This window comes from Brienomyrus brachyistius, unplaced genomic scaffold, assembly GCF_023856365.1.
Source record: "Brienomyrus brachyistius isolate T26 unplaced genomic scaffold, BBRACH_0.4 scaffold308, whole genome shotgun sequence".
Lineage (NCBI taxonomy): Eukaryota > Metazoa > Chordata > Actinopteri > Osteoglossiformes > Mormyridae > Brienomyrus > Brienomyrus brachyistius.
Window position 1 is genome coordinate 90791 of NW_026042583.1, and position 69649 is coordinate 160439.

The window sequence follows — 69649 nt, forward strand, 5'->3', positions numbered from 1 at the left end:
TCCGTCTCGGAGCTAATTCAGCCTTACACCGCTTCTTATTAGATGCATCTCTGTACTGACCCTGCACACACAGGAACACATTTTATTTATCTATTTAATCTGACTATTCTGCTTTGCACATCATGTATTTAACATTTATAGTGATTTTATATTTATTACTAGATTATTGTATAACTTTTGCACTGTTTTTTGAACTTGGTTGTTGCTTAGTCTTGTTTTTCCATGGAGCACCATTATACCAAAAAGAATTCCTTGTAGGGTCAACCTACTTGGCAATAAACCACAGTCTGATTCTGATTATTTTTTGTGTAACATTGTGTAACATTGGCCAATGTCTCTACTTTTACTATATATTTATATTATTTTGACCTACAGCACTTTGGCACAACATAGATTGTTTTTAAATGTGCTATAGAAATAAAAATAATTCAACTTGATATAGAAACATATTTCAAGTCATCCATCTTGCCGAGATGGGGGTTGCGCTGTGACCCCTGGTGGACAAATTATGCAGCAACAGCACTCATATCATGGTTGAAAGTTGTGTCTTCAGTCTCTCTGTTTCTTTTTAGTTATCATTAATTGGCCATTATAAACCAAATGCTGATAGCGATTTATCACAGACTCCTGCATTAATGAATTAAAATATTCATGATGAATAAAGAAGATGAATTGGCGCCCCGCGTACAATTGTAAATAGAAGGACCACGACAGGCACCCAACAAGCACCGAACCCAAATACACAGATGGGAAACACAATGTTGTCAGAAGCTGAACTGCGAAATGCAGATGCAGTGATAGATTTACACAAACTAAATACACGTTAGGAGCGGACAGGGTATACACACAAGACATGGGCAAAGTGTAAAGTGAGGTAGACCTTCAACAGCACGTCAGTCCATTGCAGGGCAATGGAAGCTGGAGAAATGCCATGTGAACAGCAGAAATGTGGTCATACAGGATGTGAGGGTGAGACTGTGTGCTGTATACAGAGGGTCTGACCTCACGGCTTTGTTTCAGTCTTTAGTATTGTGATGACATTGTGATAGCCCAGTGATAACTATACTGGATGGGTGGTACCCCTTCAAAGAGCAAGGGGAGATGGGATACCATTGTGGTATGCAAGCAGGTCCTCAGGGTTGTCACACATGTTTTTCTGAGGTGTACACTGCTGGTTGCTTGAGCCCCTGGATGAGACACTGGTCAGTGCCCTGCAGAATCGCTGTGGGCAGTGTGAGGACTTCTGCCCTCTCAGTTAAACAATAGGTGCAGGGACTGAGTCAAATGAGTCTCTCTGCATCCTGCTTAATGATATCAAGGGGTTGTGTAGGCGTGTCTGTGCTCACATGGCTCTATCAGTACAGAGTGAACTGGCCAGGGATCAGTTTATCTAGACACTTAACCCCAGATAGCTCACATTCATACACAGCCAACCCCTCTGCGTCCCTAGACGAGGCCCTGGAACTGGCTTTGGAGAGAGAAATTGTGGGCAGCAAGGTGGCGGGGAACGAGGCGGGAGAAATCAACCAAGCTGTAAACGCCAAAGGGCTTGGAGGACCCAGGCCCTCAGGTTTACTTCCTGGAGGCAGACTGCCTGTAGGCTGACAGGCAGCAGCACCCCCCCCCCACCCCTCAATCCTCAGACAGTGTCCCAAGTTCACCGCCACCCAGGGTTCCGCCAAGGGCATGCATAGCCGGGGAGATGTGGGCCAACAAGGTTAATTTCCGGAACTTCCTTGTTGACACCGGGGAGGTGGCCCTGCTGCCACCTGCTGCAGAGGTTGTGACTACGGATTGGACTCACAGAGGCAACTTCTGTCACATACCCACCATAGTGATGTGAGTCGCATGTACTGCCCTAGTCCATACAGGTTCCACTGCAACCCTGGTGAGACCAGACACTGTCAAGAACTGACATTGGTGCAGGTGAGAACAATGACTGGTGACCTGGCCCCTTTAAGAGGGACGGGGTTGTTCCCTTTTGACATGGGGGGTTTAGTTGTGAATAGTAACTATGTGGATGGCTGACATGCTCGATCCCTCCATCCTGGGCCTGAATTTCCCCCGGAGCACGGCATGTGTGCTGGACTTTGGGCACAACATGCTGAGATTCCCTGCGGTCCATGTGTACAGTGGGGCCGCTGGCCCCGCAGCCTCTGCAGCTGACTGCCCACCCCTTACTGCCACTGGGCCTGTACCTCCACATCAGCTAGAGATCCCTTCCTCTGCTACAGTCACGTGGGCCCCTGAGCCCACATGTGTCCCCTCCAGTGTAGCGCTGCAGCCTCACTCACTTCACTGGAGTCTAACGGGGTTTATCAGAGCGACTTACCTGAAGCTGCCATTGGAGGAGCCCATGATGACCACACGGTTGCCCTTGTGCCACTGCAATCCCACTGCCCTGGTCCTCTACCTCACACCATTGATCCCCTGCCCCACCCATACGGTTGTGTGCCTCTTCAGGTTTGCAGCCTCCTCCTGCACTGAGCGGCCATTTCAGAAGTTTAATTATTTAATTTACAGTAATACACATGTTTCCAACCATTAAAAAAATTATCCAGACTTAAAGTCACTTGAATAAAAATATTTAAAAACTTGTTAGCATTTCAATATAGTACCTGGTTGGACTGTGTACTTCCTCTTTGTTTACATGGTTAACATAACACTCACAGCACAAAGTATGCTGTCCTCAGCATTCGTATCTCCGCAACATTCCAAAGATCCATCATAGGCCTTTAGTCTAAAAACAAGCTAAAATGGTCACTGAGAACCTTTGCGTCCATTGATTTCCATCAGCTGTGTTTGGAAAGTTCGAAAGAATTTCTGAGGCTACTGAACAGAGCCAGGGTTGCCAGCTCTCACCCATCTGGTGTGACACTCACACCTTCAGACTCTCACGCTCACGCAAGAAATCTTATTAAATCTTAGGGCAAATCTATATTATTTCATTATAAACCTAAAATTCGCTATATCAAATGCACTGGGGTACTTTGAAAACCCTGCAAACTATTTACAAGGTAATAAAACTGTTACGTACATGTAAATCTGTGTGCATACTTGTTTCAAACTGAAAATCTTATGCCAGCCAGCTAAACAAATTAGACAACCCTGCTACAGGGCTCTCTGTTCAGTTTTCGCTGAATGCTAAGGCTTCCCAGGCAAGCTACTGACCCTCCAAATTTCACAGACCTCTCGGCCACCCAGTAATCTGTAACTTTAGTGCTGAAAGCCTGACAGTGAGTGTATCATGTGAGGCAGCTGTGGAAATACAGACTCTCGTCTGTGCCACAAAAAACCTTCTACAGCGGCAATGTGGGATCTGTGCTCTCCGGGAGCATAACTGCTCGGTACGGCAGCTCCAGCTCTGAGGGCCGCCGAGTCCCGCTGAGGGTGATACGATGCGCCCAGAGAATCACCAGGACAGAACTGCCGCCCTGCATAAGTCCCCGGGGCCTTATGGCCGGGACTGAGAGGCCGAGGAGAAGCTTCTACCCCCGGCCAGTAGGATCATTAACATCACAGATTAAAAGCTAAAATATGCTATAACTACAATCTGTACTTTAAACATTTCTACATATTTTTTATACATTTTCATCTTTACTTTTTATATACCTTTTATTGTTATATTTTCTTATTATCTTTCTGTAGTTTCAGTTAATTCATGTTGTTTAATTTTGATGTCCTTTTACTAGTGTGTTTATTACACCGACTGGAGTAACGACAATTTCATTTCGCTGCCAGTGTACCACTACATTTGTACGACAAATAAAAATCTTGAATTTATTGTGTTACCCCCATCACATTATTTAATGTGTTCCTCATGAATTTCATTGTATTCCTCAAAATAAACACGTATTCCAATTTTGGTTCTTGCAACACATTTCCAAAAAAGTTGGGACAGGAGCGATTTAGGGCCAGTAGTGAGGTAAATTGGTTAAATAATGATGTGATTTGAAACAAGTGATGTCAACAGGTGATTGTAATTATGATTTGGTACAAAAGCAGCACAAATACGTGAGAAAATTATTGAAATGTTTAAAAACAATGTTCCTCAAAGAACGACAGGAAGAGATTTGGATATTTCACCTTCATCAGTGCATACCATAATTAAAAGATTGAAGGAATCTGAAGCAATTTCAGTGCGTAAAGGACAAGGAAGCAAGCCTAAGTTGAACTACCGTGATCTCCGATCCCTCAGCATCCCACTGCATCAAGAATCGTCATTCATCTATAAGCGATATGACCACATATGACTACTTTGGCAAACCTTTGTCAAGTACCACAATACGTAGTTACATCCACAAATGCCAGTTAAAACTGTACTGTGCCAAAAGCAAGCCCCATCTTAACAGTGTCCAGAAGCGCCGTCGGCTTCTCTGGGCTCAGAACGCATCTGAGTTGGACCATCACACAGTGAAAACGTGTACTGTGGTCAGATGAATCAGTATTTCAGGTATTTTTTGTGAGAAATGGATGCCGTGTGCTCCAGACCAAAGAAGAAAAGGATCACCCAGACTGTTACCAGCAATAAGTCCAAAAGCCAGGGTCTGTCATGGTATGGGGTTGTGTCAGTGCCCTTGGCAAAGGTAACTTGCAGTTCTGTGATGGCACCATTAATGCTGAAAAGTACATAGAGATTTTGGAGCACAATATGTTACCTTCAAGAAGACATTTTTTCCAGGGAAGCCCATGCATTTTTCAACAAACAATGCGAAACCACATTCTGCACACATTACAAAGTCCTGGCTGTGGAGGAAGAGGGTATGGGTACTTGACTGCCTGCAGTCCCGACCTGTCTCCAATAGAGAATGTGTGGTTCATTTTGAAGCGCAATATGTGACAACGAAGACCCCGTACTGTTGTCCGCTTTAAGACTTGTTTGCAGGAAGAATGGGACAAAATTACACCTGAAACACTACATCACTTGGTGTCTTCAGTCCCTAAATGCCTTTTAAGTGTTGTGAAAAGGAATGGCGACATTACAAAGTACTAAATGCTTTACTGTCCCAACTTTTTTTGAAATGTGTTCTAAGAACCAAAATTGGAATACGTGTTTGAAAAAGAACAATGAAATTCAGTGCTGTTGTATTGTTTTCAATGTAATACAGGTCAAAGATAATTTAACAAAGTGCTGTTTTCAGTTTGATTTTCATTTTACATACCATCCCAACTTTTTCTGATTTGGGGTTGTAAAATGTGAACACAAAAGCTTTTTTTGTGTGAACATTATAAAACAGATTAATTCGTATTAAACAATTTCAAAGACATAGACATCTAATATGTGTGTGTCTGTGAGAGAGAGCATTTCAATTAATGCCTATAGTTCAATATTTGTTATATGTGCTGAATTTCATGGTCATCATTTTGGAAAAAAAGCTACCTAAACCATACGGGACTTAGAAATGGGTTAAAACTGACAGGACGATACCAGATATCAAATTGTATGGTTAGGATGAATGTACTGTTAAACAGCAGCACCATTGGAGGAGTCATGCATGGTGAGGCAGGGGGATATCTGTACATTAATGGGCGATGCATTACTGGGGATCTTTGGCGCCACCTTTTGACCAGTTACAGTCGTCATCAACATTAAAAAAACATTTCCTTTTCCACTGCGTGAAAAAACAAATTGCACCCTATTTATAGAGTGGGAGACTACATTTTGCAAGGATTTATATCTCCTGAAATTGCTTCTTCACAGATAAGCACCAGAATGTTTTTTTCCCAGATGGTAGTAGGGACAAAATCTCCTACCACTGATAATTCTGACCATACACAAATTTTTATTTTTCTGAGTCTTGCGATTTTACCGTATCAAAAATAACCAGTAAATCCTATTATTATCCTGCTACCCCCACTCTACCAAAACTCATGAAATGATACATTTGGAGGAGGAAGATTTCTAATTGATCCTTTATACCCACCAACCAGACCAGTATAAGAAGCTGTACGATGTAAAGCCTCTTTAAATGGGTACAGACTACTTCCGTTTATTGTAATAAGTATCTCATGAATTTGACTTTACACTTTTGCATGGTATTGATAGATTTTGAAAGTTAATTACTTAACACAATTCTTATTAAAATTGTTCATTATACAACCTGAATGTCCCAAGGTAGCACATTAGTACAAAAGACGCTGTATGATGTATTATTGTAGCAGTCAGATGTTATTTTAACCAATGTACAGGTTTACCTTTAATTTAATTCTACAAACATAATCAAAATCACTTGTGAAAAAGACATTTAGTCATTTACTAAGGCAGATACAACCTGTGGAAGCACAGCTAAAAGCATACCATCACCCATTATAGAGTGACCCATTGTCTTTGTAACTGAGTAATCACAACTAAGTGCAATTTACTATAATGAAACTGTACACAGAAACTGTAAAGGCAAAGGTAATTTATTATGATGAAATGCTTCCAAAATGCCCAGTGTGCTTCAGCGTTTCTCCTTTTCTCCAGTCGTCGACAGGTCCTGTGTTTATTAGGTGATCTGTGATGTAGGAGATCCTGAGAATGGCTGCTGCTCCAAGGATGATTGGCAGGTGGCTTTTCCCAGGAACAGCGGGCTGGAGATGTAAAGGTGGGATGGAGAAAATAAAGTGTAGGGGAATACAGAGTACAAACAACCATAAGAAACACACGGCCCATGGCCATATGTCCACAAGACAACCACCCGCCCAACCCGAGAGGGAGCCCACGAGGGACTAAGGGGGGCCCAACCCCTGTAAAAGGAGGTCCGCAGAGGGGGGACAGACAGCGAGCCCCCCAGTCCCTCCCGCAAGCCCTCCACCGAGGGAAGCGGGTCCAGGGCCAAAGGGCCCCATCAACCGGGAACACTCCCCTGGCGGACGGTCCCCCCAGCCCGCTCCCCGGCAGGACGGATCACCGCCCACTGTAGCGACCCGGCACGTCCCCCCCCTCCCCGACACTGCAGGATGATCTAAGGGAGACCCATACAAACAAAGTGCACCCCCCCCCCCCCACCACCCAGGAGCGGACCTGCGTCAACTGGGGAGCGGCAGACCCCCCGCCCAGCCCAGACCGAACCCTACAATTCGCCTAGAAGGGCTCAGAGCATCCCTAGATACCCCGGACCGCCTGCCAGGGCCCCACCACGGCGCAGCAGAGCCAAGGACCACCCAGCCCGCAGCCCACAAGAGGAGACGGCCCACACCGGCCAGAGCCGTCTTCTACCTGCCGGGCCACCCCACACGCGCAGGGCCAGAGACAGAGAGTTAGGGGGGACCCCTCAGCCCCCACTGATTCCCCGTCCCATGTTAATGTGAAGTGTGCATGTACAAGTGTGAGAGAGTTGTGTGTTTATGTCTACAATGCATTAAAATTAGTGGGTGCAGTTCGAGTATGAGGGTCCCACCACTGGCAGATGGCAGAGTCCCCCATCCCCCTCCCTGCACCCCAAGGCCCTAATGTAGCATGGACTGTGTATATAACTAAAGTGCAAAAAGCAGGTGAACAGTCGAGGCACGGGCACCCCACCGCTGGCAGACGGCAGAACCCCACCTGCCTATACCCACCTCCTCAGCCCTAGTGTCATGTGGTGTCTAATGTGCAAGTAAAACCTCCCCACTGCCCCTCAAAGCTCTAGTGTTGTATGAAATGTGGTGTCCGGCCCAGGGGAGCAATAAGGGCGTGCAGGAGTGGGCCCCCCCGGCACCGGGGCCAGATCCCCGACTGGCCCCGATTAGTCCTCATCCCCGACCCCACACAACCGGCAGGGGCGGCCAACCGAGGGGGTTCAGGGGCGCCACATTAACAATTGTTAATAAACATTCCACTATACATCTCAAAATTTAGCACACTTAATTCATTATCTTTGATACTGTTTCAAACATTTAATGTTCCCCAAACAGCAGCAGAAGAACCACAGCTTCATCTTCCTTGTATTTTGGCTCTTCTCTGTGTCAAGAGCTCTACAAGCTCAACTTTAATATTAATTTTCCACCACTTCTACATCTTCTATCTATACCAGACCCACATCTATCTCTACACCGCCAGTTTCCTCTCTGAAGAGTCTCAGAAACAATGCCAGCATTGCCTATCACTCTCACACCCTCCCCTCCCTTACACCAGTCCGTCACACCTCCCAGTCCCCCCATAACCTCCCCAGCCTGGACAGTGGGGGGTGTCGCTGGTGAGCACTCCTCCAAACCTTTCCTCTCTCCCCAGTCGATCACCTCGTCCCACAGGTCCCAGGCTCCCCAGTGCTGGTCGTTGGTCCAGGAAACAGCTTTCGGAATTTTCATTCTGGTTAACATAATTAACTAGCCGTCTGTGATACTCTCAAAGCCAAACTAGACACTGTATTTTCAACGTACTCCAGACATTTGCTAAATGCTATTCACCAAGAATGCCTATGGAAAGGGATGGAGCCTTCATTAGCTGCTCGTGGCATCGAGGCTACTCCGATAGAAGCGGCCAAATTGCTAAAACTGTTTCACAACCTATACAGTAACGCTGGCGAAATCAGGACGCTGCTTCGGTACGTTATAACATCGCCATGGTAATGAACCCAGCAAACGGTTAATCTTACTTCAACAACATGGGACATTTAAAAAGTAAACGTATAGGGGCTCTTTTCAGAATAACATCTTCAGATGAAACGCATTACGACAGACCGGATGAGTAAAACCAATCATATCAACCATAAGGCTTGTTGTTTTTAAGTTTAACACAATTATTTTCTCTTACAATTTAAATATAAACAATCACATTACGAAAAATGGCCACAGCATCTACAGTTTAAGCTACTAATTTTAAATATATTTCAATTATATTTTGCGGCAATATTTGCATGAACTATATCACGACATACAATGAAATATATAATTAACTATGCTAACAAAACATAATCTGAAGAAATAGCAAGAAACATAGGAAGAGATGCTTCTCACCGCTGCGCCATCGCTCTGTCAGAAAGTTTATGTTCAAACTGCACTGATTTTGTTTCTATGGAAACCAGCGAAATTTTTCATTGGTCGAAAGGATGAAGATATGTACTGACGCCATTTTCAACGAATGAATACGAGAATTAATTGTCAGGGCGGGACGAATTTGAAGGTGAACCAATCAATAGTAGTATGTTTAGCTCGTGCTTGTTTTGGCTGAGCGTGATTGGATTTGTTGATCTAACCGCCTTCAAGCCCGTAAACCATGTATCTACTTGTCAATGGGAAAACACGCAGTTCTGTCTATAAATACTGACTGTAATTTTTTATGACATTATGTCTTTGCTATGCAGTATTACGGTAATGCGTAATACCGCGATGTTTGGGGTGCCCCGCTGTTTTTTTTCCATAGCTGACGAACGCAATTAGCATTTTAGCCACGTTGGTAGGTACGCTTTTGAGAAAGAACACTATAGTTCTTGTTATTCACATTCTGTGTCCTGGTGTTTTTAATTTCTCATAATGTGAACAATGATATGTCATATACAAGTTTTTTGAGAGACTAAATTTTGGTTTGATTTATAATTTATTTAATGGTAAATAAAGTTCTTATATAGCCATTTTAGAATTAGTGCAGTCTTTCGTTTAGAATTAGCGCAATATTCTTAAAAACTGCATGTTCAAAGCAAACGCCATGCCATAATAACTGCTTTACAGATATTTCATTCAGGAATCTATGGAGGGTATACTGTAGGTAGGCCTGTTTGTGTGTGTGTGTGCGCGCGTTTGGGTGGTTGGTTATGTACATAGTGCTATAAAAACATGTTATTTTGACTTTGTAGGGACATGTTTTCGGTCCCGAAAGTAAGATACTGAATTTTATTAAATTCTGTGAATGCAGTCAAATGAATAATTCAAAAAGTCTTGCATTTTGTTTGGTTGCTTACTGTTACTGCTTGGTAACTACTGCAATGTTTAAGGTTGCCATAGTTAGGATTGGGGTTACGCCCATACAAATGAATGGAGAATCTCCACAAAGATTCAAATACCTAATCTGTGTGTGTGTGTGTGTGTGTGGAGTAGGTGTATATTACATTGTGGGGACCAAATGTCCCCCACAATGTGACAAAAACCCCGTTATTTTGATGTTTTGGGGGGCATTTTCAGGTACTCACAAAGATCTGTAAATACAGTCAAAAAACTAAAAATGCCAAAAGTCTTGTATTTGGTTTGGTTACATATGGTTAAGGTTAGGGGTTGGTAGGGGTTAAAGTTGTCATGTTGGGATTACAGTTTTCCCCATAGAAATGAATGGAGAGTCCCCACGAAGATATGATTACACAGCTGTATGTGTGTGTGTGTTGTGTGTGGTATCAGATCAGTCCCTGAGAGTTCAGTAGTCAGGCGCCATGTTTCTGAGTCTGGTTGTGGAGGCCTGAATGCTTTTCCAGATGCCAGAGTGAAAAGATTATGTGAGGGGTGGGTGCGGTCATCCACAATGTTGGTGGCTTTGCGGATGGAGCGTGTGATGTGAATGTCCATGATGGAGGGGAGAGAGACTCTAATAATCTTCTCAGCTATCCTCACTATCCGCTGGTCTTATGATCTGAGGCGAGGCAGTTCCCAATTCAGACCGTGATGCAGCTGCTCAGGATGCTCTTGTCTAAGGAATCAAAAATGTGGTTCCATGGGGTTCCAGACAGTGACCTTTTTTGGAGACAGTGAGACTAAATTTTATACCTAGGTGCACCAGTTATGACATTGGTCAGGTAGGCTGTGGTCTGTTAGTTGGTGACAAGTGGCTGGTGATCCATGCAACCCAAGCAGAAGTGAGCAGAACTTGTATCAGCCAAATAGACAGGAGAAAGCGGATTTTTCATTGGACTTCAGGACTCCTGAGTAACAGATAAAGACAGAGAAACAGCAAAGTTATGGAGAATCAGGAAGTAAGTGCCAGTCTGCGCAGATCTGAGGTCAGTGAGACACACATAAGGCTCCTCTGATGCTCCTCTTCATCCGCTGATGGGCCTCCAGGTGAGAATCACAAATCAAACATAATAACAACTGACACAAAGGCCTGAGGTCAGACCCTCTGTATGCAGCACACAGTGTGTCTGCAGTCTCACCCTCACATCGTGTATGATGACATTTCTGCTTTTTAGATTAAGTGCCTGTCTGAGAATAACTTCTGCATCATGCTAATTATTTAGCTGTTTCGTGCTCATGGGCAAAAGAAAAATGAGGATTAAGTTAAATATATCAGAAATAAATTTCTAATGTGGCTCAAGGCCACAGTAAAGTGGACCATCACATCAAGTAAGTACAAAACTGCCTTTACTAATACGCTAAGGGTTAAAACAACATATAAGATGTGCATAATCTGACAGTATATCAGCGTGAGAGCAAGGCTGGCCCTGGAAGTGGTGTGCATGCAATGGCAGAGCAAAGTTAGAGACACCCGCTAAAAACTTTCATTTCATCTCACTTGCTCCTTTCTTCTTTTTCCTTCATTTTCCTTCTTTTTTTCCCTCCTAATCTGTCCATCCTCTTCGGCCAGCTCACCCACTGCAATACTTTACGGGTTAAAAATGAAATAAATAAATTTTTTTAATTTAAAAAATGAAATCGATCAACATGAGAGGCCTATACAGAGTTTATAGAACCCCTCATGGTAAAGCAAACATGTTTGTCACAGCAGTGCATTCAGACCATGATTCTGCTAAAGCTGCCGGACAGGACAAAGGGAAAAAAAAAGAAGAAGGTGGGGGTCAGTGCAGCAGTGGGTAGTTCAGGTCCAGAATGTAAAAATCCAGACCAAGATTTAGTTTCAACCAAACAGCTGAGTACTCTGTATCAGTGTCATTCTTAAAGTCGTGTTTCAACTTCTGGCAAAGTTCTCCCAGGAGCCTATCTCTGTTGTATGTACAGTCGGCATGTAATTCATTCCTGCCCAGGTCCCTGACAAACAGTTGGAGGCAGAATTACTTGTTATCAGAGTATGAATTTTTACACACACCAGCAGCTGTGACAGAATAAGATATTTCCTTTATACTGCTGCCACATAGTGGACACAAAGAAGACTGCAGTCAATTCTAAAATCAGTCGGTCAACATGCTACCACCACAGACTATAATCGGGAAGTGATCAAACTTCATGGAACAATATGAATATAAACAAACAGATGTAGTAAGTATATTGTGCAAAATGTATCTTCATCTTAACTACGCTGAATGGTGGAGTCCCAGAGTAAGTGATCCTCACCTGGAGGCCCATCAGTGAAGAAGAGGATGAAGAGGAGCATCAGAGGAGCCTTATGTGTGTATCGCTGACCTCAGATCTGTGGAGACTGACACTGACTTCCTGACTCTCCTTAACCTCACTGCCTCCCTTTTTGTGGGTTTTAAATGTTTTAAAAATCATCCATCTATCTTTGATTTTCATAAACTGTTTGTGCACTGATGCATTTCCTGTCTATTTCTTGTCTGTTAAAAGGAAAACAGTTTGATGCTGCTGTTGTCCTGCTCTTACCAGGAATAAATATTTTGATTTCATCTAGAACCTTATCATTTTAGAAACATGATTTCATAGCAAAATTATTGATAGCTGGTCTTCACAGTGAATCATTCATGCTCACAGAGTTTAAACTACAAACAAATTAATCAAATAAGTCTAGTTCTTTTCTAAACTGTTACTTCCTCATATTGCAAATGAGCAAAGAGCAGTGAAATCAGACTTATTCTGAAAAGCAGAAAAGTCGTCATACAGGATGTGAGTGTGAGACTCTGCAGAAACACTGTGTGCTACATACAGAGGGTCTGACCTCAGGCCTTTGTTTCAGTCTTTATTATGTTTTATACAGTTTTAAAATGTCACTGCAGTAGGTCCTTTTCATATGTGTGGATCAGCACAAATCATGAGGTCCGTTAGGAAGGTGTCTGTATGACAGGGGTGGGGGTATCCTGGGGGGGGGGGGATGGGTGGGGGCAAAGTCAGGTAATTCACTTCATCTGGGTCTTATCAGCAGTCCTGTGTTTCTCTCAGCACCACAATGATGTTTCACACATAATGGGGTCCGTGGGCCTCCTCAGTTATATTCAGGCTTTCAAAGTTCTTCAATCATAAAAAGTCACATGGATCTGACACTCTGACACTGTTATATTAATTTGTTTAAATTCATTGAAAATACTATATATTACAGCTAGTATTTGGATCCGTCTGCTCTTTATCCGTTCCTCACTGGCATACCTGGGTGTCTGTGCAGTGCTTTCCGGAAGCATCAGAACCATTCATAAGGGAATCTATGTGTGGCTGCCCTCTAGTGGATACACAAAATTCGGCTACTTAAGTAGCTTGACTATATTTACCTCCTAGTTTAGTTTAGTTCCTAATTTAATTTAACAGATGAAACTGAAGGCAGAGCTGGAAATTAGTTTAGTCATGACTTCAGAAGTTACGCTGACATGGGATTCTGTACAATCAGAGATGAAGCTGCTGGATGGGATGGTCATCGCCTGCTTTTTCTGACTGATGTAGGTCTGGATGTAAAGTTACAAACTGCTTAATGTGTATCAATCTGTTTTATAATGTTCACACAAAAAAAGTGCTTTTAATGTGTCTGCACCTTGTATCTCCCACAATGTGCTTCTGCATTTGATATCTTCTTGACTTGGGGATAAAGAGATTTAACTGGATGGATTTTACTTTTGTGAAGCACTACAGTCCAAAGCTGAACTGATTGTTCAAAGCTTTTTGGTTTTTAAGCAAAACTACTTCATTTAATTTATCTGAAACCCACTTTGCGCCTTTCTAGACTCAACAAAGCATCATTGCCAACAAAATAAGTGAGTTACAGTTAAATCAGGTAAAGAAGTTTCATTTGGAATTTACTGATCCAGGTTTTCAGCACCACGGACAGCAACTAGACTTACTGTCATTTAATGGGAGTGAAAGCAGAAACCAATAGATCACACAGGGATATTTTCATTTGATGGTGTCTTTCTTTTTACTTTTGATATGCCGTCTTCCTCCTTAGCTGATATGTGAGGCTGCTGTCAGCTGAGACAAGCTGGTGTGATTTTACGCAGAGTGATAAGTGGGCGGTCCTGTTTTCGTGTGTTACATTTTCATTTGATGTTGGCCAATATGTATGTGGTACTGTTTCCTCCTTAACTGATATGCACAGGCTGTTGTTAGCAGAGACAAGCTGGTGTATTTGTACCGCAGATTGAAAAGTGGGCGTTCCCGATTACATCACTCTTTTAAAGAGTCCCTGATTGGTGGGCTCTGACGAGGAGGGGTGACCTAAAAACTCCAAACCATTTATCCATCCATCCATCCATCCATTTTCCAAACCGCTTATCCTACTGGGTCGTGGGGGGTCCGGAGCCTATCCCGGAAGCAATGGGCACGGGAACAAACCTGGATGGGGGGCCAGCCCATCGCAGCCAAACCATTTAAGTTTGTGAAATTCATTTTTAATAATTACCAATTTCAGAAAAATATGAAATGTTTTGTAAAGTATCAATTTATTAATCATGTATTTAAACAAATTATGACCAGTATAAAAGACACATACAAAACTGTACAAAAGTCTTGGGCTGTCGAAGAAAATGATGTTCAAATGATCTTCATCTTGGTCTAGAATTATAATATTTTGTCCGTCAAAGTGTGGCAGCTCAGTCATTTCAAAATCTCTTCTAAAGTTAGTAAAACATTTGCACCAACCATCCAATAGACCTATATCTTTTTATAACACAACTCCTATGGCTAATCAATGCATCATTAACATTTTGTCACGGGAGACGGCAGCGATCGCGGGCAGAGCGGCGATCATGCGGGCAGGCGGGTAAGAAGCAGGCAGACAGCCGAGAATCAGGGCAAACGAGGGGTTTAATCTCAGGGACGAGGGCACGAACATCAACTGACATCAATGACGGACAAAGGACTCGGGTAAGACACGGACTGAAATACACAGGACTGAGCAAATTAACTAGATACAGCTGGGTACAATCGGGAGAAAACACGTGGGTAATCAGGGGGCGTGGCACACAGGAGGAGCGGACGAGCCGGGCATGACACATTTGTTTAATTTAATTAATTAATTAAGTGAGCTGGTGGCAGAATTTAACAAATACATGGAATGGCTGGGGTGCCCCTGAGGAGAGGTTTAGGATCCAAAGCGTGGTTCACCTAGCGATCCAACAAGGCATCAGTAACTTTATGGAGAAAAGAAGAAATTCTTGTTAGTTTTTATTGTGTCACTTTTAATTTGCATATATTTTTATGATAATTGTGTTTTTGTTCTGAGCAAATATACACAACCCAATTAAATAGCATTAAACGTTTTCTTTGATGGCCCAAGACTTTTGCATAGTACCATATTTTTTCAGAATCAAGAGACAATTTAATAAAAACCAGTCTTACCTTCACAAGATAACGATTATTAAACATTAACCAGCAGGTGGCAGCAAAGCACTTGTGAATAAGTGGCCAATACGTGGTTGTACAGGTTGCCAGCAGATAATCATCCCCTCTGTTTAACTGACTCTCATGCTATGACTGTACAGACTGAGCAGGGCTGAGTGAGAGAGGCCTCACTGCAGTTAGCATAACCGTTTATTTTACAGCTCGTCTGACTCATTCTGCTCCACGAAGGTCATCTCCTCTGCCAGATTCCTCTGATCCAGGGAGACCCTCTGCTTCTCTCTGATTGGTTCCCGCTTTCTACAGGAGGTCCAGTGCAGCTGAATGGTGATGATGGTGCAAATCAGGTAAAACACACCAGTCCCAGCTTTCAGTACAGCATCCAGAACCTGCTCCCACCTGTGAGACATATAATACACCAGTGTGTCTGTCAGTCACACATATCACATTTAAACCTGAAGAACAAAACAGTGAATCTATTCTGACTGAAGTAAGTAAGACTAAGAAAAGGTCACTCTTGAAACTGAAATATAAATTATGAAAGATATTCTACAGAGAAAATGATTAGATGGAGAACAATGAATTAGTGTTCACATCCCAGGGCACTGATAGTGAACAGGTGAGATAAATGATTTTATTAACATATTTTAATGTATCTATTGTATCAGGGTGGCATGGTGGTGCAGTGGTTTGCACTGTCGCCTCACTCCTCTGGCACGTGTACTCAAGTCTTCGCTGGAATTCCGTGTGTATGGAGTTTGCATGCTCCCCCTGTGTCATTGTGGGGTTTCCTCCAGGGACTCTGATTTCCCCCCACAGTCCAAAAACATGCTGAGGCTAATTGGAGTTGTCAAATTGCCGGTAGGTGTGCTTGTGCGAGGGAATGGAGTGTGAGCGTGTTCTGCAATGGGTTGGCACCCTGTCATGGGACGTTCCCTGCCTTGCGCCCATAGGGACCCTGAGTTAGACAAGCAGTTTCAGACAATGGATGGATGCAGCACTGGAACAGATATTACAGAGTACAACTGTAACACTGGTCTACGCTGCAATGAAAAACCACCTACAGACATGTTAGTCAGTCTGCACACCATTAGTAACAATTCATCCTCACAAAGATGAAAAAATGCCTGAATTATGTTGCAAGCTACATGGATTTGTCTGGATTTGTATACAAAATAAGTGACTGGCTGTATGTCTGTGGAAAATGCTGTGATTTTTGTCATATTACAGACTGATCATAAACTAGAAGACACACATTCAATATTAAAGACACCAATTAGCCTGACTGTGCGTTTTTGGATTGTTGGAGGAAACCCACACAGCATGTGGAGAACATGCAGACTCCACACAGACAGAGCAGAAGCCAGATTCAAACCCCTAAACATGGAGGCGTGAAGCAACAGCGCCGCCTACTGGACCACCGTGCCACTATCATTGAAACAATAATCCCAATAAATAACTCTGTTTCACAACAGCTGATAAATAGGGGATTATCCCCACAAAGAAGCACAAACCCCTTCGTGAGTGAAACTGCTGGGTTGATTAGTATGTATCTATTTATATTCAAGCATAAATAATTCACAGGCAGATTTAAATCAATTACTTATGTTTAACAGTAATATGAACTGGAATCTGCAGGATTCCACAACCAGCCACCAATACCAGCCAGTGTCCTTCCTCTCCAGCCCACTCATTGTCACAATGAAGGTTTTATTTTCTGTGTCATCCCTGATCAGAACAGGCCTCCCATGCAAACTCACTGATCTCTCTGATGCACAGGAGCCCCCAATCTTACACCACATCCTTTGTCTTTTGTTGTTTCCATAGTAACACTGACACTGTCTCCATCCACACCCGTCACCTCCTGTTTGTCCACTGACAGCCCTGGAGGACTTCAACACACAGGTAAAACACTCAACGATTTGCACAGCAATGAAATGTTTATGAATATCAGCCCATTACAACATACATACTGTATGTAAATGTTTGGCCAACCCCTGACATTTTTTAACATATTGCTTATCATATTTAACCTCATGAAGTCGCCCGATTTAACTGACACTGTTACTTCTTCCAAGTCTCGTTTATCATATTGAATTAAATTAAAATGCAGATTTTTAAAATATTAAAACATTTTTCCATCAGTGTTTGTGTTAAGGTCCTTCCTTTTTGACTCAGTGACATGTTACATACTGTGCATCTCATTGGCTACAGTCTGCAGTACAGACATCTTACCATCAGTGACTGACAGATTAACCTGATCAGAGAGGCTCCACTGATCTTCACACCACACCAGTACCGATCGGAATCCTCAGCTGTCAGATTGTTGATGGTCACAGTGAAGACTCGCTGGTCAGGATCATCTCTGACTCACACTTTACCCTCCTGTGGAGAGTCAGTGTGTACTATGGGAGTACATGACCTCACATTATACCCTCTGCACCAGTACGGGACTCCACTCCAACAACCGCTGCAAACACCGCGCCTCCCTGAGAGCCATCACCCATCAGCTCATCAGCCACTGCAACCAACTGCAAAGACCTCCCTCTTTCCTGCATCCAAGTAAACCAATTCCTTTCCTTTCTAACAACCTAAACTGTCCTATTCACCTGCTATATTCCTTTAGGTTTATATTCCTACAAACTGCTTGCTTTGCAGAACAGTTTTTCCCTTTTTAGGTTAATCATTTTAAATCTGGTCACTGCATTTTCATGATTACATCGTTTGTGTCTTTTCCGTTATTTCATGTTTATTGTTTGTTAGGTATAATGTCTGTCTTATGTTAGTTGTAGGAATAAATGTATGTCTTTTTACACAACTTCAGCCTCCGTCATTGAGTGCTCACAATAGTCCCTGCCTCTGCGATCTGGCTACTACGCTCTGAAACCTCAAACTCGCCTGAAATATCGCGAGACTCTCTCTCATTGGCCGTGAGGGGAGCTTCGCTACCGATCGTTTACATTACCTGGTGACCCAGCTCGCTGGACGAGCCTACTAACCCAGGTTATTAAGCGATACAGGTTATTAATGAATCCCATTTAAGTCTCACATTAACAGACTCACTGGGATTCGCATTTGTGTTTGGAGGAGCCGACCATTCGGCATAACAATTGGTTACTAATCAGCATCAAATAATAATTAATTAAAAGTTAATTAATTTCAAAACATTTTGGTGGAGATATTAAAATATACCTGAGCTAATAATTCCTACAGCTGTCAGATTGTTGATGGTCACAGTGAAGACTCGCTGGTCAGGATCATCTCTGACTCACACTTTACCCTCCAGTGGAGAGTCAGTGTGTACTATGGGAGTACATGACCTCACATTATACCCTCTGCACCAGTATTTCACATGAGTTTTATATCTGTCACCATAGGAACATGGGATTGTTACAGATCATCCTCTCTGTACACAGGCCCATTTCACTGTAGACACACTGTCAGCACCTGTAGGGAAAATAATTAACTGAATAAGGATTTTCCATCTCATGACATCTCTAAGTAATTATGCTTGGTTTGTGTAATACTTAGATTAGGTCATGTGTAATTAACAGAACAGTGATGATGTATAAAAGTCAAAGACCATCATTTTACTATAAGAACAAGGAAAACAAAACTAGTGTCTGATCTTGGGAAGGGCTTCAGCAGGATGTGGGATCGGGAATCTGAGCCTGGCAGTGTGTTCTAGGGTCTGAGAGGAAAACCAGGACCTTAAATCCCTAGTAAAAGGCCTAGATGAGGGTTTCCGGTAATGGCGGCTTGCTGAGAAGACGTGCCCACTTCTGCTCCGCTATGTTTCTGTAAAATCCTGAATAATACTCGTTTATTGGACGTTGAACAAGACCAGTAGTGATGCCTCTCTCGCAAAAGAAACTTGGTAAAAACATTAGTAGACCGACTCAGTCGAAATTGTCTAACTTCACTTCTAAGTCGAGCTCCGAGGCTAGCTGTGAAGCTAATGTTAGTGGTGAAGATAGCGAGAATAATACCAACACCTGTCAGGTGATGGAGGAGAAAATTGACAAGCCAAATGAGAGGGGAAAGACGGTCGAAAGCTTAGACGCAGTACTGGCGGCTATTGCAAACTTGAAATCGGATTTTTCCTCCAAACTGGACGGTATTTTGTCAGCAATAGAGACTGTGAGGAAGGATGTTAATGAGTGTGCTAAGCGGGTCGGTGAGGCGGAGGCCCGGATATCTGCAGCAGAAGATAGTATCACCACCTTGGAAGCAAAGGCACGGACTCTTGAAAATAACAACAAAGATCTCGAAGACAAAGTGCTGGATCTGGAGGCCAGATCGCGACGTTCTAACTTGAGACTTGTTAACCTGCCCGAGGGCGCGGAAGGAGAGGACGCGTGCGTCTTCTTGGAAAACTGGCTGCCGGAGGCTCTGAACTTGGCACCGCTACATACCGCTCTGACGCTGGAGAGAGCTCATCGGATCGGCCAGAAGAATACGTCAAACACCGCTGCACCGAGGACAATGATCATGAAGTTCCTAAATTACAAGGATAAAATGACCGTGATAAGAGCTGCCAGGGCAAAGGGACAGATTCTTTTCAAGAACCGTCCGGTGAGATTTTATGAGGACCTGGCGACCGGTGTACACAGAAAACAGAAAGAGTTTAACGCCGTGAGACAACAGCTTCGCTCCATGGGGATCCGGTACGGCATGATTCCTCCCGCGCCACTGATAGTGACATACAACGGAAAGTCTCGCATCTTTAACCAGCCAGGTGAAGCGGAGAATTTTGTGAAGGCTCTGAGGTCAGAAAGTGGACTGGGTTGAGAATGTAATCATTGACATGCTGTGTGTTGGCATGAAGGAATAATTACTGAGCTTTAAGTTTTAAAAGAAGAGTGAAAGAGAAAGGCCAATTTGTTATATTTGTTTATCGGTCCAGAGGCTTACAGCTACTATTAGTAGCCTAATTTTCTTAATGTATCCAATAACGAGTTTTTCTGTTTATGTAGCGGGGTGGGGTAGGGGGGAAAGGTGTTTAGGCATAGTCGGTTGATCCTCACTTTTGGGTGGAACAACCTTTAGCTGTTAGACAAGTACCAGTATATATAGGGGGAGGGAAATGGGTACCAAAGTTCAAGTTAAAGGGGTATGTTCAATACTTATTGTTGTGGGTGTAGTTTTTGACATTCAGATGTTATTTGTTTCTCTATCCTTTAATATTTCAAATGTGTTGGGAAGCTCATTTAGTGCTGTGTGTTATGTCTGGTGGAATAAGAATTAAAATTTCTTCTTGGAACTGCAGAGGACTACAAAAACTGGAGAAGGTAAAACAAGTAATGACTAGGGTGAAATCTATGCACTCTGATATCATGCTACTTCAGGAAACACACCTGTTGTCTAGTCAAGAGGCGAAGATTAGGAGGAGGTGGCAGGGCAGTATATATTCTGCACCCTTCACCTCTCAGGCAAGAGGTGTTATGATTTTGATCCACAAATCTATACCATTCCATGTGACAAGGGTTATTAAAGACAAGGCGGGGAGATATATTATTTTACAGGGCACACTTATTACGGAAAAAATAATCCTGATAAATATCTATGCTCCAAACATTGACGACCCAAAGTTTTTTCATAATCTTTTTTTGACAGCATCATCTCTGTCTGGTAGCTTTATTATAGGAGGGGATTTTAATTGTACATTGAATCCAGAATTGGATAGGAGCTCAGGTATTGATTTCTCGCATCCTAAAAGTAGACAAACTATTCAACATTTTATGAAAGAACTTGATCTGAGGGATATTTGGAGGGATATGAACCCCAAGGTCTTAAAATTCTCCTGCTACTCAAATACACTTTTTTTTTTTTTTTTTTTTTAGTTTCTGGCAATATGAGGTACAAAATAAAGGATTGTCACTACGATAGCATTTTAATATCTGACCATTCGCCAAACTCATTAATATATGAAGATTTAAGACTAAAAAGAGATCCCCCTAGATGGAGATTTAAACAAAAATAGACTATGCAAATAAATATTTATTTTGAAACTAATACGGATTAAACGTCACCCTGCACAAGGTGGGAAGCATTTAAGGCCTACTTAAGAGGTCAGATTATTAGTTTTACAAGTTATAGAGCAAACCAAACTTATAAGAAAACAAAAAAGTTGGAGGCGGAGATTGAGCTGCTTGAGGGAGAATACTTTCAAACCTTTTGTCCAAGAGTCCATCAAAAGCTTTTATTACTAAGAACACAGTATAACGAACTTTCTGCTTCTAAAGCAGCCTCACATCTTTTGCGTCTTAAACAATCATTCTATGACCAAGGGGAAAAGCCCGGGAAATTATTAGCCTGGCGCCTCCGACAATTACAAAATGAGAAAAACATTACTTCAGTTGTAAACAGTGATGGACAGATCATTGTTGACCCTCTAGGAATTAATGAAACTTTTAAGTTTTTTTTTTATGAAAAACTATACAGCTCAGACATAACACATATGGGACAAGAGCAAAATCTCTTCTTAGATACCCTTCAGATACCTAGCATTTCAGAACTAATAAGTGCAGACCTTAATACACCTATAACAAAGGAGGAAATATCTATAGCAATAGATCATTTGAAAACAGGTAAAACCCCAGGCCCAGATGGGCTGCCGACAGAAATTTATAGGAAATTTAAAACTAAATTGCTGTCCCCTCTTTTTGACATGTTCGCGGATTCATTTGAGAAGGGAATCCTTCCGGCTTCATTAAGAGGAGCTCTGATAACTTTACTACCCAAACCAGGTAAACCGTGCAATAAATGTGGAAACCTAAGACCAATAAGTCTTCTTAATGTGGATTTAAAGATACTTTGTAAAATTTTGGCTCGAAGACTGGAGAGATTCTTACCTGATCTAATTCCCTGTGACCAGAATGGGTTTATTGCAGGTAGACAGGGATTTCATAATGTGAGACGAGTGTTGGATATTCTTCATAATCAGGAAGGAAAAACAGACAATGCTTTACTATCACTGGATGCCAAAAAGGCCTTTGATAGAGTTGAGTGGCCCTACTTATTTGAAATATTAAAAAGATTTGGCTGTGGGGATAATTTCTGTCGGTGGATTAGACTTCTATATAATGAACCATATGCTGAAATACTGACAAATGGAATTATATCTAAACCATTTGAAATTAAACGGGGATGTAGGCAAGGGTGCCCTTTGTCCCCCTTATTGTTTATTTTAGCAATTGAACCGTTTGCCATTGCGGTGCGGTCTCATAAAAACATAACTGGTTTATCAGTAAATCAACAGGAACATAGAATTGCTTTATTTGCAGATGATGTCATCCTTTTTTTGGAAAAACTGAAAGATTCTATCCCAGCCTTGTTGGATTTATTACACACATTTGGACGGATATCAGGATATAAAGTGAACAAAGAAAAATCTTCATTAATGATACTTAACTCAGAAGAGAGAAGAAGTGCCGGAAATTCTTTCCAATTCAAAATGGTAGACTGTTTTACCTATCTCGGGATTAGGATAGTGCCATGTTTGAGAGACATTGTTGGAGCTAACTACACCCCTATGATAAATTCCATCATCTCATCTGTAGATAGATGGAAACCCTTGCCCTTGTCACTTATAGCAAGAATTAATGTTCTTAAACTAAACATAATGCCCAAACTTCTGTACTTGTTCCAGAACATTCCATTGTCACCTCCTGCTAATTTATTCTCACACCTGAAAACAATTTTTGTACGTTTTTTGTGGAATAATAGACGACCGAGGCTGCGTTTATCACTCTTGTACTTACCGTATGAAAGAGGAGGCCTCAAATGTCCCAATCCACTTTGGTACTATTGGGCAGCTCAATTGAGGACTATGATGTATTATTTTACAGATAAATCCCTCCCGCCTTGGATGAATATTGAAAACTGCTCGGTACCTCTTCCCCTTCCCCAATACCTATATTCAGCAAAAGTCAAAATGTTGAAAAAAAAGACAAAAAATCCTATAGTCAGAAATATGATTATAATCTGGTATCAGGTTAAGAAATATCTGGGTGAATCCACCTCTCTCGCACGCTTCAGCCCAATATGGGGTAATCATTTTTTCCCTCCAGGCAGAGCAGACCCTGGTTTTAGGAAGTGGGCTGACAAAGGTTTAAAGACAATAGGGGACCTCATGGGATCAGAGGATGAGACTTTGATGTCATTTGAGGAGTTGATTGCCAAGTATGATATTCCATGCAAACATCGATTTAAATATCTACAAATGAGAAACTTTATTAGATTATCTCAAAATCAATGCTTGTCAATCCCTCCGTTATCCACATTGGAAACAGAAATGAAAAAAGATTGCTTTGGAAAGGGAATAATCTCCAAACTATATAATATATTAGTAGAGGGTTCCCCTGAATCTTCTTTAGGGAAACTTAATGCCTGGAGGGAAGACTTACAGGAGGACTTATCCTCCGAAGACTGGGAGGAGGCATGTGCTGAAGCACAAACACAAACTACCAGTACCCGTCTTAAAGTACTGCAATATAATTGGCTAATGAGGACATATGTGACTCCAGAAAAGCTTAATAAGTATAATGGTGATAGCCCAGACTTGTGTTTCAGGTGTGGAGAGGAGAAAGGGACATTCTTCCACTGTATCTGGGAATGCAATAAAGTACAATTGTTTTGGAAAGAGATCAAACAAGCTCTGGATACTATATTGGGTATACAATTAGATCTTGACCCTAAACTATTTATTTTAGGTTTATATCCTGATGGACATCTTATGTCTAGAAAGATAATTACCGCCATGGACTTATGTCTACTGTTAGCAAAAAGAGTCATAGCACTCTCATGGAGGAAGACCAGTAAACCAAAACTCATTAACTGGATAAAGGAACTGTCCACAACTTTACCTATGGAGAAAATTACTTACATTGTCAAGGGAAAACTGTCACTTTTTCAAAACATTTGGGGTCCCTTTATGCAATATATGGAAAATGTGGATCTTAGTAGTATTGTGAATGAGGCAGATGAGATGTAATTGATGTCGGCCCTCTGCAGCTTCCTAAACTAAATAAATTTGAGTTTGTAATTTTGAACAATACAGAACAGTACAATTGAGGTGGAGTTGAGCGACCCTTGGAAAATAGAGAAACTTATTTGTTGTTGGGGTTTTTTATTTATTTATTTATTTATTTATTTATTTATTTTTTATGTTTTTTGGGGGTTTTTTTTGGGCTTTGTGTTTTTCTTTTATTTGATTAAGTTATTATTTACAGGTCATATTTTGTACTTCCACCTAAATATTTTTCTATCATCTTTTAAATGTCTGATTTGCAAGGAAGGTTGATTGATTGTTATACAATAATTTAGTTGCCTTGGATGCTCCTTTCGATGTGGAAGCACTCAAACTTCTGTAATTTCTGTATTTTTTAAAATTTTAATAAAGATATTGTTGGAAAAAAAAGGCCTAGATGAGGTGAATGAATGGGCTTGTCACTGTGTGGGATGGCCACACCCCTTCAGTACTATGGCCTTATTTGTAAACATATCCAGTCCTGTGATACAGGCCCTCTCATATTCCCTCTATACATGCTTCCTTTGGGCTCTATTTGTGAACGTTATTATGTAAAATATCATTGCTATGCTGGTGATACGCAGCTCTATCTGCCATTAAAACCTGGTGACTGCTGCTCTCTGGTGGCCCTTTCTAACTGTCTGGAGGATATTAAGAACAGGACAGCAATGACTTTCGTCCAGATTAATGAAAACAAGACAGAGGTAATGAGTTTTGGTCACTGTTCATGATCTCAGAGAACAATTAGGGCCTCATTCAGAAAACTTCCAGTCACATACTAAAAATCTTGGTGTCATCTTTGATTCATCACTGAGTTTGATAAACAAATAAATGCTGTTGTGAAGGGGTGTTTCTGTCAGCTGAGTTCAATAGCCTGGCTTAAACCACACCTTTCAGCCAAAGACCTGGAGAGTTACTCCTGCTTTTATCCTGATTGGGTTACTGCCGTTCTCTGTACCCAGGTTTACCAGAAGCATCTTTATTCTGACTACACCTTGTTCAAAACGGTGCTACCAGGCTCTCAACAAAAAATAGACACCAAATTTCCCCTGTGTTGGCTGCATTGCATTGGCTACCTGTTAAGTTTTGAGAATTTCTGAGAATACAGTTTAAAGATTTCTTATTTCTTTCTAAGGCGATACATGGCATAGGTCCCCAGTCCGTCTCGGAGCTAATTCAGCCTTACACCGCTTCTTATTAGATGCATCTCTGTACTGACCCTGCACACACAGGAACACATTTTATTTATCTATTTAATCAGACTATTCTGCTTTGCACATCATGTATTTAACATTTATAGTGATTTTATATTTATTACTAGATTATTGTATAACTTTTGCACTGTTTTTTGAACTTGGTTGTTGCTTAGTCTTGTTTTTCCATGGAGCACCATTATACCAAAAAGAATTCCTTGTAGGGTCAACCTACTTGGCAATAAACCACAGTCTGATTCTGATTATTTTTTGTGTAACATTGTGTAACATTGGCCAATGTCTCTACTTTTACTATATATTTATATTATTTTGACCTACAGCACTTTGGCACAACATAGATTGTTTTTAAATGTGCTATAGAAATAAAAATAATTCAACTTGATATAGAAACATATTTCAAGTCATCCATCTTGCCGAGATGGGGGTTGCGCTGTGACCCCTGGTGGACAAATTATGCAGCAACAGCACTCATATCATGGTTGAAAGTTCTGTCTTCAGTCTCTCTGTTTCTTTTTAGTTATCATTAATTGGCCATTATAAACCAAATGCTGATAGCGATTTATCACAGACTCCTGCATTAATGAATTAAAATATTCATGATGAATAAAGAAGATGAATTGGCGCTAATGTGTATTTTTACTGTGTTATTGATGAGATAAATATTACAGTACACGGATCGCTCTGGTATCTCAGAAATTGTCTCCATTTTTTCATACAAATTTATCATTAGTACAGTAGTGCTTGCAGTTCACAAATGCTTTGGCCTACAAACAATTTGGTTCGCAAAAACTAAATTTGGTCAATGAACAAACTCGACCAGATTCCTTTTTTTATACTAGTGTAACACCGGCGGGGCGCATATCCCAGCATGCTCCGCGTACAATTGTAAATTGAAGGACCACGACAGGCACCCAACAAGCACCGAACCCAAATACACAGATGGGAAACACAATGTTGTCAGAAGCTGAACTGCGAAATGCAGATGCAGTGATAGATTTACACAAACTAAATACACGTTAGGAGCGGACAGGGTATACACACAAGACATGGGCAAAGTGTAAAGTGAGGTAGACCTTCAACAGCACGTCAGTCCATTGCAGGGCAATGGAAGCTGGAGAAATGCCATGTGAACAGCAGAAATGTGGTCATACAGGATGTGAGGGTGAGACTGTGTGCTGTATACAGAGGGTCTGACCTCACGGCTTTGTTTCAGTCTTTAGTATTGTGATGACATTGTGATAGCCCAGTGATAACTATACTGGATGGGTGGTACCCCTTCAAAGAGCAAGGGGAGATGGGATACCATTGTGGTATGCAAGCAGGTCCTCAGGGTTGTCACACATGTTTTTCTGAGGTGTACACTGCTGGTTGCTTGAGCCCCTGGATGAGACACTGGTCAGTGCCCTGCAGAATCGCTGTGGGCAGTGTGAGGACTTCTGCCCTCTCAGTTAAACAATAGGTGCAGGGACTGAGTCAAATGAGTCTCTCTGCATCCTGCTTAATGATATCAAGGGGTTGTGTAGGCGTGTCTGTGCTCACATGGCTCTATCAGTACAGAGTGAACTGGCCAGGGATCAGTTTATCTAGACACTTAACCCCAGATAGCTCACATTCAGACACAGCCAACCCCTCTGCGTCCCTAGACGAGGCCCTGGAACTGGCTTTGGAGAGAGAAATTGTGGGCAGCAAGGTGGCGGGGAACGAGGCGGGAGAAATCAACCAAGCTGTAAACGCCAAAGGGCTTGGAGGACCCAGGCCCTCAGGTTTACTTCCTGGAGGCAGACTGCCTGTAGGCTGACAGGCAGCAGCACCCCCCCCCCCACCCCTCAATCCTCAGACAGTGTCCCAAGTTCACCGCCACCCAGGGTTCCGCCAAGGGCACGCATAGCCGGGAAGATGTGGGCCAACAAGGTTAATTTCCGGAACTTCCTTGTTGACACCGGGGAGGTGGCCCTGCTGCCACCTGCTGCAGAGGTGGTGACTACGGATTGGACTCACAGAGGCAACTTCTGTCACATACCCACCATAGTGATGTGAGTCGCATGTACTGCCCTAGTCCATACAGGTTCCACTGCAACCCTGGTGAGACCAGACACTGTCTAGAACTGACATTGGTGCAGGTGAGAACAATGACTGGTGACCTGGCCCCTTTAAGAGGGACGGGGTTGTTCCCTTTTGACATGGGGGGTTTAGTTGTGAATAGTAACTATGTGGATGGCTGACATGCTCGATCCCTCCATCCTGGGCCTGAATTTCCCCCGGAGCACGGCATGTGTGCTGGACTTTGGGCACAACATGCTGAGATTCCCTGCGGTCCATGTGTACAGTGGGGCCGCTGGCCCCGCAGCCTCTGCAGCTGACTGCCCACCCCTTACTGCCACTGGGCCTGTACCTCCACATCAGCTAGAGACCCCTTCCTCTGCTACAGTCACATGGGCCCCTGAGCCCACATGTGTCCCCTCCAGTGTAGCGCTGCAGCCTCACTCACTTCACTGGAGTCTAACGGGGTTTATCAGAGCGACTTACCTGAAGCTGCCATTGGAGGAGCCCATGATGACCACACGGTTGCCCTTGTGCCACTGCAATCCCACTGCCCTGGTCCTCTACCTCACACCATTGATCCCCTGCCCCACCCATACGGTTGTGTGCCTCTTCAGGTTTGCAGCCTCCTCCTGCACTGAGCGGCCATTTCAGAAGTTTAATTATTTAATTATACAGTAATACACACGTTTCCAACCATTAAAAACATTATCCAGACTTAAAGTCACTTGAATAAAAATATTTAAAAACTTGTTAGCATTTCAATATAGTATCTGGTTGGACTGTGTACTTCCTCTTTGTTTACATGGTTAACATAACACTCACAGCACAAAGTATGCTGTCCTCAGCATTCGTATCTCCGCAACATTCCAAAGATCCATCATAGGCCTTTAGTCTAAAAACAAGCTAAAATGGTCACTGAGAACCTTTGCGTCCATTGATTTCCATCAGCTGTGTTTGGAAAGTTCGAAAGAATTTCTGAGGCTACTGAACAGAGCCAGGGTTGCCAGCTCTCACCCATCTGGTGTGACACTCACACCTTCAGACTCTCACGCTCACGCAAGAAATCTTATTAAATCTTAGGGCAAATCTATATTATTTCATTATAAACCTAAAATTCGCTATATCAAATGCACTGGGGTACTTTGAAAACCCTGCAAACTATTTACAAGGTAATAAAACTGTTACGTACATGTAAATCTGTGTGCATACTTGTTTCAAACTGAAAATCTTATGCCAGCCAGCTAAACAAATTAGACAACCCTGCTACAGGGCTCTCTGTTCAGTTTTCGCTGAATGCTAAGGCTTCCCAGGCAAGCTACTGACCCTCCAAATTTCACAGACCTCTCGGCCACCCAGTAATCTGTAACTTTAGTGCTGAAAGCCTGACAGTGAGTGTATCATGTGAGGCAGCTGTGGAAATACAGACTCTCGTCTGTGCCACAAAAAACCTTCTACAGCGGCAATGTGGGATCTGTGCTCTCCGGGAGCATAACTGCTCGGTACGGCAGCTCCAGCTCTGAGGGCCGCCGAGTCCCGCTGAGGGTGATACGATGCGCCCAGAGAATCACCAGGACAGAACTGCCGCCCTGCATAAGTCCCCGGGGCCTTATGGCCGGGACTGAGAGGCCGAGGAGAAGCTTCTACCCCCGGCCAGTAGGATCATTAACATCACAGATTAAAAGCTAAAATATGCTATAACTACAATCTGTACTTTAAACATTTCTACATATTTTTTATACATTTTCATCTTTACTTTTTATATACCTTTTATTGTTATATTTTCTTATTATCTTTCTGTAGTTTCAGTTAATTCACGTTGTTTAATTTTGATGTCCTTTTACTAGTGTGTTTATTACACCGACTGGAGTAACGACAATTTCATTTCGCTGCCAGTGTACCACTACATTTGTACGACAAATAAAAATCTTGAATTTATTGTGTTACCCCCATCACATTATTTAATGTGTTCCTCATGAATTTCATTGTTTTCCTCAAAATAAACACGTATTCCAATTTTGGTTCTTGCAACACATTTCCAAAAAAGTTGGGACAGGAGCGATTTAGGGCCAGTAGTGAGGTAAATTGGTTAAATAATGATGTGATTTGAAACAAGTGATGTCAACAGGTGATTGTAATTATGATTTGGTACAAAAGCAGCACAAATACGTGAGAAAATTATTGAAATGTTTAAAAACAATGTTCCTCAAAGAACGACAGGAAGAGATTTGGATATTTCACCTTCATCAGTGCATACCATAATTAAAAGATTGAAGGAATCTGAAGCAATTTCAGTGCGTAAAGGACAAGGAAGCAAGCCTAAGTTGAACTACCGTGATCTCCGATCCCTCAGCATCCCACTGCATCAAGAATCGTCATTCATCTATAAGCGATATGACCACATATGACTACTTTGGCAAACCTTTGTCAAGTACCACAATACGTAGTTACATCCACAAATGCCAGTTAAAACTGTACTGTGCCAAAAGCAAGCCCCATCTTAACAGTGTCCAGAAGCGCCGTCGGCTTCTCTGGGCTCAGAACGCATCTGAGTTGGACCATCACACAGTGAAAACGTGTACTGTGGTCAGATGAATCAGTATTTCAGGTATTTTTTGTGAGAAATGGATGCCGTGTGCTCCAGACCAAAGAAGAAAAGGATCACCCAGACTGTTACCAGCAATAAGTCCAAAAGCCAGGGTCTGTCATGGTATGGGGTTGTGTCAGTGCCCTTGGCAAAGGTAACTTGCAGTTCTGTGATGGCACCATTAATGCTGAAAAGTACATAGAGATTTTGGAGCACAATATGTTACCTTCAAGAAGACATTTTTTCCAGGGACGCCCATGCATTTTTCAACAAACAATGCGAAACCACATTCTGCACACATTACAAAGTCCTGGCTGTGGAGGAAGAGGGTATGGGTACTTGACTGCCTGCAGTCCCGACCTGTCTCCAATAGAGAATGTGTGGTTCATTTTGAAGCGCAATATGTGACAACGAAGACCCCGTACTGTTGTCCGCTTTAAGACTTGTTTGCAGGAAGAATGGGACAAAATTACACCTGAAACACTACATCACTTGGTGTCTTCAGTCCCTAAATGTCTTTTAAGTGTTGTGAAAAGGAATGGCGACATTACAAAGTACTAAATGCTTTACTGTCCCAACTTTTTTTGAAATGTGTTCTAAGAACCAAAATTGGAATACGTGTTTGAAAAAGAACAATGAAATTCACGAGGAACACATTAAATAATGTGCTGTTGTATTGTTTTCAATGTAATACAGGTCAAAGATAATTTAACAAAGTGCTGTTTTCAGTTTGATTTTCATTTTACATACCATCCCAACTTTTTCTGATTTGGGGTTGTAAAATGTGAACACAAAAGCTTTTTTTGTGTGAACATTATAAAACAGATTAATTCGTATTAAACAATTTCAAAGACATAGACATCTAATATGTGTGTGTCTGTGAGAGAGAGCATTTCAATTAATGCCTATAGTTCAATATTTGTTATATGTGCTGAATTTCATGGTCATCATTTTGGAAAAAAAGCTACCTAAACCATACGGGACTTAGAAATGGGTTAAAACTGACAGGACGATACCAGATATCAAATTGTATAGTTAGGATGAATGTACTGTTAAACAGCAGCACCATTGGAGGAGTCATGCATGGTGAGGCAGGGGGATATCTGTACATTAATGGGCGATGCATTACTGGGGATCTTTGGCGCCACCTTTTGACCAGTTACAGTCGTCATCAACATTAAAAAAACATTTCCATTTCCACTGCGTGAAAAAACAAATTGCACCCTATTTATAGAGTGGGAGACTACTTTTTGCAAGGATTTATATCTCCTGAAATTGCTTCTTCACAGATAAGCACCAGAATGTTTTTTTCCCAGATGGTAGTAGGGACAAAATCTCCTACCACTGATAATTCTGACCATACACAAATTTTTATTTTTCTGAGTCTTGCGATTTTACCGTATCAAAAATAACCAGTAAATCCTATTATTATCCTGCTACCCCCACTCTACCAAAACTCATGAAATGATACATTTGGAGGAGGAAGATTTCTAATTGATCCTTTATACCCACCAACCAGACCAGTATAAGAAGCTGTACGATGTAAAGCCTCTTTAAATGGGTACAGACTACTTCCGTTTATTGTAATAAGTATCTCATAAATTTGACTTTACACTTTTGCATGGTATTGATAGATTTTGAAAGTTAATTACTTAACACAATTCTTATTAAAATTGTTCATTATACAACCTGAATGTCTCAAGGTAGCACATTAGTACAAAAGACGCTGTATGATGTATTATTGTAGCAGTCAGATGTTATTTTAACCAATGTACAGGTTTACCTTTAATTTAATTCTACAAACATAATCAAAATCACTTGTGAAAAAGACATTTAGTCATTTACTAAGGCAGATACAACCTGTGGAAGCACAGCTAAAAGCATACCATCACCCATTATAGAGTGACCCATTGTCTTTGTAACTGAGTAATCACAACTAAGTGCAATTTACTATAATGAAACTGTACACAGAAACTGTAAAGGCAAAGGTAATTTATTATGATGAAATGCTTCCAAAATGCCCAGTGTGCTTCAGCGTTTCTCCTTTTCTCCAGTCGTCGACAGGTCCTGTGTTTATTAGGTGATCTGTGATGTAGGAGATCCTGAGAATGGCTGCTGCTCCAAGGATGATTGGCAGGTGGCTTTTCCCAGGAACAGCGGGCTGGAGATGTAAAGGTGGGATGGAGAAAATAAAGTGTAGGGGAATACAGAGTACAAACAACCATAAGAAACACACGGCCCATGGCCATATGTCCACAAGACAACCATCCGCCCAACCCGAGAGGGAGCCCACGAGGGACTAAGGGGGGCCCAACCCCTGTAAAAGGAGGTCCGCAGAGGGGGGACAGACAGCGAGCCCCCCAGTCCCTCCCGCAAGCCCTCCACCGAGGGAAGCGGGTCCAGGGCCAAAGGGCCCCATCAACCGGGAACACTCCCCTGGCGGACGGTCCCCCCAGCCCGCTCCCCGGCAGGACGGATCACCGCCCACTGTAGCGACCCGGCACGTCCCCCCCCTCCCCGACACTGCAGGATGATCTAAGGGAGACCCATACAAACAAAGTGCACCCCCCCCCCCCACCACCCAGGAGCGGACCTGTGTCAACTGGGGAGCGGCAGACCCCCCGCCCAGCCCAGACCGAACCCTACAATTCGCCTAGAAGGGCTCAGAGCATCCCTAGATACCCCGGACCGCCTGCCAGGGCCCCACCACGGCGCAGCAGAGCCAAGGACCACCCAGCCCGCAGCCCACAAGAGGAGACGGCCCACACCGGCCAGGGCCATCTTCTACCTGCTGGGCCACCCCACACGCGCAGGGCCAGAGACAGAGAGTTAGGGGGGACCCCTCAGCCCCCACTGATTCCCCGTCCCATGTTAATGTGAAGTGTGCATGTACAAGTGTGAGAGAGTTGTGTGTTTATGTCTACAATGCATTAAAATTAGTGGGTGCAGATCGAGTATGAGGGCCCCACCACTGGCAGATGGCAGAGTCCCCTATCCCCCTCCCTGCACCCCAAGGCCCTAATGTAGCATGGACTGTGTATATAACTAAAGTGCAAAAAGCAGGTGAACAGTCGAGGCACGGGCACCCCACCGCTGGCAGACGGCAGAACCCCACCTGCCTATACCCACCTCCTCAGCCCTAGTGTCATGTGGTGTCTAATGTGCAAGTAAAACCTCCCCACTGCCCCTCAAAGCTCTAGTGTTGTATGAAATGTGGTGTCCGGCCCAGGGGAGCAATAAGGGCGTGCAGGAGTGGGCCCCCCCCGGCACCGGGGCCAGATCCCCGACTGGCCCCGATTAGTCCTCATCCCCGACCCCACACAACCGGCAGGGGCGGCCAACCGAGGGGGTTCAGGGGCGCCACATTAACAATTATTAATAAACATTCCACTATACATCTCAAAATTTAGCACACTTAATTCATTATCTTTGATACTGTTTCAAACATTTAATGTTCCCCAAACAGCAGCAGAAGAACCACAGCTTCATCTTCCTTGTATTTTGGCTCTTCTCTGTGTCAAGAGCTCTACAAGCTCAACTTTAATATTAATTTTCCACCACTTCTACATCTTCTATCTATACCAGACCCACATCTATCTCTACACCGCCAGTTTCCTCTCTGAAGAGTCTCAGAAACAATGCCAGCATTGCCTATCACTCTCACACCCTCCCCTCCCTTACACCAGTCCGTCACACCTCCCAGTCCCCCCATAACCTCCCCAGCCTGGACAGTGGGGGGTGTCGCTGGTGAGCACTCCTCCAAACCTTTCCTCTCTCCCCAGTCGATCACCTCGTCCCACAGGTCCCAGGCTCCCCAGTGCTGGTCGTTGGTCCAGGAAACAGCTTTCGGAATTTTCATTCTGGTTAACATAATTAACTAGCCGTCTGTGATACTCTCAAAGCCAAACTAGACACTGTATTTTCAACGTACTCCAGACATTTGCTAAATGCTATTCACCAAGAATGCCTATGGAAAGGGATGGAGCCTTCATTGGCTGCTCGTGGCATCGAGGCTACTCCGATAGAAGCGGCCAAATTGCTAAAACTGTTTCACAACCTATACAGTAACGCTGGCGAAATCAGGACGCTGCTTCGGTACGTTATAACATCGCCATGGTAATGAACCCAGCAAACGGTTAATCTTACTTCAACAACATGGGACATTTAAAAAGTAAACGTATAGGGGCTCTTTTCAGAATAACATCTTCAGATGAAACGCATTACGACAGACCGGATGAGTAAAACCAATCATATCAACCATAAGGCTTGTTGTTTTTAAGTTTAACACAATTATTTTCTCTTACAATTTAAATATAAACAATCACATTACGAAAAATGGCCACAGCATCTACAGTTTAAGCTACTAATTTTAAATATATTTCAATTATATTTTGCGGCAATATTTGCATGAACTATATCACGACATACAATGAAATATATAATTAACTATGCTAACAAAACATAATCTGAAGAAATAGCAAGAAACATAGGAAGAGATGCTTCTCACCGCTGCGCCATCGCTCTGTCAGAAAGTTTATGTTCAAACTGCACTGATTTTGTTTCTATGGAAACCAGCGAAATTTTTCATTGGTCGAAAGGATGAAGATATGTACTGACGCCATTTTCAACGAATGAAAACGAGAATTAATTGTCAGGGCGGGACGAATTTGAAGGTGAACCAATCAATAGTAGTATGTTTAGCTCGTGCTTGTTTTGGCTGAGCGTGATTGGATTTGTTGATCTAACCGCCTTCAAGCCCGTAAACCATGTATCTACTTGTCAATGGGAAACCACGCAGTTCTGTCTATAAATACTGACTGTAATTTTTTTATGACATTATGTCTTTGCTATGCAGTATTACGGTAATGCGTAATACCGCGATGTTTGGGGTGCCCCGCTGTTTTTTTTCCACAGCTGGTGAACGCAATTAGCATTTTAGCCACGTTGGTAGGTACGCTTTTGAGAAAGAACACTATAGTTCTTGTTATTCACATTCTGTGTCCTGGTGTTTTTAATTTCTCATAATGTGAACAAAGATATGTCATATACAAGTTTTTTGAGAGACTAAATTTTGGTTTGATTTATAATTTATTTAATGGTAAATAAAGTTCTTATATAGCTATTTTAGAATTAGTGCAGTCTTTCGTTTAGAATTAGCGCAATATTCTTAAAAACTGCATGTTCAAACCAAACGCCATGCCATAATAACTGCTTTACAGATATTTCATTCAGGAATCTATGGAGGGTATACTGTAGGTAGGCCTGTTTGTGTGTGTGTGTGCGCGCGTTTGGGTGGGTGGTTATGTACATAGTGCTATAAAAACATGTTATTTTGACTTTGTAGGGACATGTTTTCGGTCCCGAAAGTAAGATACTGAATTTTATTAAATTCTGTGAATGCAGTCAAATGAATAATTCAAAAAGTCTTGCATTTTGTTTGGTTGCTTACTGTTACTGCTTGGTAACTACTGCAATGTTTAAGGTTGCCATAGTTAGGATTGGGGTTACGCCCATACAAATGAATGGAGAATCTCCACAAAGATTCAAATACCTAATCTCTGTGTGTGTGTGTGTGTGTGTGTGTGGAGTAGGTGTATATTACATTGTGGGGACCAAATGTCCCCCACAATGTGACAAAAACCCCGTTATTTTGATGTTTTGGGGGGCATTTTCAGGTACTCACAAAGATCTGTAAATACAGTCAAAAAACTAAAAATGCCAAAAGTCTTGTATTTGGTTTGGTTACATATGGTTAAGGTTAGGGGTTGGTAGGGGTTAAAGTTGTCATGTTGGGATTACAGTTTTCCCCATAGAAATGAATGGAGAGTCCCCACGAAGATATAATTACACAGCTGTATGTGTGTGTGTGTTGTGTGTGGTATCAGATCAGTCCCTGAGAGTTCAGTAGTCAGGCGCCATGTTTCTGAGTCTGGTTGTGGAGGCCTGAATGCTTTTCCAGATGCCAGAGTGAAAAGATTATGTGAGGGGTGGGTGCGGTCATCCACAATGTTGGTGGCTTTGCGGATGGAGCGTGTGATGTGAATGTCCATGATGGAGGGGAGAGAGACTCTAATAATCTTCTCAGCTATCCTCACTATCCGCTGGTCTTATGATCTGAGGCGAGGCAGTTCCCAATTCAGACCGTGATGCAGCTGCTCAGGATGCTCTTGTCTAAGGAATCAAAAATGTGGTTCCATGGGGTTCCAGACAGTGACCTTTTTTGGAGACAGTGAGACTAAATTTTATACCTAGGTGCACCAGTTATGACATTGGTCAGGTAGGCTGTGGTCTGTTAGTTGGTGACAAGTGGCTGGTGATCCATGCAACCCAAGCAGAAGTGAGCAGAACTTGTATCAGCCAAATAGACAGGAGAAAGCGGATTTTTCATTGGACTTCAGGACTCCTGAGTAACAGATAAAGACAGAGAAACAGCAAAGTTATGGAGAATCAGGAAGTAAGTGCCAGTCTGCGCAGATCTGAGGTCAGTGAGACACACATAAGGCTCCTCTGATGCTCCTCTTCATCCGCTGATGGGCCTCCAGGTGAGAATCACAAATCAAACATAATAACAACTGACACAAAGGCCTGAGGTCAGACCCTCTGTATGCAGCACACAGTGTGTCTGCAGTCTCACCCTCACATCGTGTATGATGACATTTCTGCTTTTTAGATTAAGTGCTTGTCTGAGAATAACTTCTGCATCATGCTAATTATTTAGCTGTTTCGTGCTCATGGGCAAAAGAAAAATGAGGATTAAGTTAAATATATCAGAAATAAATTTCTAATGTGGCTCAAGGCCACAGTAAAGTGGACCATCACATCAAGTAAGTACAAAACAGCCTTTACTAATACGCTAAGGGTTAAAACAACATATAAGATGTGCATAATCTGACAGTATATCAGCGTGAGAGCAAGGCTGGCCCTGGAAGTGGTGTGCATGCAATGGCAGAGCAAAGTTAGAGACACCCGCTAAAAACTTTCATTTCATCTCACTTGCTCCTTTCTTCTTTTTCCTTCTTTTTTTCCCTCCTAATCTGTCCATCCTCTTCGGCCAGCTCACCCACTGCATCACCATGCCGCCTAAAAATGAAATAAATAATTTTTTTAAATTTAAAAAATGAAATCGATCAACATGAGAGGCCTATACAGAGTTTATAGAACCCCTCATGGTAAAGCAAACATGTTTGTCACAGCAGTGCATTCAGACCATGATTCTGCTAAAGCTGCCGGACAGGACAAAGGGAAAAAAAAGAAGAAGGTGGGGGTCAGTGCAGCAGTGGGTAGTTCAGGTCCAGAATGTAAAAATCCAGACCAAGATTTAGTTTCAACCAAACAGCTGAGTACTCTGTATCAGTGTCATTCTTAAAGTCGTGTTTCAACTTCTGGCAAAGTTCTCCCAGGAGCCTATCTCTGTTGTATGTACAGTCGGCATGTAATTCATTCCTGCCCAGGTCCCTGACAAACAGTTGGAGGCAGAATTACTTGTTATCAGAGTATGTGAATTTTTACACACACCAGCAGCTGTGACAGAATAAGATATTTCCTTTATACTGCTGCCACATAGTGGACACAAAGAAGACTGCAGTCAATTCTAAAATCAGTCAGTCAACATGCTACCACCACAGACTATAATCGGGAAGTGATCAAACTTCATGGAACAATATGAATATAAACAAACAGATGTAGTAAGTATATTGTGCAAAATGTATCTTCATCTTAACTACGCTGAATGGTGGAGTCCCAGAGTAAGTGATCCTCACCTGGAGGCCCATCAGTGAAGAAGAGGATGAAAAGGAGCATCAGAGGAGCCTTATGTGTGTATCGCTGACCTCAGATCTGTGGAGACTGACACTGACTTCCTGACTCTCCTTAACCTCACTGCCTCCCTTTTTGTGGGTTTTAAATGTTTAAAAATCATCCATCTATCTTTGATTTTCATAAACTGTTTGTGCACTGATGCATTTCCTGTCTATTTCTTGTCTGTAAAAAGGAAAACAGTTTGATGCTGCTGTTGTCCTGCTCTTACCAGGAATAAATATTTTGATTTCATCTAGAATCTTATCATTTTAGAAACATGATTTCATAGCAAAATTATTGATAGCTGGTCTTCACAGTGAATCATTCATGCTCACAGAATTTAAACTACAAACAAATTAATCAAATAAGTCTAGTTCTTTTCTAAACTGTTACTTCCTCATATTGCAAATGAGCAAAGAGCAGTGAAATCAGACTTATTCTGAAAAGCAGAAAAGTCGTCATACAGGATGTGAGTGTGAGACTCTGCAGAAACACTGTGTGCTACATACAGAGGGTCTGACCTCAGGCCTTTATTTCAGTCTTTATTATGTTTTATACAGTTTTAAAATGTCACTGCAGTAGGTCCTTTTCATATGTGTGGATCAGCACAAATCATGAGGTCCGTTAGGAAGGTGTCTGTATGACAGGGGTGGGGGTATCCTGGGGGGGGGGGATGGGTGGGGGCAAAGTCAGGTAATTCACTTCATCTGGGTCTTATCAGCAGTCCTGTGTTTCTCTCAGCACCACAATGATGTTTCACACATAATGGGGTCCGTGGGCCTCCTCAGTTATATTCAGGCTTTCAAAGTTCTTCAATCATAAAAAGTCACATGGATCTGACACTCTGACACTGTTATATTAATTTGTTTAAATTCATTGAAAATACTATATATTACAGCTAGTATTTGGATCCGTCTGCTCTTTATCCGTTCCTCACTGGCATACCTGGGTCTTTGTGCAGTGCTTTCCGGAAGCATCAGAACCATTCATAAGGGAATCTATGTGTGGCTGCCCTCTAGTGGATACACAAAATTCGGCTACTTAAGTAGCTTGACTATATTTCCCTCCTAGTTTAGTTTAGTTCCTAATTTAATTTAACAGATGAAACTGAAGGCAGAGCTGGAAATTAGTTTAGTCATGACTTCAGAAGTTACGCTGACATGGGATTCTGTACAATCAGAGATGAAGCTGCTGGATGGGATGGTCATCGCCTGCTTTTTCTGACTGATGTAGGTCTGGATGTAAAGTTACAAACTGCTTAATGTGTATCAATCTGTTTTATAATGTTCACACAAAAAAAGTGCTTTTAATGTGTCTGCACCTTGTATCTCCCACAATGTGCTTCTGCATTTGATATCTTCTTGACTTGGGGATAAAGAGATTTAACTGGATGGATTTTACTTTTGTGAAGCACTACAGTCCAAAGCTGAACTGATTGTTCAAAGCTTTTTGGTTTTTAAGCAAAACTACTTCATTTAATTTATCTGAAACCCACTTTGCGCCTTTCTAGACTCAACAAAGCATCATTGCCAACAAAATAAGTGAGTTACAGTTAAATCAGGTAAAGAAGTTTCATTTGGAATTTACTGATCCAGGTTTTCAGTACCACGGACACCAACTAGACTTACTGTCATTTAATGGGAGTGAAAGCAGAAACCAATAGATCACACAGGGATATTTTCATTTGATGGTGTCTTTCTTTTTACTTTTGATATGCCGTCTTCCTCCTTAGCTGATATGTGAGGCTGCTGTCAGCTCAGACAAGCTGGTGTGATTTTACGCAGAGTGATAAGTGGGCAGTCCTGTTTTCGTGTGTTACATTTTCATTTGATGTTGGCCAATATGTATGTGGTACTGTTTCCTCCTTAACTGACATTCACAGGCTGTTGTTAGCAGAGACAAGCTGGTGTATTTGTACTGCAGATTGAAAAGTGGGCGTTCCCGATTACATCACTCTTTTAAAGAGTCCCTGATTGGTGGGCTCTGACGAGGAGGGGTGACCTAAAAACTCCAAACCATTTATCCCTCCATCCATCCATCCATTTTCCAAACCGCTTATCCTACTGGGTCGTGGGGGGTCCGGAGCCTATCCCGGAAGCAATGGGCACGGGAACAACCCTGGATGGGGGGCCAGCCCATCGCAGCCAAACCATTTAAGTTTGTGAAATTCATTTTTAATAATTACCAATTTCAGAAAAATATGAAATGTTTTGTAAAGTATCAATTTATTAATCATGTATTTAAACAAATTATGACCAGTATAAAAGACACATACAAAACTGTACAAAAGTCTTGGGCTGTCGAAGAAAATGATGTTCAAATGATCTTCATCTTGGTCTAGAATTATAATATTTTGTCCGTCAAAGTGTGGCAGCCCAGTCATTTCAAAATCTCTTCTAAAGTTAGTAAAACATTTGCACCAACCATCCAATAGACCTATATCTTTTTATAACACAACTCCTATGGCTAATCAATGCATCATTAACATTTTGTCACGGGAGACGGCAGCGATCGCGGGCAGGCGGGTAAGAAGCAGGCAGACAGCCGAGAATCAGGGCAAACGAGGGGTTTAATCTCAGGGACGAGGGCACGAACATCAACTGACATCAATGACGGACAAAGGACTCGGGTAAGACACGGACTGAAATACACAGGACTGAGCAAATTAACTAGATACAGCTGGGTACAATCGGGAGAAAACACGTGGGTAATCAGGGGGCGTGGCACACAGGAGGAGCGGACGAGCCGGGCATGACACATTTGTTTAATTAAATTAATTAATTAAGTGAGCTGGTGGCAGAATTTAACAAATACATGGAATGGCTGGGGTGCCCCTGAGGAGAGGTTTAGGATCCAAAGCGTGGTTCATCTAGCGATCCAACAAGGCATCAGTAACTTTATGGAGAAAAGAAGAAATTCTTGTTAGTTTTTATTGTGTCACTTTTAATTTGCATATATTTTTATGATAATTGTGTTTTTGTTCTGAGCAAATATACACAACCCAATTAAATAGCATTAAACGTTTTCTTTGATGGCCCAAGACTTTTGCATAGTACCATATTTTTTCAGAATCAAGAGACAATTTAATAAAAACCAGTCTTACCTTCACAAGATAACGATTATTAAACATTAACCAGCAGGTGGCAGCAAAGCACTTGTGAATAAGTGGCCAATACATGGTTGTACAGGTTGCCAGCAGATAATCATCCCCTCTGTGTTTAACTGACTCTCATGCTATGACTGTACAGACTGAGCAGGGCCGAGTGAGAGAGGCTTCACTGCAGTTAGCATAACCGTTTATTTTACAGCTCGTCTGACTCATTCTGCTCCACGAAGGTCATCTCCTCTGCCAGCTTCCTCTGATCCAGGGAGACCCTCTGCTTCTCTCTGATTGGTTCCCGCTTTCTACAGGAGGTCCAGTGCAGCTGAATGGTGATGATGGTGCAAATCAGGTAAAACACACCAGTCCCAGCTTTCAGTACAGCATCCAGAACCTGCTCCCACCTGTGAGACATATAATACACCAGTGTGTCTGTCAGTCACACATATCACATTTAAACCTGAAGAACAAAACAGTGAATCTGTTCTGACTGAAGTAAAACCACCTTGATAATCGACAGCAGCACCGATCAGCTCAGTCCTACATACAGAGCCAGCTGGACCAAAGAGCTGAATAAGAGGGTGGATGTGAACAGTAAAGTCTTACATGCTTTATAGAAACACGGTACAGCCACATCGGTACTATTACACAGGACACATGTGAGGAACAGGAGACATTAACAAAGAGCATGAAAATAGCTAGAGATTATCACACAACATGTTACACTATTTTGTAAAAACAGGCCTGCAGTCATTCCCCAGCAGCACAGGGCAGAAGGCAAGGGCTCACCCTGGATGGGATGGGATCTCAAGTTTATTATTAAGAAAATCAAATAAAAAATATTTTTTTCTCTTAAAATTAAAATGACAGTTTCCCATTACTGTGTGATCAGGTAAATGCTGCTAGCTGGACCCCCACACTACTGTAAATGCTGCTGAATGCTTACCTCCGTTTTTCATTATCCCCTCCTTCTTCATCATGTGCAGAGAAAAGGAGAGCAGTGGAAACAGGAGAAAGGATAGTTAATAAAAAGCAGGGTTTGCACTGTCGCCTCACTCCTCTGGCACGTGTACTCAAGTCTTCGCTGGAGTTCCGTGTGTATGGAGTTTGCATGCTCCCCCTGTGTCATTGTGGGGTTCCTTCCAGGGACTCTGATTTCCCCCCACAGTCCAAAAACATGCTGAGGCTAATTGGAGTTGTCAAATTGCCGGTAGGTGTGCTTGTGCGAGGGAATGGAGTGTGAGCGTGTCCTGCAATTGGTTGGCACCCTGTCATGGGACGTTCCCTGCCTTGCGCCCATAGGGACCCTGAATTAGACAAGCAGTTTCAGACAATGGATGGATGCAGCACTGGAACAGATATTACAGAGTACAATTGTAACACTGGTCTACGCTGCAATGAAAAACCACCTACAGACATGTTAGTCAGTCTGCACACCATTAGTAACAATTCATCCTCACAAAGATGAAAAAATGCCTGAATTATGTTGCAAGCTACATGGATTTGTCTGGATTTGTATACATAACAAGTGACTGGCTGTATGTCTGTGGAAAATGCTGTGATTTTTGTCATATTACAGACTGATCATAAACTAGAAGACACACATTCAATATTAAAGACACCAATTAGCCTGACTGTGCGTTTTTGGATTGTTGGAGGAAACCCACACAGCATGTGGAGAACATGCAGACTCCACACAGACAGAGCAGAAGCCAGATTCAAACCCCTAAACATGGAGGCGTGAAGCAACAGCGCCGCCTACTGGACCACCGTGCCACTATCATTGAAACAATAATCCCAATAAATAACTCTGTTTCACAACAGCTGATAAATAGGGGATTATCCCCACAAAGAAGCACAAACCCCTTCGTGAGTGAAACTGCTGGGTTGATTAGTATGTATCTATTTATATTCAAGCATAAATAATTCACAGGCAGATTTAAATCAATTACTTATGTTTAACAGTAATATGAACTGGAATCTGCAGGATTCCACAACCAGCCACCAATACCAGCCAGTGTCCTTCCTCTCCAGCCCACTCATTGTCACAATGAAGGTTTTATTTTCTGTGTCATCCCTGATCAGGACAGGCCTCCCATGCAAACTCACTGATCTCTCTGATGCACAGGAGCCCCCAATCTTACACCACATCCTTTGTCTTTTGTTGTTTCCATAGTAACACTGACACTGTCTCCATCCACACCCGTCACCTCCTGTTTGTCCACTGACAGCCCTGGAGGACTTCAACACACAGGTAAAACACTCAACGATTTCCACAGCAATGAAATGTTTATGAATATCAGCCCATTACAACATACATACTGTATGTAAATGTTTGGCCAATAAACTGACATTTTTTAACATATTGCTTATCATATTTAACCTCATGAAGTCGCCCGATTTAGCTGACACTGTTACTTCTTCCAAGTCTCGTTTATCATATTGAATTAAATTAAAATGCAGATTTTTAAAATATTAAAACATTTTTTTCATCAGTGTTTGTGTTAAGGTCCTTCCTTTTTGACTCAGTGACATGTTACATACTGTGCATCTCATTGGCTACAGTCTGCAGTACAGACATCTTACCATCAGTGACTGACAGATTAACCTGATCAGAAAGGCTCCACTGATCTTCACACCACACCAGTACCGATCGGAGTCCTCAGCTGTCAGATTGTTGATGGTCACAGTGAAGACTCGCTGGTCAGGATCATCTCTGACTCACACTTTACCCTCCTGTGGAGAGTCAGTGTGTACTATGGGAGTACATGACCTCACATTATACCCTCTGCACCAGTATTTCACATGAGTTTTATATCTGTCACCATAGGAACATGGGATTGTTACAGATCATCCTCTCTGTACACAGGCCCATTTCACTGTAGACACACTGTCAGCACCTGTGGGGAAAATAATTAACTGAATAAGGATTTTCCATCTTATGACATCTCTAAGTAATTATGCTTGGTTTGTGTAATACTTAGATTAGGTCATGTGTAATTAACAGAACAGTGATGATGTATAAAAGTCAAAGACCATCATTTTACTATAAGAACAAGGAAAACAAAACTAGTGTCTGATCTTGGGAAGGGCTTCAGCAGGATGTGGGATCGGGAATCTGAGCCTGGCAGTGTGTTCTAGGGTCTGAGAGGAAAACCAGGACCTTAAATCCCTAGTAAAAGGCCTAGATGAGGTGAATGAATGGGCTTGTCACTGTGTGGGATGGCCACACCCCTTAAGTACTATGGCCTTACTTGTAAACATATCCAGTCCTGTGATACAGGCCCTCTCATATTCCCTCTATACATGCTTCCTTTGGGCTCTATTTGTGAACGTTATTATGTAAAATATCATTGCTATGCTGGTGATACGCAGCCATATCTGCCATTAAAACCTGGTGACTGCTGCTCTCTGGTGGCCCTTTCTAACTGTCTGGAGGATATTAAGAACAGGACAGCAATGACTTTCGTCCAGATTAATGAAAACAAGACAGAGGTAATGAGTTTTGGTCACTGTTCATGATCTCAGAGAACAATTAGGGCCTCATTCAGAAAACCTCCAGTCACATAATAAAAATCTTGGTGTCATCTTTGATTCATCACTGAGTTTGATAAACAAATAAATGCTGTTGTGAAGGGGTGTTTCTGTCAGCTGAGTTCAATAGCCTGGCTTAAACCACACCTTTCAGCCAAAGACCTGGAGAGTTACTCCTGCTTTTATCCTGATTGGGTTACTGCCGTTCTCTGTACCCAGGTTTACCAGAAGCATCTTTATTCTGACTACTCCTTGTTCAAAACGGTGCTACCAGGCTCTCAACAAAAATTAGACACCAAATTTCCCCTGTGTTGGCTACATTGCATTGGCTACCTGTTAAGTTTTGAGAATTTCTGAGAATACAGTTTAAAGATTTCTTATTTCTTTCTAAGGCGATACATGGCATAGGTCCCCAGTCCGTCTCGGAGCTAATTCAGCCTTACACCGCTTCTTATTAGATGCATCTCTGTACTGACCCTGCACACACAGGAACACATTTTATTTATCTATTTAATCAGACTATTCTGCTTTGCACATCATGTATTTAACATTTATAGTGATTTTATATTTATTACTAGATTATTGTATAACTTTTGCACTGTTTTTTGAACTTGGTTGTTGCTTAGTCTTGTTTTTCCATGGAGCACCATTATACCAAAAAGAATTCCTTGTAGGGTCAACCTACTTGGCAATAAACCACAGTCTGATTCTGATTATTTTTTGTGTAACATTGTGTAACATTGGCCAATGTCTCTACTTTTACTATATATTTATATTATTTTGACCTACAGCACTTTGGCACAACATAGATTGTTTTTAAATGTGCTATAGAAATAAAAATAATTCAACTTGATATAGAAACATATTTCAAGTCATCCATCTTGCCGAGATGGGGGTTGCGCTGTGACCCCTGGTGGACAAATTATGCAGCAACAGCACTCATATCATGGTTGAAAGTTGTGTCTTTAGTCTCTCTGTTTCTTTTTAGTTATCATTAATTGGCCATTATAAACCAAATGCTGATAGCGATTTATCACAGACTCCTGCATTAATGAATTAAAATATTCATGATGAATAAAGAAGATGAATTGGCGCTAATGTGTATTTTTACTGTGTTATTGATAAGATAAATATTACAGTACACGGATCGCTCTGGTGTCTCAGAAATTGTCTCCATTTTTTCATACCAATTTATCATTAGTACAGTAGTGCTTGCAATTCACAAATGCTTTGGCCTACAAACAATTTGGTTCGCAAAAACAAAATTTGGTCAATGAACAAACTCGACCAGATTCCTTTTTTATACTAGTGTAACACCGGCGGGGCGCATATCCCAGCATGCCCTGCGTACAATTGTAAATAGAAGGACCACGACAGGCACCCAACAAGCACCGAACCCAAATACACAGATGGGAAACACAATGTTGTCAGAAGCTGAACTGCGAAATGCAGATGCAGTGAGAGATTTACACACACTAAATACACGTTAGGATCGGACAGGGTATACACACAAGACATGGGCAAAGTGTAAAGTGAGGTAGACCTTCAACAGGTCGTCAGTCCATTGTAGGGCAAAGGAAGCTGGAGAATTGCCATGTGAACAGCAGAAATGTGGTCATACAGGATGTGAGGGTGAGACTGTGTGCTGTATACAGAGGGTCTGACCTCACGGCTTTGTTTCAGTCTTTAGTATTGTGATGACATTGTGATAGCCCAGTGATAACTATACTGGATGGGTTGTACCCCTTCAAAGAGCAAGGGGAGATGGGATACCATTGTGGTATGCAAGCAGGTCCTCAGGGTTGTCACACATGCTTTTCTGAGGTGTACACTGCTGGTTGCTTGAGCCCCTGGATGAGACACTGGTCAGTGCCCTGCAGAATCGCTGTGGGCAGTGTGAGGACTTCTGCCCTCTCAGTTAAACAATAGGTGCAGGGATTGAGTCAAATGAGTCTCTCTGCATCCTGCTTAATGATATCAAGGGGTTGTGTAGGCGTGTCTGTGCTCACATGGCTCTATCAGTACAGAGTGAACTGGCCAGGGATCAGTTTATCTAGACACTTAACCCCAGATAGCTCACATTCAGACACAGTCAACCCCTCTGCGTCCCTAGACGAGGCCCTGGAACTGGCTTTGGAGAGAGAAATTGTGGGCAGCGAGGTGGCGGGGAACGAGGCGGGAGAAATCAACCAAGCTGTAAACGCCAAAGGGCTTGGAGGACCCAGGCCCTCAGGTTTACTTCCTGGATGCAGACTGCCTGTAGGCTGACAGGCAGCAGCACCCCCCCCACCCCTCAATCCTCAGACAGTGTCCCAAGTTCACCGCCACCCAGGGTTCCGCCAAGGGCACGCATAGCCGGGAAGATGTGGGCCAACAAGGTTAATTTCCGGAACTTCCTTGGTGACACCGGGGAGGTGGCCCTGCTGCCACCTGCTGCAGAGGTGGTGACTACGGATTGGACTCACAGAGGCAACTTCTGTCACATACCCACCATAGTGATGTGAGTCGCATGTACTGCCCTAGTCCATACAGGTTCCACTGCAACCCTGGTGAGACCAGACACTGTCTAGAACTGACATTGGTGCAGGTGAGAACAATGACTGGTGACCTGGCCCCTTTAAGAGGGACGGGGTTGTTCCCTTTTGACATGGGGGGTTTAGTTGTGAATAGTAACTATGTGGATGGCTGACATGCTCGATCCCTCCATCCTGGGCCTGAATTTCCCCCGGAGCACGGCATGTGTGCTGGACTTTGGGCACAACATGCTGAGATTCCCTGCGGTCCATGTGTACAGTGGGGCCGCTGGCCCCGCAGCCTCTGCAGCTGACTGCCCACCCCTTACTGCCACTGGGCCTGTACCTCCACATCAGCTAGAGATCCCTTCCTCTGCTACAGTCACGTGGGCCCCTGAGCCCACATGTGTCCCCTCCAGTGTTGCGCTGCAGCCTCACTCACTTCACTGGAGTCTAACGGGGTTTACCAGAGCGACTTACCTGAAGCTGCCATTGGAGGAGCCCATGATGACCACACGGTTGCCCTTGTGCCACTGCAATCCCACTGCCCTGGTCCTCTACCTCACACCATTGATCCCCTGCCCCACCCATACGGTTGTGTGCCTCTTCAGGTTTGCAGCCTCCTCCTGCACTGAGCGGCCATTTCAGAAGTTTAATTATTTAATTATACAGTAATACACACGTTGCCAACCATTAAAAACATTATCCAGACTTAAAGTCACTTGAATAAAAATATTTAAAAACTTGTTAGCATTTCAATATAGTACCTGGTTGGACTGTGTACTTCCTCTTTGTTTAAAAATAACCAGTAAATCCTATTATTATCCTGCTACCCCCACTCTACCAAAACTCATGAAATGATATGATACATTTGGAGGAGGAAGATTTCTAATAGATCCTTTATACCCACCAACCAGACCAGTATAAGAAGCTGTACGATGTAAAGCCTCTTTAAATGGGTACAGACTACTTCCGTTTATTGTAATAAGTATCTCATAAATTTGACTTTACACTTTTGCATGGTATTGATAGATTTTGAAAGTTAATTACTTAACACAATTCTTATTAAAATTGTTTATTATACAACCTGAATGTCTCAAGGTAGCACATTAGTACAAAAAACGCTGTATGATGTATTATTGTAGCAGTCAGATGTTATTTTAACCAATGTACAGGTTTACCTTTAATTTAATTCTACAAACATAATCAAAATCATTTGTGAAAAAGACATTTAGTCATTTACTAAGGCAGATACAACCTGTGGAAGCACAGCTAAAAGCATACCATCACCCATTATAGAGTGACCCATTGTCTTTGTAACTGAGTAATCACAACTAAGTGCAATTTACTATAATGAAACTGTACACAGAAACTGTAAAGGCAAAGGTAATTTATTATGATGAAATGCTTCCAAAATGCCCAGTGTGCTTCAGCGTTTCTCCTTTTCTCCAGTCGTCGACAGGTCCTGTGTTTATTAGGTGATCTGTGATGTAGGAGATCCTGAGAATGGCTGCTGCTCCAAGGATGATTGGCAGGTGGCTTTTCCCAGGAACAGCGGGCTGGAGATGTAATGGTGGGATGGAGAAAATAAAGTGTAGGGGAATACAGAGTACAAACAACCATAAGAAACACACGGCCCATGGCCATATGTCCACAAGACAACCACCCGCCCAACCCGAGAGGGAGCCCACGAGGGACTAAGGGGGGCCCAACCCCTGTAAAAGGAGGTCCGCATAGGGGGGACAGACAGCGAGCCCCCCAGTCCCTCCCGCAAGCCCTCCACCGAGGGAAGCGGGTCCAGGGCCAAAGGGCCCCATCAACCGGGAACACTCCCCTGGCGGACGGTCCCCCCAGCCCGCTCCCCGGCAGGACGGATCACCGCCCACTGTAGCGACCCGGCACGTCCCCCCCCTCCCCGACACTGCAGGATGATCTAAGGGAGACCCATACAAACAAAGTGCACCCCCCCCCCCCACCACCCAGGAGCGGACCTGCGTCAACCGGGGAGCGGCAGACCCCCCGCCCAGCCCAGACCGAACCCTACAATTCGCCTAGAAGGGCTCAGAGCATCCCTAGATACCCCGGACCGCCTGCCAGGGCCCCACCACGGCGCAGCAGAGCCAAGGACCACCCAGCCCGCAGCCCACAAGAGGAGACGGCCCACACCGGCCAGAGCCGTCTTCTACCTGCCGGGCCACCCCACACGCGCAGGGCCAGAGACAGAGAGTTAGGGGGGACCCCTCAGCCCCCACTGATTCCCCGTCCCATGTTAATGTGAAGTGTGCATGTACAAGTGTGAGAGAGTTGTGTGTTTATGTCTACAATGCATTAAAATTAGTGGGTGCAGATCGAGTATGAGGGCCCCACCACTGGCAGATGGCAGAGTCCCCCATCCCCCTCCCTGCACCCCAAGGCCCTAATGTAGCATGGACTGTGTATATAACTAAAGTGCAAAAAGCAGGTGAACAGTCGAGGCACGGGCACCCCACCGCTGGCAGACGGCAGAACCCCACCTGCCTATACCCACCTCCTCAGCCCTAGTGTCATGTGGTGTCTAATGTGCAAGTAAAACCTCCCCACTGCCCCTCAAAGCTCTAGTGTTGTATGAAATGTGGTGTCCGGCCCAGGGGAGCAATAAGGGCGTGCAGGAGTGGGCCCCCCCCGGCACCGGGGCCAGATCCCCGACTGGCCCCGATTAGTCCTCATCCCCGACCCCACACAACCGGCAGGGGCGGCCAACCGAGGGGGTTCAGGGGCGCCACATTAACAATTATTAATAAACATTCCACTATACATCTCAAAATTTAGCACACTTAATTCATTATCTTTGATACTGTTTCAAACATTTAATGTTCCCCAAACAGCAGCAGAAGAACCACAGCTTCATCTTCCTTGTATTTTGGCTCTTCTCTGTGTCAAGAGCTCTACAAGCTCAACTTTAATATTAATTTTCCACCACTTCTACATCTTCTATCTATACCAGACCCACATCTATCTCTACACCGCCAGTTTCCTCTCTGAAGAGTCTCAGAAACAATGCCAGCATTGCCTATCACTCTCACACCCTCCCCTCCCTTACACCAGTCCGTCACACCTCCCAGTCCCCCCATAACCTCCCCAGCCTGGACAGTGGGGGGTGTCGCTGGTGAGCACTCCTCCAAACCTTTCCTCTCTCCCCAGTCGATCACCTCGTCCCACAGGTCCCAGGCTCCCCAGTGCTGGTCGTTGGTCCAGGAAACAGCTTTCGGAATTTTCATTCTGGTTAACATAATTAACTAGCCGTCTGTGATACTCTCAAAGCCAAACTAGACACTGTATTTTCAACGTACTCCAGACATTTGCTAAATGCTATTCACCAAGAATGCCTATGGAAAGGGATGGAGCCTTCATTGGCTGCTCGTGGCATCGAGGCTACTCCGATAGAAGCGGCCAAATTGCTAAAACTGTTTCACAACCTATACAGTAACGCTGGCGAAATCAGGACGCTGCTTCGGTACGTTATAACATCGCCATGGTAATGAACCCAGCAAACGGTTAATCTTACTTCAACAACATGGGACATTTAAAAAGTAAACGTATAGGGGCTCTTTTCAGAATAACATCTTCAGATGAAACGCATTACGACAGACCGGATGAGTAAAACCAATCATATCAACCATAAGGCTTGTTGTTTTTAAGTTTAACACAATTATTTTCTCTTACAATTTAAATATAAACAATCACATTACGAAAAATGGCCACAGCATCTACAGTTTAAGCTACTAATTTTAAATATATTTCAATTATATTTTGCGGCAATATTTGCATGAACTATATCACGACATACAATGAAATATATAATTAACTATGCTAACAAAACATAATCTGAAGAAATAGCAAGAAACATAGGAAGAGATGCTTCTCACCGCTGCGCCATCGCTCTGTCAGAAAGTTTATGTTCAAACTGCACTGATTTTGTTTCTATGGAAACCAGCGAAATTTTTCATTGGTCGAAAGGATGAAGATATGTACTGACGCCATTTTCAACGAATGAAAACGAGAATTAATTGTCAGGGCGGGACGAATTTGAAGGTGAACCAATCAATAGTAGTATGTTTAGCTCGTGCTTGTTTTGGCTGAGCGTGATTGGATTTGTTGATCTAACCGCCTTCAAGCCCGTAAACCATGTATCTACTTGTCAATGGGAAACCACGCAGTTCTGTCTATAAATACTGACTGTAATTTTTTTATGACATTATGTCTTTGCTACGCAGTATTACGGTAATGCGTAATACCGCGATGTTTGGGGTGCCCCGCTGTTTTTTTTCCACAGCTGGTGAACGCAATTAGCATTTTAGCCACGTTGGTAGGTACGCTTTTGAGAAAGAACACTATAGTTCTTGTTATTCACATTCTGTGTCCTGGTGTTTTTAATTTCTCATAATGTGAACAAAGATATGTCATATACAAGTTTTTTGAGAGACTAAATTTTGGTTTGATTTATAATTTATTTAATGGTAAATAAAGTTCTTATATAGCTATTTTAGAATTAGTGCAGTCTTTCGTTTAGAATTAGCGCAATATTCTTAAAAACTGCATGTTCAAACCAAACGCCATGCCATAATAACTGCTTTACAGATATTTCATTCAGTAATCTATGGAGGGTATACTGTAGGTAGGCCTGTTTGTGTGTGTGTGTGCGCGCGTTTGGGTGGGTGGTTATGTACATAGTGCTATAAAAACATGTTATTTTGACTTTGTAGGGACATGTTTTCGTTCCCGAAAGTAAGAAGATACTGAATTTTATTAAATTCTTTGAATGCAGCCAAAGGAATAATTCAAAAAGTCTTGCATTTTATTTGGTTGCTTACTGTTACTGCTTGGTAACTACTGCAATGTTTAAGGTTCCCATAGTTAGGATTGGGGTTACGCCCATACAAATGAATGGAGAATCCCCACAAAGATTCAAATACCTACTCTGTGTGTGTGTGTGGATTAGGTGTATATTACATTGTGGGGACCAAATGTCCCCCACAATGTGACAAAAACCTGTTATTTTGATGTTTTGGGGGGCATTTTCAGGTACTCACAAAGATCTGTAAATACAGTCAAAAAACTAAAAATGCCAAAAGTCTTGTTTTTGGTTTGGTTACATATGGTTAAGGTTAGGGGTTGGTAGGGGTTAAAGTTGTCATGTTGGGATTACAGTTTTCCCCATAGAAATGAATGGAGAGTCCCCACGAAGATATAATTACACAGCTGTGTGTGTGTGTGTGTTGTGTGTGGTATCAGATCAGTCCCTGAGAGTTCAGTAGTCAGGCGCCATGTTTCTGAGTCTGGTTGTGGAGGCCTGAATGCTTTTCCAGATGCCAGAGTGAAAAGATTATGTGAGGGGTGGGTGCGGTCATCCACAATGTTGGTGGCTTTGCGGATGGAGCGTGTGATGTGAATGTCCATGATGGAGGGGAGAGAGACTCTAATAATCTTCTCAGCTATCCTCACTATCCGCTGGTCTTATGATCTGAGGCGAGGCAGTTCCCAAATCAGACCGTGATGCAGCTGCTCAGGATGCTCTCAGTAGTTCCCCAGTAAAATGTTGTGAGGATGGGAGATGGACTTTTCTCAGCTTCCGCTGAAAGTAGAGGTGCTGCTGTGCTTTCTTGACTATGGAGCCTGTGTTGAGACAAACTTGTGTGTTGTTTTTGTTTGTCACATAGTGTAAAAATTGCCTAAGGAATCAAAAATGTGGTTCCATGGGGTTCCAGACAGTGACCTTTTTTGGAGACAGTGAGACTAAATTTTATACCTAGGTGCACCAGTTATGACATTGGTCAGGTAGGCTGTGGTCTGTTAGTTGGTGACAAGTGGCTGGTGATCCATGCAACCCAAGCAGAAGTGAGCAGAACTTGTATCAGCCAAATAGACAGGAGAAAGCGGATTTTTCATTGGACTTCAGGACTCCTGAGTAACAGATAAAGACAGAGAAACAGCAAAGTTATGGAGAATCAGGAAGTAAGTGCCAGTCTGCGCAGATCTGAGGTCAGTGAGACACACATAAGGCTCCTCTGATGCTCCTCTTCATCCGCTGATGGGCCTCCAGGTGAGAATCACAAATCAAACATAATAACAACTGACACAAAGGCCTGAGGTCAGACCCTCTGTATGCAGCACACAGTGTGTCTGCAGTCTCACCCTCACATCGTGTATGATGACATTTCTGCTTTTTAGATTAAGTGCTTGTCTGAGAATAACTTCTGCATCATGCTAATTATTTAGCTGTTTCGTGCTCATGGGCAAAAGAAAAATGAGGATTAAGTTAAATATATCAGAAATAAATTTCTAATGTGGCTCAAGGCCACAGTAAAGTGGACCATCACATCAAGTAAGTACAAAACAGCCTTTACTAATACGCTAAGGGTTAAAACAACATATAAGATGTGCATAATCTGACAGTATATCAGCGTGAGAGCAAGGCTGGCCCTGGAAGTGGTGTGCATGCAATGGCAGAGCAAAGTTAGAGACACCCGCTAAAAACTTTCATTTCATCTCACTTGCTCCTTTCTTCTTTTTCCTTCTTTTTTTCCCTCCTAATCTGTCCATCCTCTTCGGCCAGCTCACCCACTGCAATACTTTACGGGTTAAAAATGAAATAAATACATTTTTTAAATTTAAAAAATGAAATCGATCAACATGAGAGGCCTATACAGAGTTTATAGAACCCCTCATGGTAAAGCAAACATGTTTGTCACAGCAGTGCATTCAGACCATGATTCTGCTAAAGCTGCCGGACAGGACAAAGGGAAAAAAAAAGAAGAAGGTGGGGGTCAGTGCAGCAGTGGGTAGTTCAGGTCCAGAATGTAAAAATCCAGACCAAGATTTAGTTTCAACCAAACAGCTGAGTACTCTGTATCAGTGTCATTCTTAAAGTCGTGTTTCAACTTCTGGCAAAGTTCTCCCAGGAGCCTATCTCTGTTGTATGTACAGTCGGCATGTAATTCATTCCTGCCCAGATCCCTGACAAACAGTTGGAGGCAGAATTACTTGTTATCAGAGTATGTGAATTTTTACACACACCAGCAGCTGTGACAGAATAAGATATTTCCTTTATACTGCTGCCACATAGTGGACACAAAGAAGACTGCAGTCAATTCTAAAATCAGTCGGTCAACATGCTACCACCACAGACTATAATCGGGAAGTGATCAAACTTCATGGAACAATATGAATATAAACAAACAGATGTAGTAAGTATATTGTGCAAAATGTATCTTCATCTTAACTACGCTGAATGGTGGAGTCCCAGAGTAAGTGATCCTCACCTGGAGGCCCATCAGTGAAGAAGAGGATGAAGAGGAGCATCAGAGGAGCCTTATGTGTGTATCGCTGACCTCAGATCTGTGGAGACTGACACTGACTTCCTGACTCTCCTTAACCTCACTGCCTCCCTTTTTGTGGGTTTTAAATGTTTAAAAATCATCCATCTATCTTTGATTTTCATAAACTGTTTGTGCACTGATGCATTTCCTGTCTATTTCTTGTCTGTAAAAAGGAAAACAGTTTGATGCTGCTGTTGTCCTGCTCTTCCCAGGAATAAATATTTTGATTTCATCTAGAATCTTATCATTTTAGAAACATGATTTCATAGCAAAATTATTGATAGCTGGTCTTCACAGTGAATCATTCATGCTCACAAACAAATTAATCAAATAAGTCTAGTTCTTTTCTAAACTGTTACTTCCTCATATTGCAAATGAGCAAAGAGCAGTGAAATCAGACTTATTCTGAAAAGCAGAAAAGTCGTCATACAGGATGTGAGTGTGAGACTCTGCAGAAACACTGTGTGCTACATACAGAGGGTCTGACCTCAGGCCTTTATTTCAGTCTTTATTATGTTTTATACAGTTTTAAAATGTCACTGCAGTAGGTCTTTTTCATATGTGTGGATCAGCACAAATCATGAGGTCCGTTAGGAAGGTGTCTGTATGACAGGGGTGGGGGTATCCTGGGGGGGGGGGATGGGTGGGGGCAAAGTCAGGTAATTCACTTCATCTGGGTCTTATCAGCAGTCCTGTGTTTCTCTCAGCACCACAATGATGTTTCACACATAATGGGGTCCGTGGGCCTCCTCAGTTATATTCAGGCTTTCAAAGTTCTTCAATCATAAAAAGTCACATGGATCTGACACTCTGACACTGTTATATTAATTTGTTTAAATTCATTGAAAATACTATATATTACAGCTAGTATTTGGATCCGTCTGCTCTTTATCCGTTCCTCACTGGCATACCTGGGTCTTTGTGCAGTGCTTTCCGGAAGCATCAGAACCATTCATAAGGGAATCTATGTGTGGCTGCCCTCTAGTGGATACACAAAATTCGGCTACTTAAGTAGCTTGACTATATTTCCCTCCTAGTTTAGTTTAGTTCCTAATTTAATTTAACAGATGAAACTGAAGGCAGAGCTGGAAATTAGTTTAGTCATGACTTCAGAAGTTACGCTGACATGGGATTCTGTACAATCAGAGATGAAGCTGCTGGATGGGATGGTCATCGCCTGCTTTTTCTGACTGATGTAGGTCTGGATGTAAAGTTACAAACTGCTTAATGTGTATCAATCTGTTTTATAATGTTCACACAAAAAAAGTGCTTTTAATGTGTCTGCACCTTGTATCTCCCACAATGTGCTTCTGCATTTGATATCTTCTTGACTTGGGGATAAAGAGATTTAACTGGATGGATTTTACTTTTGTGAAGCACTACAGTCCAAAGCTGAACTGATTGTTCAAAGCTTTTTGGTTTTTAAGCAAAACTACTTCATTTAATTTATCTGAAACCCACTTTGCGCCTTTCTAGACTCAACAAAGCATCATTGCCAACAAAATAAGTGAGTTACAGTTAAATCAGGTAAAGAAGTTTCATTTGGAATTTACTGATCCAGGTTTTCAGTACCACGGACACCAACTAGACTTACTGTCATTTAATGGGAGTGAAAGCAGAAACCAATAGATCACACAGGGATATTTTCATTTGATGGTGTCTTTCTTTTTACTTTTGATATGCCGTCTTCCTCCTTAGCTGATATGTGAGGCTGCTGTCAGCTGAGACAAGCTGGTGTGATTTTACGCAGAGTGATAAGTGGGCAGTCCTGTTTTCGTGTGTTACATTTTCATTTGATGTTGGCCAATATGTATGTGGTACTGTTTCCTCCTTAACTGACATTCACAGGCTGTTGTTAGCAGAGACAAGCTGGTGTATTTGTACTGCAGATTGAAAAGTGGGCGTTCCCGATTACATCACTCTTTTAAAGAGTCCCTGATTGGTGGGCTCTGACGAGGAGGGGTGACCTAAAAACTCCAAACCATTTATCCCTCCATCCATCCATCCATTTTCCAAACCGCTTATCCTACTGGGTCGTGGGGGGTCCGGAGCCTATCCCGGAAGCAATGGGCACGGGAACAAACCTGGATGGGGGGCCAGCCCATCGCAGCCAAACCATTTAAGTTTGTGAAATTCATTTTTAATAATTACCATCCATCCATCCATCCATTTTCCAAACCGCTTATCCTACTGGGTCGTGGGGGGTCCGGAGCCTATCCCGGAAGCAATGGGCACGGGAACAACCCTGGATGGGGGGCCAGCCCATCGCAGCCAAACCATTTAAGTTTGTGAAATTCATTTTTAATAATTACCAATTTCAGAAAAATATGAAATGTTTTGTAAAGTATCAATTTATTAATCATGTATTTAAACAAATTATGACCAGTATAAAAGACACATACAAAACTGTACAAAAGTCTTGGGCTGTCGAAGAAAATGATGTTCAAATGATCTTCATCTTGGTCTAGAATTATAATATTTTGTCCGTCAAAGTGTGGCAGCCCAGTCATTTCAAAATCTCTTCTAAAGTTAGTAAAACATTTGCACCAACCATCCAATAGACCTATATCTTTTTATAACACAACTCCTATGGCTAATCAATGCATCATTAACATTTTGTCACGGGAGACGGCAGCGATCGCGGGCAGGCGGGTAAGAAGCAGGCAGACAGCCGAGAATCAGGGCAAACGAGGGGTTTAATCTCAGGGACGAGGGCACGAACATCAACTGACATCAATGACGGACAAAGGACTCGGGTAAGACACGGACTGAAATACACAGGACTGAGCAAATTAACTAGATACAGCTGGGTACAATCGGGAGAAAACACGTGGGTAATCAGGGGGCGTGGCACACAGGAGGAGCGGACGAGCCGGGCATGACACATTTGTTTAATTAAATTAATTAATTAAGTGAGCTGGTGGCAGAATTTAACAAATACATGGAATGGCTGGGGTGCCCCTGAGGAGAGGTTTAGGATCCAAAGCGTGGTTCATCTAGCGATCCAACAAGGCATCAGTAACTTTATGGAGAAAAGAAGAAATTCTTGTTAGTTTTTATTGTGTCACTTTTAATTTGCATATATTTTTATGATAATTGTGTTTTTGTTCTGAGCAAATATACACAACCCAATTAAATAGCATTAAACGTTTTCTTTGATGGCCCAAGACTTTTGCATAGTACCATATTTTTTCAGAATCAAGAGACAATTTAATAAAAACCAGTCTTACCTTCACAAGATAACGATTATTAAACATTAACCAGCAGGTGGCAGCAAAGCACTTGTGAATAAGTGGCCAATACGTGGTTGTACAGGTTGCCAGCAGATAATCATCCCCTCTGTGTTTAACTGACTCTCATGCTATGACTGTACAGACTGAGCAGGGCCGAGTGAGAGAGGCTTCACTGCAGTTAGCATAACCGTTTATTTTACAGCTCGTCTGACTCATTCTGCTCCACGAAGGTCATCTCCTCTGCCAGCTTCCTCTGATCCAGGGAGACCCTCTGCTTCTCTCTGATTGGTTCCTGCTTTCTACAGGAGGTCCAGTGCAGCTGAATGGTGATGATGGTGCAAATCAGGTAAAACACACCAGTCCCAGCTTTCAGTACAGCATCCAGAACCTGCTCCCACCTGTGAGACATATAATACACCAGTGTGTCTGTCAGTCACACATATCACATTTAAACCTGAAGAACAAAACAGTGAATCTGTTCTGACTGAAGTAAAACCACCTTGATAATCGACAGCAGCACCGATCAGCTCAGTCCTACATACAGAGCCAGCTGGACCAAAGAGCTGAATAAGAGGGTGGATGTGAACAGTAAAGTCTTACATGCTTTATAGAAACACGGTACAGCCACATCGGTACTATTACACAGGACACATGTGAGGAACAGGAGACATTAACAAAGAGCATGAAAATAGCTAGAGATTATCACACAACATGTTACACTATTTTGTAAAAACAGGCCTGCAGTCATTCCCCAGCAGCACAGGGCAGAAGGCAAGGGCTCACCCTGGATGGGATGGGATCTCAAGTTTATTATTAAGAAAATCAAATAAAAAATATTTTTTTCCCTTAAAATTAAAATGACAGTTTCCCATTACTGTGTGATCAGGTAAATGCTGCTAGCTGGACCCCCACACTACTGTAAATGCTGCTGAATGCTTACCTCCGTTTTTCATTATCCCCTCCTTCTTCATCATGTGCAGAGAAAAGGAGAGCAGTGGAAACAGGAGAAAGGATAGTTAATAAAAAGCAGGGTTTGCACTGTCGCCTCACTCCTCTGGCACGTGTACTCAAGTCTTCGCTGGAGTTCCGTGTGTATGGAGTTTGCATGCTCCCCCTGTGTCATTGTGGGGTTCCTTCCAGGGACTCTGATTTCCCCCCACAGTCCAAAAACATGCTGAGGCTAATTGGAGTTGTCAAATTGCTGGTAGGTGTGCTTGTGCGAGGGAATGGAGTGTGAGCGTGTCCTGCAATTGGTTGGCACCCTGTCATGGGACGTTCCCTGCCTTGCGCCCATAGGGACCCTGAATTAGACAAGCAGTTTCAGACAATGGATGGATGCAGCACTGGAACAGATATTACAGAGTACAATTGTAACACTGGTCTACGCTGCAATGAAAAACCACCTACAGACATGTTAGTCAGTCTGCACACCATTAGTAACAATTCATCCTCACAAAGATGAAAAAATGCCTGAATTATGTTGCAAGCTACATGGATTTGTCTGGATTTGTATACATAACAAGTGACTGGCTGTATGTCTGTGGAAAATGCTGTGATTTTTGTCATATTACAGACTGATCATAAACTAGAAGACACACATTCAATATTAAAGACACCAATTAGCCTGACTGTGCGTTTTTGGATTGTTGGAGGAAACCCACACAGCATGTGGAGAACATGCAAACTCCACACAGACAGAGCAGAAGCCAGATTCAAACCCCTAAACATGGATGCGTGAAGCAACAGCGCCGCCTACTGGACCACCGTGCCACTATCATTGAAACAATAATCCCAATAAATAACTCTGTTTCACAACAGCTGATAAATAGGGGATTATCCCCACAAAGAAGCACAAACCCCTTCGTGAGTGAAACTGCTGGGTTGATTAGTATGTATCTATTTATATTCAAGCATAAATAATTCACAGGCAGATTTAAATCAATTACTTATGTTTAACAGTAATATGAACTGGAATCTGCAGGATTCCAGCAGCACACCAATACCAGCCAGTGTCCTTCCTCTCCAGCCCACTCATTGTCACAATGAAGGTTTTATTTTCTGTGTCATCCCTGATCAGGACAGGCCTCCCATGCAAACTCACTGATCTCTCTGATGCACAGGAGCCCCCAATCTTACACCACATCCTTTGTCTTTTGTTGTTTCCATAGTAACACTGACACTGTCTCCATCCACACCCGTCACCTCCTGTTTGTCCACTGTCAGCCCTGGAGGACTTCAACACACAGGTAAAACACTCAAAGATTTGCACAGCAATGAAATGTTTATGAATATCAGCCCATTACAACATACATACTGTATGTAAATGTTTGGCCAATAAACTGACATTTTTTAACATATTGCTTATCATATTTAACCTCATGAAGTCGCCCGATTTAGCTGACACTGTTACTTCTTCCAAGTCTCGTTTATCATATTGAATTAAATTAAAATGCAGATTTTTAAAATATTAAAACATTTTTTCCATCAGTGTTTGTGTTAAGGTCCTTCCTTTTTGACTCAGTGACATGTTACATACTGTGCATCTCATTGGCTACAGTCTGCAGTACAGACATCTTACCATCAGTGACTGACAGATTAACCTGATCAGAGAGGCTCCACTGATCTTCACACCACACCAGTACCGATCGGAGTCCTCAGCTGTCAGATTGTTGATGGTCACAGTGAAGACTCGCTGGTCAGGATCATCTCTGACTCACACTTTACCCTCCAGTGGAGAGTCAGTGTGTACTATGGGAGTACATGACCTCACATTATACCCTCTGCACCAGTATTTCACATGAGTTTTATATCTGTCACCATAGGAACATGGGATTGTTACAGATCATCCTCTCTGTACACAGGCCCATTTCACTGTAGACACACTGTCAGCACCTGTGGGGAAAATAATTAACTGAATAAGGATTTTCCATCTCATGACATCTCTAAGTAATTATGCTTGGTTTGTGTAATACTTAGATTAGGTCATGTGTAATTAACAGAACAGTGATGATGTATAGAAGTCAAAGACCATCATTTTACTATAAGAACAAGGAAAACAAAACTAGTGTCTGATCTTGGGAAGGGCTTCAGCAGGATGTGGGATCGGGAATCTGAGCCTGGCAGTGTGCTCTAGGGTCTGAGAGGAAAACCAGGACCTTAAATCCCTAGTAAAAGGCCTAGATGAGGTGAATGAATGGGCTTGTCACTGTGTGGGATGGCCACACCCCTTAAGTACTATGGCCTTACTTGTAAACATATCCAGTCCTGTGATACAGGCCCTCTCATATTCCCTCTATACATGCTTCCTTTGCGCTCTATTTGTGAACGTTATTATGTAAAATATCATTGCTATGCTGGTGATACGCAGCTCTATCTGCCATTAAAACCTGGTGACTGCTGCTCTCTGGTGGCCCTTTCTAACTGTCTGGAGGATATTAAGAACAGGACAGCAATGACTTTCGTCCAGATTAATGAAAACAAGACAGAGGTAATGAGTTCTGGTCACTGTTCATGATCTCAGAGAACAATTAGGGCCTCATTCAGAAAACTTCCAGTCACATACTAAAAATCTTGGTGTCATCTTTGATTCATCACTGAGTTTGATAAACAAATAAATGCTGTTGTGAAGGGGTGTTTCTGTCAGCTGAGTTCAATAGCCTGGCTTAAACCACACCTTTCAGCCAAAGACCTGGAGAGTTACTCCTGCTTTTATCCTGATTGGGTTACTGCCGTTCTCTGTACCCAGGTTTACCAGAAGCATCTTTATTCTGACTACACCTTGTTCAAAACGGTGCTACCAGGCTCTCAACAAAAAATAGACACCAAATTTCCCCTGTGTTGGCTGCATTGCATTGGCTACCTGTTAAGTTTTGAGAATTTCTGAGAATACAGTTTAAAGATTTCTTATTTCTTTCTAAGGCGATACATGGCATAGGTCCCCAGTCCGTCTCGGAGCTAATTCAGCCTTACACCGCTTCTTATTAGATGCATCTCTGTACTGACCCTGCACACACAGGAACACATTTTATTTATCTATTTAATCTGACTATTCTGCTTTGCACATCATGTATTTAACATTTATAGTGATTTTATATTTATTACTAGATTATTGTATAACTTTTGCACTGTTTTTTGAACTTGGTTGTTGCTTAGTCTTGTTTTTCCATGGAGCACCATTATACCAAAAAGAATTCCTTGTAGGGTCAACCTACTTGGCAATAAACCACAGTCTGATTCTGATTATTTTTTTGTGTAACATTGTGTAACATTGGCCAATGTCTCTACTTTTACTATATATTTATATTATTTTGACCTACAGCACTTTGGCACAACATAGATTGTTTTTAAATGTGCTATAGAAATAAAAATAATTCAACTTGATATAGAAACATATTTCAAGTCATCCATCTTGCCGAGATGGGGGTTGCGCTGTGACCCCTGGTGGACAAATTATGCAGCAACAGCACTCATATCATGGTTGAAAGTTGTGTCTTCAGTCTCTCTGTTTCTTTTTAGTTATCATTAATTGGCCATTATAAACCAAATGCTGATAGCGATTTATCACAGACTCCTGCATTAATGAATTAAAATATTCATGATGAATAAAGAAGATGAATTGGCGCCCCGCGTACAATTGTAAATAGAAGGACCACGACAGGCACCCAACAAGCACCGAACCCAAATACACAGATGGGAAACACAATGTTGTCAGAAGCTGAACTGCGAAATGCAGATGCAGTGATAGATTTACACAAACTAAATACACGTTAGGAGCGGACAGGGTATACACACAAGACATGGGCAAAGTGTAAAGTGAGGTAGACCTTCAACAGCACGTCAGTCCATTGCAGGGCAATGGAAGCTGGAGAAATGCCATGTGAACAGCAGAAATGTGGTCATACAGGATGTGAGGGTGAGACTGTGTGCTGTATACAGAGGGTCTGACCTCACGGCTTTGTTTCAGTCTTTAGTATTGTGATGACATTGTGATAGCCCAGTGATAACTATACTGGATGGGTGGTACCCCTTCAAAGAGCAAGGGGAGATGGGATACCATTGTGGTATGCAAGCAGGTCCTCAGGGTTGTCACACATGTTTTTCTGAGGTGTACACTGCTGGTTGCTTGAGCCCCTGGATGAGACACTGGTCAGTGCCCTGCAGAATCGCTGTGGGCAGTGTGAGGACTTCTGCCCTCTCAGTTAAACAATAGGTGCAGGGACTGAGTCAAATGAGTCTCTCTGCATCCTGCTTAATGATATCAAGGGGTTGTGTAGGCGTGTCTGTGCTCACATGGCTCTATCAGTACAGAGTGAACTGGCCAGGGATCAGTTTATCTAGACACTTAACCCCAGATAGCTCACATTCAGACACAGCCAACCCCTCTGCGTCCCTAGACGAGGCCCTGGAACTGGCTTTGGAGAGAGAAATTGTGGGCAGCAAGGTGGCGGGGAACGAGGCGGGAGAAATCAACCAAGCTGTAAACGCCAAAGGGCTTGGAGGACCCAGGCCCTCAGGTTTACTTCCTGGAGGCAGACTGCCTGTAGGCTGACAGGCAGCAGCACCCCCCCCCACCCCTCAATCCTCAGACAGTGTCCCAAGTTCACTGCCACCCAGGGTTCCGCCAAGGGCACGCATAGCCGGGAAGATGTGGGCCAACAAGGTTAATTTCCGGAACTTCCTTGTTGACACCGGGGAGGTGGCCCTGCTGCCACCTGCTGCAGAGGTTGTGACTACGGATTGGACTCACAGAGGCAACTTCTGTCACATACCCACCATAGTGATGTGAGTCGCATGTACTGCCCTAGTCCATACAGGTTCCACTGCAACCCTGGTGAGACCAGACACTGTCTAGAACTGACATTGGTGCAGGTGAGAACAATGACTGGTGACCTGGCCCCTTTAAGAGGGACGGGGTTGTTCCCTTTTGACATGGGGGGTTTAGTTGTGAATAGTAACTATGTGGATGGCTGACATGCTCGATCCCTCCATCCTGGGCCTGAATTTCCCCCGGAGCACGGCATGTGTGCTGGACTTTGGGCACAACATGCTGAGATTCCCTGCGGTCCATGTGTACAGTGGGGCCGCTGGCCCCGCAGCCTCTGCAGCTGACTGCCCACCCCTTACTGCCACTGGGCCTGTACCTCCACATCAGCTAGAGATCCCTTCCTCTGCTACAGTCACATGGGCCCCTGAGCCCACATGTGTCCCCTCCAGTGTAGCGCTGCAGCCTCACTCACTTCACTGGAGTCTAACGGGGTTTATCAGAGCGACTTACCTGAAGCTGCCATTGGAGGAGCCCATGATGACCACACGGTTGCCCTTGTGCCACTGCAATCCCACTGCCCTGGTCCTCTACCTCACACCATTGATCCCCTGCCCCACCCATACGGTTGTGTGCCTCTTCAGGTTTGCAGCCTCCTCCTGCACTGAGCGGCCATTTCAGAAGTTTAATTATTTAATTATACAGTAATACACACGTTTCCAACCATTAAAAACATTATCCAGACTTAAAGTCACTTGAATAAAAATATTTAAAAACTTGTTAGCATTTCAATATAGTATCTGGTTGGACTGTGTACTTCCTCTTTGTTTACATGGTTAACATAACACTCACAGCACAAAGTATGCTGTCCTCAGCATTCGTATCTCCGCAACATTCCAAAGATCCATCATAGGCCTTTAGTCTAAAAACAAGCTAAAATGGTCACTGAGAACCTTTGCGTCCATTGATTTCCATCAGCTGTGTTTGGAAAGTTCGAAAGAATTTCTGAGGCTACTGAACAGAGCCAGGGTTGCCAGCTCTCACCCATTTGGTGTGACACTCACACCTTCAGACTCTCACGCTCACGCAAGAAGACTTATTAAATCTTAGGGCAAATCTATATTATTTCATTATAAACCTAAAATTCGCTATATCAAATGCACTGGGGTACTTTGAAAACCCTGAAAACTATTTACAAGGTAATAAAACTGTTACGTACATGTAAATCTGTGTGCATACTTGTTTCAAACTGAAAATCTTATGCCAGCCAGCTAAACAAATTAGACAACCCTGCTACAGGCCTCTCTGTTCAGTTTTCGCTGAATGCTAAGGGTTCCCAGGCAAGCTACTGACCCTCCAAATTTCACAGACCTCTCGGCCACCCAGTAATCTGTAGCTTTAGTGCTGAAAGCCTGACAGTGAGTGTATCATGTGAGGCAGCTGTGGAAATACAGACTCTCGTCTGTGCCACAAAAAACCTTCTACAGCGGCAATGTGGGATCTGTGCTCTCCGGGAGCATAACTGCTCGGTACGGCAGCTCCAGCTCTGAGGGCCGCCGAGTCCCGCTGAGGGTGATACGATGCGCCCAGAGAATCACCAGGACAGAACTGCCGCCCTGCATAAGTCCCCGGGGCCTTATGGCCGGGACTGAGAGGCCGAGGAGAAGCTTCTACCCCCGGCCAGTAGGATCATTAACATCACAGATTAAAAGCTAAAATATGCTATAACTACAATCTGTACTTTAAACATTTCTACATATTTTTTATACATTTTCATCTTTACTTTTTATATACCTTTTATTGTTATATTTTCTTATTATCTTTCTGTAGTTTCAGTACTTCTTTTGTTAATTCACGTTGTTTAATTTTGATGTCCTTTTACTAGTGTGTTTATTACACCGACTGGAGTAACGACAATTTCATTTCGCTGCCAGTGTACCACTACATTTGTACGACAAATAAAAATCTTGAATTTATTGTGTTACCCCCATCACATTGTTTAATGTGTTCCTCATGAATTTCATTGTTTTTCTCAAAATAAACACGTATTCCAATTTTGGTTCTTGCAACACATTTCCAAAAAAGTTGGGACAGGAGCGATTTAGGGCCAGTAGTGAGGTAAATTGGTTAAATAATGATGTGATTTGAAACAAGTGATGTCAACAGGTGATTGTAATTATGATTTGGTACAAAAACAGCACAAATACGTGAGAAAATTATTGAAATGTTTAAAAACAATGTTCCTCAAAGAACGACAGGAAGAGATTTGGATATTTCACCTTCATCAGTGCATACCATAATTAAAAGATTGAAGGAATCTGAAGCAATTTCAGTGCGTAAAGGACAAGGAAGCAAGCCTAAGTTGAACTACCGTGATCTCCGATCCCTCAGCATCCCACTGCATCAAGAATCGTCATTCTTCGTCAATCGTCAATAAGCGATATGACCACATATGACTACTTTGGCAAACCTTTGTCAAGTACCACAATACGTAGTTACATCCACAAATGCCAGTTAAAACTGTACTGTGCCAAAAGCAAGCCCCATCTTAACAGTGTCCAGAAGCGCCGTCGGCTTCTCTGGGCTCAGAACGCATCTGAGTTGGACCATCACACAGTGGAAACGTGTACTGTGGTCAGATGAATCAGTATTTCAGGTATTTTTTGTGAGAAATGGATGCCGTGTGCTCCAGACCAAAGAAGAAAAGGATCACCCATACTGTTACCAGCAATAAGTCCAAAAGCCAGGGTCTGTCATGGTATGGGGTTGTGTCAGTGCCCTTGGCAAAGGTAACTTGCAGTTCTGTGATGGCACCATTAATGCTGAAAAGTACATAGAGATTTTGAAGCACAATATGTTACCTTCAAGAAGACATTTTTTCCAGGGACGCCCATGCATTTTTCAACAAACAATGCGAAACCACATTCTGCACACATTACAAAGTCCTGGCTGTGGAGGAAGAGGGTATGGGTACTTGACTGCCTGCAGTCCCGACCTGTCTCCAATAGAGAATGTGTGGTTCATTTTGAAGCGCAATATGTGACAACGAAGACCCCGTACTGTTGTCTGCTTTAAGACTTGTTTGCAGGAAGAATGGGACAAAATTACACCTGAAACACTACATCACTTGGTGTCTTCAGTCCCTAAATGCCTGTTAAGTGTTGTGAAATGGAATGGCGACATTACAAAGTACTAAATGCTTTACTGTCCCAACCTTTTTTGAAATGTGTTCTAAGAACCAAAATTGGAATACGTGTTTGAAAAAGAACAATGAAATTCACGAGGAACACATTAAATAATGTGCTGTTGTATTGTTTTCAATGTAATACAGGTCAAAGATAATTTAACAAAGTGCTGTTTTCAGTTTGATTTTCATTTTACATACCATCCCAACTTTTTCTGATTTGGCGTTGTAAAATGTGAACACAAAAGCTTTTTTTGTGTGAACATTATAAAACAGATTAATTCGTATTAAACAATTTGAAAGACATAGACATCTAATATGTGTGTGTCTGTGAGAGAGAGCATTTCAATTAATGCCTATAGTTCAATATTTGTTATAGGTGCTGAATTTCATGGTCATCATTTTGGAAAAAAAGCTACCTAAACCATACGGGACTTAGAAATGGGTTAAAACTGACAGGACGATACCAGATATCAAATTGTATAGTTAGGATGAATGTACTGTTAAACAGCAGCACCATTGGAGGAGTCATGCATGGTGAGGCAGGGGGATATCTGTACATTAATGGGCGATGCATTACTGGGGATCTTTGGCGCCACCTTTTGACCAGTTACAGTCGTCATCAACATTAAAAAAACATTTCCATTTCCACTGCGTGAAAAAACAAATTGCACCCTATTTATAGAGTGGGAGACTACTTTTTGCAAGGATTTATATCTCCTGAAATTGCTTCTTCACAGATAAGCACCAGAATGTTCTTTTCCCAGATGGTAGTAGGGACAAAATCTCCTACCACTGATAATTCTGACCATACACAAATTTTTATTTTTCTGAGTCTTGCGATTTTACCGTATCAAAAATAACCAGTAAATCCTATTATTATCCTGCTACCCCCCACTCTACCAAAACTCATGAAATGATACATTTGGAGGAGGAAGATTTCTAATTGATCCTTTATACCCACCAACCAGACCAGTATAAGAAGCTGTACGATGTAAAGCCTCTTTAAATGGGTACAGACTACTTCCGTTTATTGTAATAAGTATCTCATAAATTTGACTTTACACTTTTGCATGGTATTGATAGATTTTGAAAGTTAATTACTTAACACAATTCTTATTAAAATTGTTCATATATACAACCTGAATGTCTCAAGGTAGCACATTAGTACAAAAGACGCTGTATGATGTATTATTGTAGCAGTCAGATGTTATTTTAACCAATGTACAGGTTTACCTTTAATTTAATTCTACAAACATAATCAAAATCACTTGTGAAAAAGACATTTAGTCATTTACTAAGGCAGATACAACCTGTGGAAGCACAGCTAAAAGCATACCATCACCCATTATAGAGTGACCCATTGTCTTTGTAACTGAGTAATCACAACTAAGTGCAATTTACTATAATGAAACTGTACACAGAAACTGTAAAGGCAAAGGTAATTTATTATGATGAAATGCTTCCAAAATGCCCAGTGTGCTTCAGCGTTTCTCCTTTTCTCCAGTCGTCGACAGGTCCTGTGTTTATTAGGTGATCTGTGATGTAGGAGATCCTGAGAATGGCTGCTGCTCCAAGGATGATTGGCAGGTGGCTTTTCCCAGGAACAGCGGGCTGGAGATGTAAAGGTGGGATGGAGAAAATAAAGTGTAGGGGAATACAGAGTACAAACAACCATAAGAAACACACGGCCCATGGCCATATGTCCACAAGACAAACCATCCGCCCAACCCGAGAGGGAGCCCACGAGGGACTAAGGGGGGCCCAACCCCTGTAAAAGGAGGTCCGCAGAGGGGGGACAGACAGCGAGCCCCCCAGTCCCTCCCGCAAGCCCTCCACCGAGGGAAGCGGGTCCAGGGCCAAAGGGCCCCATCAACCGGGAACACTCCCCTGGCGGACGGTCCCCCCAGTCCGCTCCCCGGCAGGACGGATCACCGCCCACTGTAGCGACCCGGCACGTCCCCCCCCCTCCCCGACACTGCAGGATGATCTAAGGGAGACCCATACAAACAAAGTGCACCCCCCCCCCCCCCACCACCCAGGAGCGGACCTGCGTCAACTGGGGAGCGGCAGACCCCCCGCCCAGCCCAGACCGAACCCTACAATTCGCCTAGAAGGGCTCAGAGCATCCCTAGATACCCCGGACCGCCTGCCAGGGCCCCACCACGGCGCAGCAGAGCCAAGGACCACCCAGCCCGCAGCCCACAAGAGGAGACGGCCCACACCGGCCAGGGCCATCTTCTACCTGCCGGGCCACCCCACACGCGCAGGGCCAGAGACAGAGAGTTAGGGGGGGACCCCTCAGCCCCCACTGATTCCCCGTCCCATGTTAATTGAAGTGTGCATGTACATGTGTGAGAGAGTTGTGTGTTATTGTCTACAATGCATTAAAATTAGTGGGTGCAGTTCGAGTATGAGGGCCCCACCACTGGCAGATGGCAGAGTCCCCCATCCCCCTCCCTGCACCCCAAGGCCCTAATGTAGCATGGACTGTGTATATAACTAAAGTGCAAAAAGCAGGTGAACAGTCGAGGCACGGGCACCCCACCGCTGGCAGACGGCAGAACCCCACCTGCCTAAACCCACCTCCTCAGCCCTAGTGTCATGTGGTGTCTAATTTAGCACTAGAACTGCCATATCTACGCGTATTTTCGCAAATTCCCTGGGCCTAACACCTACTAGCATCCCTGCTGAGAGTTTCTTGGGCCATTGTCCTCCTGCTTTTGTTGTGCAAACACACCCATTACCTGTGAGGCCTGGCACATTTGCATTTTTTACTCAGAGCTAGCTCAAATCCAAGGCAGGCTAAACCTCTGTGTGTGACATGGAAACCTTCACAAAAGTCTTGCCATATCTATACCAAATATCCCACACACTGACTGACCTGCAAATATGAAAGACAGCACATTCACAAAATATATGGAACACAAGTCTGTGTTATTTATAAAAAAAAATTGAGTGTTT

At 42.9% G+C, this 69649-nt stretch overlaps 1 long non-coding RNA gene across 1 annotated transcript; it reads left to right on the forward strand.

The window, feature by feature from the left end:
• Positions 1–15551: 15551 nt before the first annotated feature.
• LOC125728544 (uncharacterized) lies at positions 15552–60382 on the forward strand. The gene is made up of 3 exons (XR_007389172.1): positions 15552–15683; positions 43282–43359; positions 60298–60382. It is a non-coding gene; the product is annotated as an uncharacterized LOC125728544 (long non-coding RNA).
• Positions 60383–69649: the final 9267 nt, after the last annotated feature.